Source organism: Pteronotus mesoamericanus, unplaced genomic scaffold (genome assembly GCF_021234165.1).
Source record: "Pteronotus mesoamericanus isolate MK-2021 breed Mesoamerican mustached bat unplaced genomic scaffold, CSHL_Meso_final contig_100, whole genome shotgun sequence".
NCBI classification, from domain to species: Eukaryota; Metazoa; Chordata; class Mammalia; order Chiroptera; family Mormoopidae; genus Pteronotus; species Pteronotus mesoamericanus.
The window spans coordinates 10605091-10677179 of record NW_026554999.1 but is presented as its reverse complement, the minus strand read 5'-3'; positions in this window follow the sequence as shown (position 1 = coordinate 10677179).

Below are 72089 nucleotides of genomic sequence, written 5' to 3'. Positions count from 1 at the left end.
ATGTACTTTTTGTAAAATTATAAAATATTATTTCAATTAGTATAAATGATAACATTAAATAGAATTAACCTTTAATCACAGGAATAATAATTTTGTTATATGAGAACTAAACATTTGAGGAAAAAGCCATTGAACTTTGACAATTTATATTAAATAGAGTAAATGACTTATTCATTTATTAACACAGAAGCCAACTAGTTCTACTTATTTTTCTTTTTTACTCTTTCAAGGTAATGTGAAGTTAAGTAATACATATTAAGTCTCAGGGTAATATAAATTACAGGTTCTTTGTATTATCAGAAAAATTAATATGGATATAGAGAGCGTATGTAACTTGACCTCAGGTTACACACATGGTCCAGACCTACCCAGAGTTCCTCATTTTAATGTGATTTGTGCAAAAGGAGATTACTTGATAGAAAGAGAGACCATCACAATTCCTTGGTAAAAGTTGATATATGAAAGTAGGACTAAAAGTCTCTCTCTTAATATAAAATTGTAAGGGGTAAGGACCATACAACAATAGTAATAATAGATATGTCAGAAGACATTGTGTCTCTGCCTCTTATGCGGATACACACACATACCCAAACCTGATGGGAAAGAGGGAAATATGGAGAGAGAGAGAGAGAGGGAGATTTAACAGAGAAAATCCTGGGATAATATTCTAAACTACCAACTCTAAGCACAACTGGTTCACGCTTGTGTTCTGAATTCCCTAATACTCTCATCTTTCACCATGAAGACAACTTTACCAATTTCATAATTTCATATTCAAGTCTTTAAGACCTCTTTTATGATACTATTTTGTTTCTTGAAACATGTTACAATCCAGAAAACAAGATTCAAAATTGGAAATATTTCATTTGTATCATTTAGGAACCCAATTCCAAACTTTGGCACACACACAAATACACAGAACTGGAATTAAGTATACAGATATTACTAATAGTCTAATTCATTTAAAAATCACTGCTTTTTAATATGGGCATGACTGAACTTTTAAAAGATTGTTTTTCAAGCCCTGAGGTAAATTGACATTTTTCCTTACTGAATGCCAATGTTTTACTTCCACAGTATTTGCATCCAGCTTGCAAATTCATTATTTTGCAAAAGAAATTCATTATTTCTTTCTTACACACACACACACACACACACACACACACACACACATCAGGACACACATCCTGAATGGACTCTAATTCTTTCCCAGCAAAGTAAATATTGAATGATATTATACAATGGTTATACATAATATACATATATAATATTCACGACATAATGCATTTATCTTAGCCCTTCTGCTTCAAAACATCCTGGAGATGGAGCACCATACCTAGATATTTCATTAAGTTAATACAAAGTTCAGATATAACTATTCTTAAAAATAACATCTTAACAAAGGGTTAAAATATGGTCTGTGCATATGAAAAATTCTGTTAGAAATAACAAGTACAGATATAGCAATTTGTTTAAACAAGGTGAATGTTTACCTCCTGTTAAATTTAAAAGTGCAGTGCAAATTATCTGGGCTTTTGAATGATGTTTTAATAGAGAATTGTTTCAACATACTAATGATTTTAATCTAACTCCTACTTAAAACATATTAAATGATAATTACTTCTTGAGACATAAGAATAAGCTCAAAGAAAATTTTCCAATAGGATAATTATTCAATAATAGTACAATAAAAGTAAACATTTATATATATTGAAGTTAATGGAGCATCACATTGAAAAAAATGAATCATATGCCAAACCAAAAGTTGACAAATATATGGATTCCTACAATGGACTCTGGAAAGGAAAATCAGCATTAAAAATCTCAAACTATGTATTTTGTAATCATCTACAACCAGGAGAAAATAATCTGCTCCATTTCAACCCAGCATTGTGACTTTTTGTTAAGTACCTAAATAAAGGTCACATTATTGTTTTGTTTTTCTACATAAAATTCAGATGATCAGTTTTAGTTTATGGTTTAGAATTTCAAAAAGTAATAAGTGTAGTTATGATATAATATACTTTAATGAAAAGGAATTTGTCTTCTATCACTTAGGCTCTAGTCAGGAATTCAAAAGGCACTCTAAGTATTTTCAACAGAGATATTTTTAATGTGGAGAACTGGTTAAACAGATGTTGGAATACTGAAAAAATAAAACATTGAGCTAACACAAGAAGTAGCTACCATCTCTAGGATAAACAAACAAACAAACAAACAAACAAATAAATAAATAAAACGGTTGAGGGAATTTTTTAGGGCCTCAGAAGTTAAAGAAAGGACCTCCCAGGAGAGCCAAGACTTCCGTCCAGGGGCAGGGCTAGTTGGCTGGCTCTTAGGAAAGGTTTTGGCAAATTGGTTTTATTTTTTTTTTAATTAATTTATTTACTTTTTAAATACATTTGTCTCTGCCTTCCCCCCACCTCTTTCCCTTGCCCCCTCCCACCTTCCCTCCCTCAGATCTTCCCCTTTGGTTTTGTCCGTGAGTCCTTGCTATATGTTCCTTGACTTTCCCCTTCCCTTCCCTTTCCCTGCCCCCCCTTCCCTCTTGTCTCTCTTGATTTCTTTTCCTTTCAGTGTTGCTGGTCATATTTTCCTTGCTTCTTTGCATTGTTGGTTAGGTTCCGCTTATAGGTGAGATCATATGGTATTTGTCTTTCGCCCCCTGGCTTATTTCGCTTAGCATGATGCTCTCCAGTTCCATCCATGCTGTCGCAAAGTTTAGTACTTCTTTTTCTCTTTCTGCTGCGTAGTATTCCATTGTGTATATGTACCATCATTTTTTGATCCAGTCATCTACTGATGGGCATTTAGGTTGCTTCCACCACTTGGCTATTGTAAATTGTGCTGCTATGAACATTGGGGTGCATAGGTTCTTTTGTATTGGCGTTTTGGTGTTCTTAGGGTATAGTCCCAGCAGGGGAATCGCTGGATCAAAAGCCAGTTCCATTTTCAGCTTTCTGAGGAAATTCCACACTGCTTTCCATAGTGGCTGCACCAGTCTGCATTCCCACCAACAGTGGACTAGAGTTCCCTTTTCTCCACAGCCTCGCCAGCACCTGTTGTTTGTGGATCTGTTTATGATGGCCATTCTGACTGGTGTGAGGTGGTACCTCATGGTGGTTTTGATCTGCATTTCTCTGATGGCTAGTGATGCTGAGCATCCTTTCAAATGCCTCTGGGCCCTCTGTATCTCCTCCTTAGAAAAGCATCTGCCCAGGTCCTTTGCCCATTTTTTGATTGGATCGTTTGTCTTCTTGGAGTAAAGTCGAGTGAGTTCTTTGTATATCTTGGAGATCAAACCTAAAGAAAACATCAGCAAAATGAAAAGGGAGCCAACCATTTGGGAAAATATATTTGCTAATGATACATCAGATAGAGGTTTTAGGACTAACTAGAGCTGGTTGCTATAGTGGACTGCTGTTGCCAGAACAGCGAGCCATTGTGAAGGTAACACTTACAGAACAGCAAGCAAACTGGAAAAAGCAAATCTTTTCCTCTTTCCCTTGCCATCCAGTGTCTGTTTAGTGGTTTAGTGATCTGTAGAATTCAGTAGGACTGCAGCCAACCAAAGGGAGATAGAATTTTTAGAACCTCTGGTCCAGAATCAAAAAGAAGGTTATTTTTGTTATTGTAAACAATAGCTTAGTTACTGACTCTTTTAAGCTGTTTGGAATCTTTAAACAAGAATGCCAAGGAATAAAGATTCTTATAAACAAAATATTTTTATAACTATTGTTTTTATTTCTCTTTATTTTGTTAGATTATATTTACTGTTGCTTTCCTGCTTTTCAGATTATTTCTGATGATGAGATTATGATAGGATTAGCTATGGTTCAACCAGAAAAGCAGAACCACTAAACCATTATGAATGTTGCTTAAACACTGTGAGACTGTTGTTATCCCTGCTTCTGTTGCTGGAGCTTGAGGTCCACAGGGTGGCAGATGAAGAGAGATGGATGTGAATTGGAGAAAATCAGACAAAATTAACGCCACAGCTGTGATCTGGAACCCCTGGGCATATTATGCTGGAAACCATAAGGATGGACCAGAACCCTTGGGTGTCCTTCAGGGAGAAGCTGTCGCCCTGACAGTGCTAAGCACAGCTGAAGCCAGGAGGCAGCAAAACTGAGGAAGGTCCAAGGCGAACAGTTGTAGGACTGGCTGCTGTCCCACAGTGAGTGAGTCCCAGATAAGTGACAATGTCTGAGAAATACAAAAGCACCTGCTCCAACCATCTGAGTGTAAAATCAATAACAACTGTTTTACTCCCATCCTCCAAATCAAGGGAAAATGTTTACTGTATTTAATAGATCATTAAAGAGTTCAGAAGCAGCACAGATATACAGAAATAGATTGCTTCGGAGAAGTGGAAAACAATTTTGGTGTCAAGAGTATTTTAAATTGAGAGAGTTCTAATAGAATATATAGATTTTGACTTGGCAAAACTAATTCTAGTTACTTTAATAGTATTAAACCTAGAAAATATTTGAGAAGTATCATTTTACTTGCTTTAAGACAGTGTTTTGATTATTTAGTAGCCTGATTCAATCAGAGATCAGTACAAAAAGTATTCAATACAAATGCAAAAAAATAAATATCTTATTTTTCCTTTATATGTATTTTATTAATGCATATGAAGGAAATTAATGTATTTTCCTGTATATATCAAGTGAAATACAAATATTTTTACAAAAATATTTTCCCCAGATGAGAATATGCAGGTGATGTTCTAAGATACAATAAATGTCTTTTTTTAAATGTTTGATCTTATTACTTGTTATTTTTGGAAACCTATTGTAAGTAGCTCTTCAAACTGCAGCTTTTTTAGAAGCCCCCCAAAGACTCTTAAAGAACAATAAAATAACAGTTTTCTGTTCATGTAAGACTCTACAATTATCTGTATTTTAAAATTATCTGTTTATTAAGCTCTAGTGACTGCACAGTCTCTGTATTATAAATACCTTGCTTTCTATTAAAAAAAACAAAAACAAAAAACAACATTCGACTCTACTCTTGTGAAACACATATACTCTGCAGATTTCTTCTCTAAAGTGTATCCTGCATTCCATTCCTACTGTACTTCAGGGAAAGCCTTTTGAGAGGACAGAATATTCTAAATTGATCCTAGCCCATTTTATGTTTGTACTTATGTTGTAAGGAATATGATATAGTTTCCATGTTTATGACCATCTCATTGAAAATTAGTAGGAAGAATGTTAGCAAGCACACAACCTTATAAATTCAGATCTAGCTTTATAAATTAAACACACTTTGCATGTATGTATTATTTATTTCTGTTTGCTTTTAGGTATTAGCATGTGCTCACTGGCACTATCTTTGCATTTAGAAGTTCTCTGAATTTTTGGGAAAAAACAAATAAATATATATATTTATGATTTGGAATTATTTAAGTCAAGCCACCAAGTAATCAGGGGAAAAAAATAAAGTTATTCTAAGAATCTATTCCAAAAATCTTTTAGAAAAAAGTTAAAAAAAAACTTAATATTTAATAGGTAATCTCACTTAGGGTACAAAAGCTTCATGTAACAAATATGACAAGTTCTACTTATATGGAAGTTTTTCCCTCTTACTCTTAAGGCAATTAGATATAAAAGTATTGTTTGCAGTAATAGTCTGGAATAAATAACACTAGAAACAGGGAACATAGAGAAAGCAGTCAAAGGAACAAGCTACAGAATGTCTGCCCAACTCCAAACTCTGGTTCATCATTTTATTATTCATTATTCTTGTTGACACAACATATACATTGTATTAGTTTAACTTGATATAGAATTTATATAGATTGTATGTGATATACACATTACATTATTATATATTTAATATTTAAATATTATATAATAATGTAATCACTACATATAGTATATAATATATAATTGCATTATATTATATTTAAGTAAAATATATAATTGTATGATATACCTTAATATAATATAGACATTCTACATATTTAGTTATTATATTAGTATATAAACAGACATTCTACATAATATACAATGAGATATATACAGATAATAGTTTGATTTGACATATGCTTACTTTGCAAAATAATTATCACAATAAGTTTAGTTAACATCTATCACCTCACAAATTTTTTTCTTGTGATGAGAACTTTTAAGATTTACTCTCTTTGCAACTTTCAAATATACAATAGCATTATTAATAAAGTCACCCTGCTATACATTACATCCCCAAATTTTATTTATTTTATAACTGGAAGTATGTACCTTTTGACCCCCTTCACCCATTTCACCCAACCCCACCCCCTGCTTCTATCAACCACCAATCTGTTCTGTTTCTATGAGTTTCAATTTTTTTAGATTCCACATATAGTGAGATCATACAGCATATGTCTTTTCAGTCTGACTCATTTCACTTAACATAATGCCTTCAAGGTCCATCCATGCGATTATAACTGGCAGGATTTCCTTTATTATAGCTGAAAAATATTCCATATTATAAAACGCCCCAAGACAGGTAGCTGCTTAAGTGTTCATGATATTACCAAAAAAACCACCCAGAGGACCAGCAGATGTGGACATGCTGTTTGTTACTCACATTACAGGGGAGCGCCCCGATGGCAGCAGTTCAGTGCACCAGAGATTGCACCCTGCTTCCAGCCCTGGTGCTACTTACAGGGTTAGAGAGGGAACATTGGCAGCAGAAAGGGAGCCGCGGTAGTGTGTGAAAGTGCTACAGGTTTGTGATAAACACAGGAGCCATGAGAAGGCTGGGACTCCAAATACAGACTGTTTCACTTGTTTCTTATGGCTGCTGGCCAGTTAGCCACCTGTTTTCTGAGGCAGGGTGGCCATGCCCTCAGTTACCCCACAGTCCACTAGACATTGCTTCTCCACCTCATAATCTTCATGTTAGTTCTTCCAGGCAGAGGGTCCCTGGGCAAGAGCACTGGTACACTACAACCATATGTCATGAATACAGTATAGGCTGCACCCTAAGGGGAGGAGAAGGCAGAGACTGAGAATGCCAAAGAGGCGTCACCAGCTACCCAAAGAGTTTCACCTAATGCAGCCAGGGCCTGAGACACGTTATGAGAGTTATCAGGGCTGTACACACACCATTCAGCGTATAAGATTGCATAGGCTTTTCCCTGGGCTGCTGTTAAAGGTCTAAGGCCATGAGGTTCTGCAAAACAACTTTTTTCATTTGTGAGACTCCCTCTGACACTGGGGATATAGCATTTCTAGTGTGATTAAGAGCTAAAGCAGTATAATTTGCCCAAGTGGTTATGGCAGTGTACCTAAGAATTGTTCCAGCAGGGGCAGAAATATGGCAAAAGGGTAGAACCACCAGCTGGTCCATCTGACTCATTGGTGGTCCAGAAATGAGTCTCAGTTCTGGGGGATATATCCTGGAAGGTGTTTATCATTCAACCCAGGAAGGAAAGATTCCCCCAGATATAGCTTCCAGTCTAGTTGTAGGGTGACCCACACAGTCTGAGATTTCACTGTTTTTTTCTAGTATTTTTATGGTTTTGAGTCTTAATTGACCATAAAAGTGTGAGTTTATTTCTGAGTTCTCCATTCTGTTCCATTGATCTATATGTCTATTTTTATGCCAATATTTTGCTGTTTTGATTACTATGGCACTATAGTATAGTTTGATATCAGGAAGCACAATTCCTCCAACTTCGTCCTTCTTTCTCAAGAATTCTGTGGCTATTTTTAATCTTTTGTGGTTCCATATAAATTTTTGGAATATTCTGGTTCTGTGAAATATGCCATTGGTATCTTGATAGAAATTGCATTGAATCTATTGATTGGTTTGGGTACTATAAACATTTTAATGATGTTAACTGTTCTTATCCATGAACATGGTATATCCTTCCACTTCTTTGTATCTTCTTCATTTTTTTTCTTCAATGTCTTATAATTTTCTGAATATAGGTCTTTCACATCCTTGGTTAAATTTATTCCTAAGTATTTTATTTTTCTGAGGTAATTGAAAATGGTATTGTTTTCTTAGTTTGCCTTAATTGAATTTTTCCTATTAATGACATCCATGTTAGATGTCAAAAAAAGAGCTTGTTAATTTAACAAAGATTATTATTCTCATTATTTTCCTCATTAAATACACATTATTAGAGCAATGCTTGTTTTAAATGGGCATAATTATTAATAGAAAAAATGCACACATTAATTTTAAACCTTAATTACACTAGTTCTTTTTACTTTTCTAGAAGTAATTTAGGCACAGTTGCATGAAATTTAATTTTTATTTAGCTGCATTTATTAATGATTCTATGGCAAACATAAGATGGTGCAAAGCAAAGGTCATTGGAAGGAAGTTCATAGATAGTTTCTTAATTTCTGTGCCACTATGACATTATCATATGTGAGATGCTGCTATTTGATGTTAACTAAAATATGTGTCAATGATATAATGTCCTCAGTGAAAATGGCTATCCACTGAATGATTTTCTCAGTATAGTCTTACTCTATCTGGAAAGCCCTTCTATTTGTTTTTCTTCTCTACCACTTGTTTTTCTTTCTCATTTAAACCCTTGGTCTCTTCCATGAGACCCATTTAAATATTTATTTTCTGTAAAGGGAATAGAATAATATAAACTTAACAAAAGTATTAAGTGAATTCATTACTTTATATTTTGTACCTATTTACATGTTAGTGCTTTTCAGTCTGCCTTCAGTCACCCTTACTCCATTGAAACATTCTTTTAAGTCATGAAATTAAATGTACCTTTCTTTGTCCCCATTTATTTTGATCTTTCAAATTCTTCAATATGAGCTAATAGGAATAAAATGGCTTCACCATCAGGTGTACCATTGTTTGTATCTCGGACATCAGCTTGTCATATAGAACCTTTTTGGTATTTTGAACCATTTCTATACCTTGGTTTCTATATGTATGATAGGGATGTACTATCCACCTTTTAGGCTTTTTGGAAGGACTTAATGAAATAATGAATTCAGATAATAAGGGCCAAAAACTTTCAAAAAGTTCAACCAAAAAAAAATGCATCAGAGAAAAGGTGCTATAAGGGTTTGGAAGATGGTAGTGCCTAAAAAATTTCATTGGAAATGTGAATCTTTAGTTATTAAAATGGTGGGCTTTGAGTAGGCTAAAATGAACAAAAGAATATATTCTTTGTCTAGAACCAGGCAAACTGTATTCCAGAGAAGGTAAACAGACTAGTTAAACTAAAATAGAGTTTCAGGGAAAAATATTGGGGGATAACTAGAGAGATTTGAATCTTTAAATGCTATATCAAGAAATTTAAACTTTGTCTTTAGAAAAAAAAAAAAACTATTGAAGTTTTTTTTTGACAGGATGCTACCTTTATCAAAAGCATTGATTAATGTAGATTGGGTTAGAGAAGCATTGGATGGTATGATTTGGAGACTGAAAAAGAGTACCCAAAGAGAAATCAATTAAGAGCTTATCACAGTTACATATACATGAACTTATAAGAGTTTGTATTTAGTACTTGCTGCAAGAAGCATCAATGAAGAACATAATTATATGATACAAATTGATAAAAATTATCATTTTTCTAAATTTTTGACATTACAGAAAAAGGATGTTGCACAGACAAATTAGAATGTTTTTCTCTTGTGTGATCAGAAGGAAAAATATTGTTATAGAAGTCAGGAGAATCAAGATGGTGGAGGAGTGAGTGGAAGTCACACTGGACCAGTCTGGAATTACAACTAAATTGGTGAGAAATCACCTGGAACAAAGAACAAACAACTGAACAATAGCAAGAGAGGAGCCTTATAACCTTGGACAAACAGAAGAATCAGCTTTAGCACAACAAAACTGGTAAGGAGTGTGGTAGGGACTCAAGAATTTGGGCGGGGTGCCCATGGGCAGCAAAGGCTATTGAAATGGTCAGTTGGATCCCCCTGAGACGAACTGGCTCTAAACACTAGCCTACAGCACCAGAGCCCAAAAAGTACACAGATAATAGCCAGCTGCTAAAAGTGGCAGGGCTGCTCTCTTCCAGAGACAGGTAGCTAGAGATGCAAAGAGCTGTTTAAAGGTCCAACACATAAATTTTTCTTTGCAGCCATTTACCCTGGGCTTTGGCAAAAATGGGGGCAAAGTGGGCTAGAGATGCCTGAGTAGAGACTAGGGAAGGTGTCTTTGAGGAGAGAACTGAGAGGGTGGGATCCTGTTGCTGACACATTCCCCAGACAGCAGCAGCTATCTTGCACAGGCAGACCACTCCCCTGAGGGGTATGACAGTAAGAGGACACAATAGCCCCGCCTCCAGGATGGCATCAGCCCTGCCCTTTGGTATCTCTAAGCTGGTCTGCTGAGTGCAGAGTGACTATATTAACAGCTGAAGGAGACTGCTACAGACAGTAGATTCCTGGAAGTCTCGAACAGACCGCTGAAGGTCAAACAGGGGCAACATCTGACATCATCAGAGGCAGATCCAGAAGAAAAAATAGCAGTCTCTTATGATAGAAGTTCACACCACAAAGTCAGGAAATCAAGACAGGTTGACATAAGAAGCAGAAACAAAAGAGATGAGCCTCAGAAATAATGGGAAGACAAAGAACCATGCCCCAGTCAAAGTGAAAGGAGGAATCCCCAGACAGAGAACTAAATGAAATAGAGGCACCTGAACTATCAGATACTTAGTCCAAAACAACAGTTCTAAGGAGCTCAATGAGCTCAGAGAGAATTACCAATAACTACAGGGAAACTACAAGGAACTTACTACAAACTATATCAGCATGAAAGGGGACATAGAAACTGTCAATAAGAAACAAGAGGAAATGAAGAATACATTTCTGAATTGAAGAACACAGTAGAAGGAATGAAAAGCAGGCTAGATGAAGCAGAGGATCAAATCAGTGAGCTGGATGACAAGATAGAAATAAGCTCCGAGAAAAAGCAAGAAAATGAAAACAGCCTCAAGAAGAGTGAAGAGGCATTGAGGGAAATGCAGGACAACCTGAATCATAATAATATCTGTATAATAGGGATACCAGAAGGAGAAAAAGAGGAAAACATACAATAGCTGTCAGAGGTGAAGGGTATTAGGGGGCTGGGTGAAAAAGATGAAGGGATTAAGTAAAGGAAAAAAAACTCATAGACACAGATAACACTATGATGATTACCGGAGGGAAGGGGGTGAGAGAAGGGAAGGTAGAACAGAGTAAAGTGGGGATAAATGGTGATGGAACGAGACTCAATTTAGGATTATGAATACACCATAGAATTGTACCTGAAACCTATATACTTATATTAACCAATATCACCTTAATAAATTCAATACAAATTCAAAAAATAAAATCTATTTTGCATTACATAGGAAAAAAAAGAAAGAAAACCTGTTTGAAAAAGTAATGATGGAAAACTTCCCTAATTTGAGGTGAGAAAAAGTCACAAAAGTCCAGGAAGCACAGAGGGGAAAAGTCCTTTCAAGAGGAACCCAATGAGGCCCACTCCAAGATACATCATCATTAAAATGGCAAATATCAAAAACAAATAGAATCCTAAAGGAAGCAAGGGAGAGACAGGTAGTAACATACAAGGGAGCCCCTGTACAGCTAGCAGCTGACTTCTCAACAGAAACACTACAAGCCAGAAGGGAGTGGCAAGAAATATTTCAAGTGATGAAAAGCAAAGGCCAGCAACCAAGGCTGCTCTATCCAGCAAGGCTCTCAATTAAAATGGAAGGTGAAATGAGGGGTTTCCCTGACAAAAGAAGGCTAAAAGCATACACCTCCACCAAACCAGCACTGCAAGATATGCTAACAGGACTGCTTTAGAGGATGAAGAAAAAGAGTCTATGAATACCCAGTTCCTTTCACAGTCACCAATACTTGATATTACCAAAATTTTAATTCTTATTAATCTGATTGTGACAATGATGTGTTATTTTAAATGTTACTTTATTATTTGTTGAAACAAAACCTGTTTTTGTATATTTCTTGCCTATTTCTATTATTTTTAAAAAGCTTTAAATGACTTTTTGGTATTCTTTATCCATTTTTTGATTAAATGTTTGTAGAATTTTTGCCCTATAAAAAAACAAACAAAAAAAACCTATTAATTCTTTTTTAGATGTGTTGCAAATTCTTTCCTATTCTATTACTTGTCCTTTAACTTTTTTTTACATGTGTATTACTATATAGTCTTAAATGTTCAATATAGTCGCATTGTCAATGTTTTACTTTATAACACCTGGGCTTGAATGTTACCTCAGGGTAAGAAAAATATTATTTTAAATTTCCTCCAAAAACTTAGATTTTACATATTGATTTTTAACTCACCTGAATATTTTTTTGTGTAATGCATGAAATAGGGCTCTATATTTGTTTTGTTTCAAGTAATAGTGGTCCATGTACCTTATTTGTGGAATAAGCCTTATCTTCCCCATTGATTTGAAATATCTATTGAATCATAAATTACATTGTTAGACAGATAAAAAAATTATATAAATTATGGTAGAGAATGTACTTTTCGTTATATGAAAGTCTTTTGTCCGAAAGACTGATATTGGGTTGATATCACCGCAGAAAAGTTCTCTGAAGACAGTTTGTCTCATGAGCTTGGAACTAGTAAGAAATAGAATGCAATGTATTCATACATGTAATATGAAAATTAGAGACATATATTGAAGAAGATATAAGATACAAGAAACATTGTACATAAGATGATAGCACCTCAGTCCCCTTCGATGTAGGCATCTTGGGACCTCACACAGTTTTCCCAGTGTCATTAGCAACTGCAGCATGATGTTTCTTCTGCTTCAGTAGCAGAAGCCACAGAATGAATTTTGCCATGACATGTTTCGTGCTAAGATCCTATGTCAAAATCTCAGACACAGTAGTTTTTGGAATCCGCAGGTAAACTTCTAGTTCTCATACTGTCAGTCATTGATTTTCTTTAATTGCAGCCTGTACACATTTAACATTCTCAGGTGTTCTGCTTGTTGCAGGCCTTCCAGAACATGGATCACTTTCAACAGATTCTCAACCATCTTTGAAGTGTCTGTGCCACACTTGTATTTGCATTGCACTTACTGCATTGCTCCTGAAAGCCTTCTGAATCATCCAAATAGTTTCTGCAGAGGAATGTTCAAGCATAATACAAAATTTGATGCAGATTCATTTTGACTGAGATCTACTTGCTCAATCACTTTGAATGCAATGGCCATGCAGTGTGCATGCTCACTCAACAGAGCCTACAATCCCCATAGCTAGCTAGTATAGTGAAGTTGTCATAGTTCACACATGCATATTCCAGGCCACTCTCCTTGGCTGCCAGGTTAAATCGATGTCACACAAACTGTTCTTGTTAAATTAACAATGGCTGGACTTTTTCCAGACAGACCTCATATATATGGTACTAATATTAGTAATATAAATTTAGAAGAAAGGTATTTTTATTTTTTGATATTTTTATTGTTGTTTAATTACAGTTGTCTCCATTTTTCCCCCATTGCTCTCCCCTGCCCTGTGCACAACCCCTCTCCCACAAACGGAAGGGAACCACTAGCCATTGTTACCTACCAAATGCTTAATACTGGGTGATTTATTCCAATAGTATCATGAGTATTTTCTTTACCACTTGTACAAGTGCTCATTTGATCATTTATATAGAAGTCCGAGTATACACTCACTAGATCTAAACCCTCTCTCTTTTAGGAGTGCACCAAGAATTATGGCAAGACTAGAAAGCCATTTTTTTTAAATTCCTCTCCCCTCCTCTTCTTCTCTGCCTCTCTCTCTTTTACATGCCACGGGGATTTTAGGTACTTGGTCAAGCCTTTTGCTGGCACTGTAAATCCCCAGCTTTTCATTTGCCCTCATCTAGCTCCTCTAGTCCCTCAATTCTCCAACTATTACTCATTGCTCTGATGGAAGACAATATTTCTGAGAGGAGCCCTTTGTCCACTGACTAAGAGTTGATAAAAAGAGAGCTAAGAATTAAACATATTTGGTAAGTTTATACAAGGATCTTGAGTCCAAAAACAGAGCAATGTGGAATTTATGACAGACAGTGTTACTAACTGATTAAAAAGTGCTACACATATTCTAAATGTTTTATGTACATTACCTCCCCAAATTCCCATAGCTATTATATGGAATAATTACTATTATCAGGCCCATTTTACAGACTGGGATGCTAAGGCACAAAGAGGTCACAAAGTTAGCAGTGACCCTGGACTCAAACACAGGCCATTTGACTCCAATGTTATCCAAGTGCCATATTCTTAGTCTTATTTTCTGGCACATTTCGCATAGAATCTGCTTCCACCTTACACTTGAAGTCAGTCATTTAGGACAGAGGTCCCCAACCCCAGGCTGCAGACCAGTAACAGTCCGCAGCCTGTTAGGAACTGGGCCACACAGTAGGAGGTGAGCAGCGGGCCAGTGAGCATAGCTTAGTTTGCTTTATTCCACCCCTGGCCCCCGTCCCTGTCCATGGAAAAATAGTCTTCTATGAAACTGATCCCTGGTGACAAAAACGTTGGGGACTGCTGATTTAGGAAGAAATAAAAAGCCAAGCACTCTTTCTATCATTTGAACATATATGAGGGGTCACCCCCAAAAATCAGAATTCTCTTCTGGAGGGCATGCCCCTTGTAGTACAGGCTTCCCCGACTAGGTAAGTGTTCTAGAAACCCATCTGTATCTCTATACCTGCTGGCATTGTTGTGGGAGGCTACATTTGGCTTTAGTGAATTTTTTTGAAGACTCTTCTAACATGTTTGTCCATTTCATGATGGGTGATTTACGAGCATATCTTCCCACATGGCTCAGAGTGTTCAGCAGTTTTTGACCAAAAATGGCATGAACCCCATGTCCCACCCTCCGTATTCACCTGATCTTGCTCTGAATGATTATTTTGTTTCCCTGGAAAAAAAAAGTCCTCAAAAGAAAACATTTTGCTGATGTGGAAGAAGTAAAACAAAAGCGGCAGAAGCACTAAAAGGCATTAAAATCTACAAGTTCAAAAACTGTTTTGGGCAGTGGGAAAAATGTCTCAATAGATGTATTGCATCAAATGGAGAGTACTTTGAAAGTGACTGATGTTTAAACTTGTAAGGATAAATACATAATTTTCTATAAGTAAATTCTGTTTTTATGGGGTCCTCCCTTGTACAACTACATGTTCTAACTCCTTTGTGGGAACAAATACTTCTGTAAGCATTTTCATCTCCCTCTCTTTCAAGTCATTCCACAGAACACTGCTAATAGGCAGATAAAAGATGTCAAAAGAGGGATCTCATTTTTTTATCTGAAAGCTTGACTCTTAATTCCTCCCTCATCAGATAAAATAGGCTAAAAATCCAACTGAATAAAACATATTGTTAATTTTTTCAGAAACTTTTGCAGTACCTTATGTACTATTTTATTAGTGCTTTCAAGAAATATTTATAACTCTGGAGCAGTTAAAATATCCAGTAAATTACTATAATATCAAGTTTGTTTGCATTCTTCCAAAAGAGGCCTTAAACTTGCTAGATAATTTTAAACATTATATCTTGAGACAAATTAATTTGTTTCTTAGGGTGCACCTTATGGTCATTCATCTTTACCAAAAGGAAGAAGGAAAAAAAATAGTTTATGTACAATGAAAATAATTGCAAACACTACCCAAGCAAACAAACAATACCAAGGACAATAAAAAAGACACAGTTACAATACACCATTGTCTTATTTCTTCTTAAAAAAGAAATATTTCTAAAATACCATTCAAAAGAATTTTTGACAACTAGATACATATTCTTTATGTTGGGGGTAAAAACTAACAAAGTGAGTATAAAATTAGAATCTTCACACTCAAATGGGCTCAGAGTTCACCTTCAGATAAAGTTGACATATTAAATTTTAATTTACAAAGCAAGTCAAGAGCAAAACTTATTCAGCAGTGGTTCCTTAGGTTACAATTTTCTTTTTCTTTAAATAATAGAGTTTTCAAAATAAATCACACTAATTAATTTATAACATTTATTTACCCTTTGCTTCAATAAACCTGGCACCTGGTAATTTCTTATTCAGTATTTCTACAAATTAGCATGCTTGTTTATATTGCTCTTTTTTTTCTCCACACCAATTTGTAATATTAAAAATAATTGTCAAACCAGACAAACCACCTCTCATGTTTCCTCCGGCAGCTGCATCTTTCACCAGCAGTTTAAGAAGGCCAACACCTGGCATATAGATTTTTGCACTTGTGATAACACAAAAAAGCTATGTTTATTGACATGATTCTCACATATTATATGGCAAACAATCCTAAAAAATCATAAGTGTACATGACTAGATGACTAACATTTAATTTTACACATGTCTGTAATATCATACCTGACTCATTGATGTGGGCTAATAGTGAATGGTATGTTATCCTAGGTAAATCCTACTGTTAGGAGTACAGTGAAAATGTTTTGTTGGGTAAGAACAATGAGATATTGAGTAAAACATCAAATATATAGCATATTAATAGTAGATAAAGATTAAAACTGGTTTCAAATTCATGTCCTCTACTAGTTTAAGATCTTGAGCAAATTAGCTAATTTCTCTACGCTCATTTGCAAAATTGAGATAATGATAGCTCACTTTCACACCCACCTAGCATTGCTGTAAGATTTATCTAAAAAATTGTAAAAAGATTTTTTTACATTGTCAAATATTGTGAATTTATTGTAATTCACCTATAAAAATTATACTTTTAAATATTTCTGGTTCAAAAGATAATGATGAACAACTAACATTTGCACTGTTCTTTAAAAGTAAAATAAATAAATAAATAAATAAAATCTTTTTAAGTTTCAAAAGAGCCTTGTGGTTTATGAAAAGAAAGATTTAATATATTCCCATGAGTGACGCCAAAGGAGGTTAAGTTCTTGTGATTAGCAATCTACAAAAATAATCCAAGTTACCTTTATTCTACAAAAGAGTTTCCCTATCCTCACCCTTAAATAAGATCCAATTTAAACCAGAATGAACTATGATATACCCTGTATATTCCCTTTATAGTATTAAAGCAGTCTTAATTATTTTACTAATTTGTTCACTGGTTGAATGTTTGTCTCCAAATAGCCCTAAGGGTAGGGCTTTATTTAAATGAATCTGATTTATAAATTTTGACATGTAATAAATTTGTTTAGGTGAATTTCAGTGAATCAAAAATACTGAATATTTCTGTTTTAACTAAGCAAGCCATTTGTATACAGCAGGAGCCTTAACAGGAAACCAAGCAGTCCTTATCTCCAGTTTATAATTGCCCTGCTATTCTTAAAGAACTGCTGATTCAGAGCTCTGAGGTAGATAGGACTGCCAGGGGTCTAATTAGATGAGGGTCAAAGGAAGGAAACCAACTACAAGCAAACTCCATTTAGAAAGGTGTCTGAGACAGGGAAGAGAAAGGACATCAAAAATAACCACCCCCCCCCCCCCCGCAAAAAAAAAAACACCCTATGAGATGCTGAGAGCCCAAGCCACTCTCTCGGGGAGCTTAGGTAACTGAGCAACACCCTTAGGAGGAAGTGAGGGTTTTCTCATTCTCTGTGGAGAATCTGCATGCTTTGACTCACATAGGGCTCTAGAAAACATGGTGGTGACACATTAACCATGTAAAACTATAAATTGGCAGGGACCAGTCTGTGCCTGCAGCATTGGCAATAAATGACTTGGTGGCAAAAGTGACAGAAGATGGCAGCTTCGGCATGAGCAGGAAGAGTTGCAGAGCTGCTTGGACAACAGTGCCATCTGGGGAGCCACAGTAAGATAGGACAATAACACATGCCACAGGGCAGCCGAAAGCCTGTGTTCATAGGCATGTGTAGCACACCTGAAAGACTTATTCTTTTTTTCAGGAAGATGTGACTTTGGAAACCTAGGTTTAGAATAGCTGAATTGATTTAATTTTTCTATTTATTTTTTTAACAGCACCCTAAGAAAACACATGCAGCTAATTGACTCCTTTGACTGAATTGACAAAAGGAACCTAATAAAAATCACATTACAAGTGAATAAAGCTAATGGTTTTATGTAACTGATTGATCCCCTAGTCAAAATAGTCACTCTGGTGATATGTCTTTCCTTAATCTCTAGGCTGAAGAAAAATAATAGATCTTGATTGATTTTCATTTACTAATTCACATTATGATTGAAAACCTATCTGCCCTTTTTAGGTTTTGGAAACAGGTGACGAGACAGAAATGATGCTTGTTCTCATAAAATTTACATCCTAGTAGAGAAACAAGGAAACATGAATTAGTTAATTTCAGGTAAAGATAAGTACAAAGCAAAAATTAAAAATTGATTGGCATGTCAGTGACTGGGAGGTGATATGTCTATTTTGCAATGGGTTTAAGGGGAGATATTAAAAAAGAACTAAAATAATGCGATAGAGTCAGTCAGACAAAAATCTGGGGGATTTTTATTCTGCAAAGAAGGAAGGCTGAGTGAAAAGGCTGAGAGACAGGAAAGTGGTGGCATGTTCAAAGAGAGGAAGAGAGGTCAGGATAGCTAGAATTTAGTGAGACAAAGAAGGGAAAGAGATCAAGTTATAGAGGGAATCAGGGACAGATTTCATGAGACCGTAAAGGTAATATAAGAAGTATGGATTTCATTTTGAGTGTGATGGGAGGTCATCAAAAGATTTGAAGCAGGGGAGTGATGTGACTTTATTAGCTATTTTGTGTGGAAACTGAATCTAGGGGAAAATGTGTAGTATTCAATGAAAAAATACCTCCTTGTATCTCCTTCAATTCTATATGGTAGCCTTGCTGCATAAAGTAGCTTTGGTTATAGGTCCTTGTTTTTCATCAACTTGAATATTTCATGTTAATACCTTCTGCCCTGAAATGTTTCTGTTGAGAAATCTAATGACAGTCTAATGGGAGATCCCTTGTAGTTAACTAACTGCTGTTTTTCTTGCAGCTTTTAAGATTCTCTCCTTGTCTTAAAGCTTTGCCATTTTCATTGTGATATATCTTGGTATGTATCTCTTTGGGTCCAGGAAATACAGATAGAGAGTCCCAAACAGGATGAACCTAAAGAGGCCTGCAAGAAGACACATCATAATTAAATTGTCAAAGGTTAAAGACAAGGAGAGGAAGTTAAAAGATTTTAAAAAGCAGTTAGCTAACTACAAGGGAGCTCCCATTAGGTTCTCATCTGATTTCTACACAGGAACATTTCAGACCAGAAGGGATTGGTATGAAATATTCAATGTGGTGAAAACTAAGGACCTACAACTAAGACTAATTTACCCAGCAAGGCTATCACTTAAAATTGAAAGAGAAATAAAGAGCTTCCTACACAAGAACAAGCCAAGGAGTTTGTGAACAGCAAACCAATATTGCAACAAATTTTAAAGGGCTTGTTTTAAGAACAAGAACAAGAATAAGGAGAAGAAGAAGGGGGGAGGATGAGGAGGAAGAGAAGGAAGAAGAGGAGGGGGAGAAGAAGGATGAGGAGGAGAAGAAGAAGAAAAGAAGAAGAAGGAGAAGGAGAAGGAGAAGAAGAAGGAATAGGAGAAGAAGAACCACCACCAAAGAAAATGATTAAAAATAAAATGGCAATAAATAAGTACTTATTAATAATTACTTTAAATGTAAAAAGCTTAAATGCTACAATCAAAAGATATAAGGTAGCTGAATGGATAAAAAAATAAGACCCATATATATGCTGTCTCTAAGAGACCCAACTCAGAACAAAAGATACACACAGGCTGAAAGTAAAGAGATGCAAAAGATATGTCATGCAAATTAAAAAGAAAATAAAAGCTGGGGTAGCAGTACTTATATCTGACAAAATAGACTTAAAGGCTATAGTAGGATACAAAGGACATTACATAATGATAAAGGGAACTATCCAAAAGGGGATATGACTCAAATAATTATTTATGCACCCAACATAGAAGCATCTGAATATGTAAAGCAAATCTTGATGGACATAAGGGAGAGACTGACAGATGCAGTTATAGTAGGGGATTCTAACACCCCATTGACTTTAGTGGATAGGTCTTCCAGGCCTATCCTGGAAAATCAGCAAGCAGAAAGTGGCTTCCAATGATATGCTAGATCAAATATATTCAATAGATATCTACAGAGCATTTCACCCTACAGCAGCTGATTACACATTCCTTTCAAGTACTCATGGAACAATTTCTAGAATAGACCACATGCTTGGACACAAAACAAGTCTCAATAAATTTTTCTCTGATCATATTGCTATCAAATAAACACAAGAAGAAAACTGAAAAATATACAAAGGATATGGAAGCTAAATAACATGTTATTAAACAATGAATGGGTCAATCATGAGATCAAGGAAGAAATTAAAAGATACCTTGAAATAAATGAAGATGAGAACACAACCACCCAAAATCTATGGGACACAGGTAATGCAATCCTGAGGGAAATTTGTAGTAGTATAGGCCTATCTCAAGACACAAGAAAAAGTTCAAATACACAATCTAACTTTACACTTAAAGGAACTTGAAAAAGAACAACAAACAAAGCTGAACATGACTAGAAGGAAAGAAATAATAAAGATCAGAGCTAAAATAAATAAAATAAGGTCTAAAAAAAGATTAAAAATATCAATGAATCCAACACCTGGTTCTTTGAAAAGATAAACAACACTGACCAAACTTTAACCAGACTCATTCAGAAAAAAAGAGAGAAGACCCAAGTAAATAAAATAGAAAGGAGAAGATAAATAACAACTGAAACCAAAGAAATGCAAAGGATTGTAAGAAAATATTATGAACAACTATATGCCAACAAATTGGAAATCTGGAAAAAATGGATTAATACTTCAAAACATACAATCTTCCGGAACAAAATCAGGAAGAATCAGAGTATGTGAATAGACAAATTATACCTAGTGAATATGAAGCAGATATCAAAAAAACTCTCAACAAACAAAAGCCCTGGAATGGGTGACTTCACATATGAATTTTACCAAACATTTTAGAAGAACTAACACCTCTCTTTCACAAACTAAAAAAATTCAAAAGGAGGTAAGACTCTAAGCTCATTTTACAAACCCAGCATTATCCTATTCCAAAACCAAATAAAGACAATACAAAAAAATAAAATTATAAGCCTATATCCTAGATGAACATAGATGCTAAAATCATCAACAAAATATTAGCTAACTGAATACAGCAAAGCATCAAAAAGTTAATACACCATGATCATGTGGGATTTATTTCAGGAATATAAGGTGGGCACAACATCGCAAATCACTAAATATGATACACCACATAAACAAAATGAAGGATAAAACCACATGATCATAACATTAGATGCAGATAAACCATCTGATAAAGCCCAGGACCGATTTTTGATTAAAATTCTCAGCAAAATGGGAATAGAGGGAACACACCTAAACATAATAAAAGCCATATATGGCAAACCCACTGCCAGTGTCATTTTCAACAGGCCAAAACTACAAGCATTCCCCTTAAGATCAGGAACAAGACAGGGATATCTGGTATCATCTCTCTTTTTCAACATAGTACTGGAAGTCATAGCCACAAGAATCAGACAAAAAGAAGAAATAAAAGGCATCTAAATTGGAAAGAAAGAAGTAACACTGTCCTTATTTGGAGATGATGTTATACTGCACATAAAGAACACTAAATAGTCCATCAAGAAACTACTAGAACTCATAAATGACCTCAGTAAAGTAGCAGGATAAAAAATTAATATTCAGAAATCAGTTGCATTTTTATATGCCAACAATGAACTATCAGAAAGGAAAATTAAGAAAATAATCCCATTCACAATTACTTCAAAAAGAATAAAATACCTAGGAATAAACCTAACCAAGGATGTAAAAGATGTATACTCAGAAAATTATAAGGCACTGAAAAAAGAAATAGAAGAAGATACATATAAGTAGAACTCTTCTTATCTGTCTTCATGGATAAGAAGAATTAACATTCTTAAAATGTTCTTACTATCCAAGATGATCTATAGATTCAATGCAATTCTTATCAAGTTATCAATCGCACATTTCACAGAACTAGAAAAAATATTTCAAAAATTTATATGGAACCACAAAGGCCCCACATAGCAACAGAAATTTCTAGAAAGAAGAAAAAAGTTGGAGGAATCACACTAATATCAAACTTCACTATAAGGCCATAGTAATCAAAACAGCAGGTTACTGGCATAACAGTATCTACATAGATCAATGGAAAAAAAATAGAGAAGCCAGAAATAAACCCATATTTTAATAGTAGTATTTGACAGAAGAAGCAAGCACATGCAATGGGCTAAAGACAGTATATTCATTAATGGCATTAGGAAAATTGGACAGATACATGCAGAAAAATGAAACTAGACCACATTCTTATGCCACACAAAAGAATATATTCAAAATGGATTAAAGACATATGTTAGACCTGAAAACATAGAAATCCTAAAAGAAAATATAGGCAGTAAAATCTAGGACTATACTTTTTGCCATATTTTATCTGATATATCTCCCCAGGCAAGAAGAACAGAAAAAGAAATAAAACAAAAAATGGGACTACATCAAACTAAGAAGTTTTTGCACAGCAAAGGAAACCGTGAACAAAATAAAAAGAGAATGTACTGAATAAGAGAACATATTTGTTGATATATCTGATAAATTTATGAAGAACTTTTAAAACTCAACACCATAAACAGACAAGCGATCAAGTTAAAAAATGGTCAAAGAACCTAAGAAGACACTTTTCTAAAGAAGACAGACAGATGGTTAACAAACATATGAAAAGATACTCAGTGTTACTAACCATCAGAGAAATGTAAATTAAAACAACAATGAGATATCACCCCCTACCATTCAGAATGGCTATCATCAATAAATCAACAAACAACAAGTGCTGGCAAGGATGTGGAAATGAGAAAGGAGAACCCTTTAGCATTGGTGGTGGGAATGCAGGTTGGTGCAGCCGCTATGGAAAGTTGTATGGAGATACCTGAAAAAATTAAAAACAGAACTGCCTTATGACCTAGCAGTTCCACTTCTGGGAAGTTATCTGAAGAAATCCAAAACACTAATTCAAAATAACATAATATTCCCTGTGTTCATGCAGCATAATTTAAAATCTCCAACATATGGAAGCAGCCCAACTATCCATCATTAGATAAGTGTGTAAAACAAACATGGGGCATTTACACAGTGGAATACTACTCAGCTGTAAAAAATTATAAAATTTTACCCTTTGCAACAGCATGGATGGACCTGGAGAACATTATGCTAATTGAAATTAGCCAGTCAGAAAAAGACAAAACTCCATGATTTTACTCATATGTGGAATCTAATGAACAAACTGAACTAAGCAAAACAGAGACTGACTCAATAGATGGAGAGCAAGTTGACATCTCTGGGGTGGATATAAGGGGATGGATGGATTGAGGTAAAAGGAAAAAGGAGTCATGGATCTGGACAACAGAATGGTGATTGTAGGATGGGTGGGATGGACGGGTAGTGGGACAAATGGTAATGGAAAAAATACAATAAAAATAAATTTTAAAAAAAGAATTGGAAAATAAAAAAACTAGTATGTCCCTAGAGTCTAAAACCCAAGGCTGCATAATTTATACTATTTTTCTTCTTCTTAAGATATTTACATTGATTCATTAATGTTGAGTTTAATGACAATATTCCTGACTTATTTTTAAAAAAAAGTACTGCTATAACTATAATTTCTGATTTCATTATCAGTTTCATTTATAATGATCATACTATAAAACCCAATCATAAGATGATATTTTAAATAATTATAAGAGTAATTATTGTGCCATTTACTTAATGTCATTAAGATAATTGCCTTTTGAATTGAAGATAGGTATAAAATCAGCCATTTATTACTTTATTATCAATTATTGACAACAGAAAGCCAATATTGCCTTCAATAAATCTATCCATATATGACAAATCCAAGTGAAGGCAATTTTAAATAATGTCTATAAATTATGAGTTTTTCTATTTTTTAAACAATTCAATCACCAATTGTTTATTATTCACATCTATTTCTTCAATGTGAAATAAATACTGGCTGCCAGGTTAAAAAAAATTCTAGTTTTAATATTTTTTTACAAATGTGCACTCTTGACAGCCATTTGTAATGAAGAGAATATTACAGTCCCTTTCAATATTCTAACAGAACAAAATGCAGATCTTTGATCACAGATGTAATTCAATAATGTTTGTGACTATACTCAGAGTAAAATTATTAGATTTTAATTCTCCATAACAGTAAAATTATAGAATCTCAAAAAAATCACTTATTAAAAGTTAAATATTGTTTTCTATTGTCATTCAAATATAAGGGAAAAACTTTGTAAGTTTGCCAATGTTTCCTAGTATTGCTTTTGTATTTGAGTAATAGTTCATTGAAATACCTTTGGGCAAAAAGTGTATAATGAAAGTAAAATGGGAGTTATACATTTTAATGTAAACATTTACCAATACATTTTAAAGTTAAATCACATGATCTAGCAATCATTAAAATTGACATTCTGCCTTCAAGCATGAGTAACTGTTTATAAATTGAACTTGAATATTTGTCAGGTCAAAGTATTATTTAATGACATATAAGTCTCATGGAGAGAAAACTCAGAACTAAGAAAACAAGATGTATTTTGATATTTAATATTTCAAACAATGCAAAGAACCATCCATTATCATCCTCATTGTATACATAAAGAAAATGAGATTCAAATAGCTAAAACACAAGTTGAGACACACAGGTTGAATTAGCCCTAAAACTTTTATGGTGCTCCTTGAAGCATAATTCTGCCCTTTATCCAACTGCTTACTTGTCTATTAAAATAAATCGTTAGGTGTATTTAAATAGCATTTATATTTGGGGTTATATTGAAATTGTTTTTATCCCTTTGCCTACCTAAATCCTGCCTACCTTTTGGATACATATGACACATGTCAGTGTCCTAACCATGATGCATTTCATCATAAGCACTTTCTTCTCTATAATTCAATAGCATTCAAAATCATGTTGGCATTTACATGCATTTTGAATACTTAGCATATTTTAATATGACGAAATAAAGCTTACATAACTATAATTTTTAGACACACACTAAATATAATTATTTTCTACATTTTCTTTTTTTATTGTTGTTCAACCATGGTTGTCCCAATTTTCCCCCCATTACTTTCCCCTGTACTACCCTCTCACTTCCTATATCCCTTCCATCCCATTGTCTTTGCCCATGGGTCTGTTATACATATTCCTTGACTTGACCCTTTCCCTTCTTTCCCCATTAACCCTTGCCCCCTCCCTCTGGTCTCTGGTTCTATTTTGCTCTCTTGTTAGTTTTGTTGATCAGATTCCACTTATAGGTGAGATCATAATGGTATTTGACTTTCACTGCCTGGCTTATTTCCCTTAGCATAATGCCCTCCAGTTCATGCTGTCGCAAAAGTTAGGAGTGCCTTCTTTCTTTCTTTCTGCTGTATAGTATTCCATTGTGTAAATGTACAATAGTTTTTTGTTTTGTTTTGTTTTTTAATTTAATTTTATTTTTTCAAATACATTTGTCTCTGCTAACCCCCCACCACTTTCCCTTGCCCCCTCCTTCCTTCCCTCCCTCAGCTCTTCCCCTTTGGTTTTGTCCATGAGTCCTTGCTATATGTTCCTTGACTTTCCCCTTCCCTTCCTTTTCCCTGCCCCCCCTCCCTCCTTCCCTCTTGTCTTTGTTGATTTCTTTTCCTTTCAGTGTTGCTGGTCTTATTTTCCTTGCATCTTTGTATTGTTGGTTAGGTTCCGCTTACAGGTGAGATCATATGGTATTTGTCTTTCACCCTCTGGCTTATTTCACTTTTTTTGATCCACTCATTTACTGATAAGCACTTAGGTTGCTTCCAGCACTTGGCTATTGAAAATTGTCTAAGGTTTAGACCACACTCTTCTCAGGGAGATCCAACCAGCTGCTTAAATATCCCTCTCTGCACTTCAGATGCTGCCTGTGGGTGCCCAGCCAGCCTGCTTGCATCGTCACTGCACTCCCTACCTGTCACGTTGTGCTGAAGCTGTTTCTTTTGTCTGTCCCTGATTATGAGGCTTCTCTTTTGCTGTTCAGTCGTTTGTTCCTGATGACTTCTCTACAATTTAGTTGTAATTCCAGATTGGTCCTGGGAGACTAGTGTAACTTTCACTCACTCCTCTGCCATATTGGACATCTCTCTTTTTCTATATTTTCTTTCCATGTTGTCTAAAACCACAATCACTAGATATTTTTCTAAATAGAGATATGTACAAATTTCTTAGTCCTGCTCTACATTCTTTATGTATTCTTTATATTTCTATATATTATCAACTTCACTGAATATAATAATTATTATTTGTTTTGTTCACTGACTTATCCTCAGTGAATAAATAGTGCCAGGCACAAATATGGGGCTAAATTTATTGGATCTATACTTAACAACTATGTTATCCCAAAAAACAGAAAATAAAATCTGAGTCAATTCTAAACAAACTTTTCTAATTCAGGATTCCCAGAAATTTTATCTTCTTTTTCCTTACATTGTAGGAGCCTTTGAAGTGTAGGGAAAGTAGTATGAAAGGAAGTCCATTTATTTGTAATGCATTGCTTTGTACATCATTGTACTCTCATGATAATTTTTAACTGGATCTGCCAAGATGTTCTGTTTGTCTCCCAGATCCTGTGAGATTGTCTACAGAGCTATTCTGAGCAGTGTGCACTGGCTTGTCCATAGTCAAGGGCTCTTTGAATTTCCCATCTTTCCCTTAGTCACACAATGGCCTACCTTTAGGGTATGAAAATTTTGTGCCTTCCAATTCTTATGAAGACTCAGGAAGTGACCCATTTACTTTATTGATGTCAGTAGCTAAGAACTGCATATATTCTCTACTGAAACTTCCTACCTCCTATCTTTTCTGATGCTGCCTTCTCTCCCTTTAGCCTCTGAATTATATCCCTCCCTCTACTCTCTCACCTGTAGTTTCAGAGATAATCCTTAAAATGAAGGACCAAAATCAATAGCTTCTATGTTGGTTTTGTGAGTCACACCATTAAGTAGGCTTTCGTACATCCTGAGCCCAATTGTAACTATCACTTGAATTGTAGGAGCAAAAAAATGAAGTACTGGCATGGATGTAAGGCTCTGCAATTGACATTTTTTTTCCTTAATTGATTTTTCTTAATTGATGATTTACTATAGTCCTAATATTGTTTCCTCAATACAGAGCCCTGTCACTATTTCTTACTGAAATTATAGATAAGATACAATAAGAATCTCTTTGTCCAATGGTTGGAAACAATAATTGATAAGTACAGAAACAAGCAAAAGGGAGAGCTGAGAACTTAGCATGGTTAGCAGCCTGCAAACTGAGCACAGAAGATCCTGAGTAAATCACACGCCCTGAATTTTGGATGCAGCCACTGAAACACCACTCTTTTATTTCTGTCATTCTTATCAGGCCAAGGATCTTGTGCCCTTTGTGTGAAACCCAGAGGGAACTTACAATATGTAATTGCAAAACTTCTCATTCTCTGCACTCACTTATTCCACAACACTTTCTTAGCAAACTAGTTTCCTTCTATGATCCAAGATCGCAGGGCTAGTAGTTAAAAGAGAAAGGATAAGCCTCCTGAATCTATGCTTCTAATTTCTAAGCCAAGCAGCTTCTATCTAAAGTCAATATCCGCTGATTTTTGGAGGTTCCTCTGTCCTGCCCTGTTCAGTTCCATACAATTACTGAGGCCCGATTTTAAGAATGCATCTTATGTAATCCCAGTAAGAGCCTCTTAGGCCCATGACTATTCATTTGCTACCTGATTTTTTTCTTTACAGCTATTGTTCCTTTCCCCATAGTTATTAAGTACCAATCATAATGAAATGGATACTATTGCATCTCCTCAGATATGATGTCCTTCCTCATTGACACTCTAGCTCCTTATCCACAGTGGTTTCTTCCTTGTGGTGGCTTTGTACTGTGCCAACTAGCTAAATTCAAATTATGTTTCCCAAAATCCCTTTCCTCCTACAATTCTCAGCTACAATTGGCCTCATGATAGTTTTGCATAAGTTTTGGAAGAAAGAAGTAAAACACAAGTCATTTTTATTTTTTAAAGATTGATAAAGTGTCAGGTAATGCTGCAGCTCACTTCCATCATGTTGGCCTCTAAGCCCACCTGGCTGGCAGGAAGTAGCACCTGATTGCCAGCTCTTTCAGCTCCAATTAGATCTTCTTTAGTTTCTCTGATTCCTGGGCCAGTATGTATTTAGCAACATAATGGAAGATGCCAGATTTTCTTCCAAGTGCACTTCATCACTAACTAAAGTGGGAGATTTGGTGATATTGAGAGGTCAACATGGATTTTAGTTCATATACAGGCTCCAGTTTGACTTGTCTCTCCCCTGCTTTACCCCCATCTTTTTTTCCCAAATGCCTGCCAAGGTCCAGAAGCAGAAACATGATTGTGTAAGATCAAATCCCTATAATGAACCCCATATTCTATATCTCACCTGGGTTCTGCTTCTCTGATCAAACTCTGAGTAACACATTTCTCTCCTCCCTTTTTTGATAACCTCCTAGCATATCTGTTTTCTCTCTTTTATGTTCAAAAAATGCTGAAAAAAAAAGGCTTGGTACATAGTTTATTTGCCACAATAAGCACTCATTGTTTTATTAAACTGATCTTAAAGACCTGAAATTGGTATACACATTATGTTCTACACAGTCATATAGCTCTTTACAAATGAGTTCAAGAAAGAACAGAAGGTGAAGGGACACTTGAGTGGACTTTTGGTGTATAAGTAAAACCTGGTTGTTACAAAGAATCTTCCAAAAAGCATGCATGCTCAGAGAAAAGGCATTCTGATAAAAATATCAGCCTCATAGTGTCATCAGGGGGCCTTACAGAAGAATGTTTCTCAAATTTACACATTTACTGAACATTTAATGGGCAACAAAATAACAAATTTAGCAGCATAAAATCTCTAGTTTATAAATAATAAAAATAAAATGTATTGAAAATTAAGAATAGTCACCGGTAATGGTAATAACAAAAGTGGCTTCACATAAATGAATAGAATAAAATTGTGTAACTTTACTCCTGATAACTCTTATATTCAACTTACTGGCAGATAAACATAGGTGGACGTTCATACCTGATGAGTTATATTTTTTATATTCCTCTAGAAAATCCTAATTCACAGCAGTTCAGCATAAACATTTGGTAGCTCCATTGTAGTAATGGGCATTATGATATTTTTTAAAGCCTGAATATAACAGTGATCTCCCACTGAAGAAAATTTATGCTACATACAGAGGCTAATTTGATGAGAATATTAAAATTAGGAAGAATTTGGCCTGAGAAGGGTTTTGGGTTTTTTTTCATGGTATATTGTATATAATTCAAATGTGATTCTTAAATATGTGTAATAAAGTTTCTGAAAATGATTGATAGGAGTCAAACCCCAATCACACAAATATTTTCATTGATCTTTTGAAACTTTATTACACATATTTGAAAAATTAGTGTATTCTACAAATGGATTATAATATAGTAGTAAGCACCATCTTTATCAACACAAATTCTAATAGTTTTGCTCTGAAGAAGTATATTCAGAATCTTCATTATTCTGAATATATCACTGAGAACCACTAGTATGTCAGTTGAAGATAGCATCATGATTTTTTTAAATCTACTTCAGCTCAGAAATTATATGAGAATCATTTCCCTTCAAAGTCAGTAAATTTTAATCACTGAACATTTCTTCACACAGTACTCTACAAAGACATAATCAGTGTCTATGAGTTGATAATATTTACTATTTTCAGAACTTTCAGCCACACTGAACAAAAACTCACTGGTATATTGTTTGCCATCATTTTTTTCAGAATGTAAGGTCCTGTTTTGAGTTGTATTCAGATGCAAATGCTTGCATTTTGAAAAGGAACACCCTCCTTTAGAACTTACAACTAAGGGTGCTCCACAGGTGCCCATCCCTGCCCTCTGACTGTGGGGAGCTAGGCTTTTTCTAGCCAACACCACAGCTCATAAATTAATCACTTAACCAAATACCAAACGTTATCATGTATCTTGGTTTCCAATGGTATAGACAGCAAAATGTACTCAACAATTCTCTATTATATATGTATATACATGAAAAAATGAGTCATTCTGCTTAACACTAACTTAATTCAACTTTATAAAATAAAATATTTCTTATCCTATCCTCATTTGATGTTATTTTTCTACATTGAATGCCATTAATATTAGGAAATATCCAACAGTGACATCTGATAAAGGATTTTTGCTAATAGCAAGATTCCTGCTTTTTTCTAATAATGTTAGTCTGAACTGGTGGCTTAATTAACTTTTCAGCAACCTAGGACATGTACCTATTCATTCCATGAACACATTTTTAAAATAAATAATTATTCTTTGCACTTTGTCTGAATTTCATTATTCTTTCACTTCAATAGTGCACTGGTATTAGTTAGGAATAAAACTGAATAATTTTCTGTGATAAACCTCACTCCACATACATAGTAGAAAGAACTCTGATGATTTGTCAGAAGTCACACATATGGAGAAATTTTATAAAGAAATTATATTTGACACTATGGTGTAAGTAACTATTGGCTCCCAACCCAATACAATCTAATGATTAAATATACATTCATTTTCACCATCCCTTTTTCAATTACTTGTGTGAAATAATCACCACATATCTACCTGTGCCAGTGTTGGGAGAAATCCTCCATGATTTCTGCATGTCTTCTGAACAAAGGCATTAACAGTTTTTGTTCTGGGCTACCTTTTTGTGGATGTTTGTATAGGGCCTCAATTCAAGCTAACAGTTGCTAACAGTTGGGTGCTTTGTTACCTTTTAACTTCACCTCTTCTAGGAATGAAATATTCAATATGATTTTCACACTCACAGTCTGCTGATTCCACTAGGTCTTTGGAATACCTGAAACAGGCCACACACTCTGTCTCCTTGTGGCCTCTTCATGAATCTAGCTGGAGCCTCTTCACACATGGATTTCTTCACAATATAGTGATCTCTGGGTAGGTCAGGCTTCTTAGCTGGTGGTGGTTTTCTCCTTTTGTTTACCTCTAGCCAACATCCCAAAGGCCAGGATAGAGACTGAAAGACTTTAATTACCTAACCTTGGAAGTCCCAGAACTCTGGAGTCCACAGCTTCCAAATGGTCAAACAAGTGGCTAAAGTCATCCTAGATCTACAGGAAAGAAAATTAATCCTCACCTGTTACTAGAAGGAAAAGCAAAAAAAATTTAGCCATCTCTACTCTCCTACACCCATATGTACATTCCTGAAACTTAAAAAAAATTACTTGCACATTTCCTAAACCTGAAAAAAATTACTTCGGTAGTAGCAAAATATTTATAATTTAGGTTTAGCATTCCAAAGCCTTCTTACAAATATTTGTAACATTTACACATTTATACAACTTACCCTTGGTTCCCTCAAGAACTTCTTAGACTTTATAAGTCAATTGAAACCGTTGATGAAATTTCCACATAAGTAAATTGATGTTATAGAAATGGCTGTGCTATCTTTAACATTTTTTTTCCAGAGGGAATCCTAGAAAATAACATTTCTGATATTTTTCATGCAAATTTTTAATGTAATAATCCACATTGGTGCCAATAAAAACCAGCCAGAGTGGAAATACTCTTGGAAAAAAACTGATAAAAGTGATAAAAATGCAAAGTTATCTTGCTGACTTTAAAACTTTACCAAAACAGAATAAGGCTAAAGGAAAAAAATGTCTTAAAACTTCACTCTTATAGAAGATAAAGGACATAAAAAGTAATGAGAAATATGAATTAAAAACTTAATAATATGCAATACAATAAATTGGAAATATTTTTAAAGTAGCAAATGCAAAAATTGTGTTAAAACAATAAAACTTACAAAAGGAATATAAAATGGAAATATAGTCACATTATATGAATAAAATATGAATTTATTTATAGAGAAAAATATGAAATAACTTTAAACTTATTTATGACATATAGGTTCTAGTCTCCGTTCCAGTTTTAATATACTATCAAAATGAACATGCACAAATTGAATCCTCTTCAATCCTCTTTTATTGGTTAAATTAGAATTAGGATTACAGAGACTAAATATTTTTTCTTTTCTTTAAACACATTTTTTGTTTCTTTCATGCTGTGTCCATATGTGTTTATATGTAATATGTACATGTATACATATACTGTATGTATATTATACTGTGTATATACAGATATATATCCATTTTTAATCTTTATAATAAAAAATACATGTGTATGCTTTTTGTTATACATATACACATTTTTGTTATACATATACACCTGTATGTATACATATACACATTCATACATCCATTCACATATGACATCCAATATATAAGGTACATAATATATAAATATAAGATGCACAGTTTGTTGATAAGTATATAATTTCTATAATATGTAATTTATATAGAATACATAATTTATAGGTACATAATTAATTTGAATAGTTCATAGTTATAAAATATTTGTGTGATAAAAAATATTTATATACTGAAAAGTTAATGTCTCTCCTACCATGATCATCTGGTTCTAATTCCCAGTGTAGACCAGAGATAGTAGTTCTTTGTGTCTTCTCAGAAAAATTCTGCATGCATGCAAGTCCATACATACATACATACACACATGTTCATTTATATGTTTTTAAATAAACAGAGACAAACCTATAGACAAAGACAACAGTACAGTGGTTAACAGAAGGGAAGGGTGGTAGTAAAGTGTAAAGGAGATCAAATACATGGCAATGGAAGAAGATCTGACTTTAGGTGGTGGGCAGGTAAAGCAATATTACAGATTACAGATTACATATCATAGAATTGTACCCTTGAAACCAATATAATCCTGTTCATCAATGTCACCTCAATAAATTAAATTAACACCCAATAAATTTAATTAACTCGCAATACATTTTTCAGACATAAATTTTAAAGAGATTATGCTTGTCATTTAGTGTGGTGGAAACTGGAAAAAGAGTATGAAAAAGGGAAGTCTGTTATAGTGATTGCTGTGCCTTAGATGCCCAATATCACATGTAAATCAGTGATGGTAGAAATGGGGTAAGATAAAAAATTTAGAAGCCACTTAAACTGACTTGTGAATGAATCAAAGATTAAAGCATAGCTTCATGGCTTAATCTGTATACTGTGTATTGAGAAGGTTAATTGAGAAAAGAATGCAACTTCAAGAAATAAGTGGTATATTTTTGCTCTATTTTGGTGTGGAAGAAAATTGCTTATTTTCTTTAGGGCCCTTCTAATTTTGACTTAAATAATAACATTCACAAGTTTTCTTTTAGTTGTATTATGGCTTACAGCACTGTATAAAATTTGTACATAATTGGAATAGTGGGCTAACTCTCATCCACCTCTTTCCAGATTTAAAATAATTCTGTAAATTATCTTAGATGACTAGAAATAATAATACTTCTCATATACTGATATAAAATCATTTTTAGATCATTTCTTCACCTAAATTAAATCAGAAGAGTCTTTTTCACAAGTCTTTCATAGGGTTGGTTGTAATTCTGTATCTATTGGACAAATACATATATATTCTTCTGTTTTATTTCTTGTCTCATAAAAACTGAGAGAAATAAGAATTTACTATTTGACTTCTTACGTCCTAAGCATTGTTCATATAAACATGAGAAAAACTGTCTAGCAACACAGTCTCTCTGTGAAAATCTTGTTTCTCTGTGATTTTTGTGGAAAAGTATGCTTGTTTGCTAGTGGTCTTGATGTTCACTTCAAAGTTAAACTAATTCTTATAATAACTCCAATTTCCATCCATCCAAAAATGTTCTACAGTCATTTATTGCTAGGCATGGCATGGATAGGAAAAACAAAAGTTACAATCTTGACTTTGAGAACCTATTGAAATATCATTTTATTACCATGGAAATTCAAAGGTAACTAAACTGCTCATTCTGTTGTGTTATTTTAATTGATGGCAACATTCACCTTTACAAATGAACAACATTGATAGAGTGCTTTCTGTCTAAAAGTTTTAAAAGAAAAAAATTAAATTTACATTCTGTTTTCACACCTAAACTTTGTTTCACATATAACATTTATTTTTGGTCAACAATTCTAGAATGATTAATTATCCCACTTTCCTGGGCATAAAATAGTATCTGAGACATGAGACTTAAAATTTTAACACTGAGTTGGTTACCTTGTGAGACTGCTCTACTTTATTATAGGTATATACAGACATAATATATATATATTTTGATCAGAAATATATATATGTATGTATGCTTAAGTGCTAGAGATACATAATACTGGTAATATGACATCCCCGCTTTTATATTTTACTTTTTTGTTTATTAATCCTCATCTGAGGATATATTTATTGAAGAGAGTGGAGGAGAGAGAGACAGAGAGACTGAGAGAGAGAAATATCCATGTGATAGAGAAACATAGATTGGTTGCCTCCCTTACACCCCCGACCAAGGATGGAAACTGCAACCTTTTGTTGTACTGGAGGATGCTCCAACCAACTGAGCCACCTGGGCAGGGCACTCCTAACTTTTGTAAACATTGGAATGTACATCGAGTTTATCCTCATTTGTTAGTTACATACATGAATAGTAGAGACAAATCAACAACTCTTCCATTCTGCAAGCTTACTTTATGGAATAAGCAAAAGCAATAGATGCTTTAAATGATTTCTTAAAATCTCATATTGTCTTGTTAAGCATATGCCAAAGTTTATTTCTTTATAAACTGTTAGAAGCCATCAGTATTGGAGGGAAAGACTTTTTATGAATAATTTGTGTTTATGACATATAAATGTACTTGATCAAAACTCAGACTTTAGAAAACTCATGGCATCCTCAACATGAATTATAATAAAGATCATCCTAACAGGTTTACAAGTATAAATGTCAGCAAAAACCAAAACAAAACAAACAAAAAAAACCCTTCACCTGTACCAATTTTACTAATTCATATATTTAGACTCTTTAATAGCCCTCCAGCATTATTCACTATTATGATTCTGCTGGTAAGTAAAAATCATGTTTGGAATACTATAAAAGTACCTAAAAAATGGAAAATTTTATAAATTCATTTAATGTGTTTCATTAAGATATCTAAACTAGCAAAATAAGTATTCCCAAATTCTAGAGCTATTAGTTGATTCAATATATAATTAATACACATATTTATCTTATATGTCTACAATATAATATGCATGTTTAACTTCAAGCTGAAATTAGACCTTAAAACAGTACAAAATCTTGAATAGAAATATATCTATTATCAAAAACCATCATAATCTATCAAGTGCACTCCTATAACACTAATTATATCATACCATTTTATTCAAATACTTATTCTCCCAGCCATTCCAAGTCAGTATAAATTTAAACCTGAGATTTTTAGCTTTGCACTCCACTTCCTAGAAACTCTGCTCTGAATTTTTCTATGCAAAATCTACCTTGCAATCTTTAGATATGGGTTTTCAATGTCCCCACATATATTGGGCAGCTCCATTCATCTCTGGTTCTTTTAGCCAAATATCTAGGTATGAATCAAATCACTTTCTCAATAAACATTTCTACAAGTATTTTATCTGAAGTTCTCTCTTCTTTCTTTGCAATCTGGGTATTATCTAACATATTCTATATATAATTAAATTATCTGCACTTCTTAAGGACATGTGTTCTATATTTTTTTTGTTATAAGTAAAATCACACAGTAGATAGTCAATATGTGTTGATGAATTAAATAACTCACTTAGAAGCACAGCTAAAAAGTGATAAGTCTGTCTTATCTGCAAGTGATCTGGTAGAGTTGCTTTCATTCTTCAAAATAAGTATATAATATGTAAAACTTTTTAATATATTTCTGAAGATTTTGCGGAAAAGAGGTGACACCTCTCTACCTAGAATGTGTAGCAGTTTCATTTGTTATATTCAATACAGAGTTGATTTATAGAGATTATACAGGTTTTTCTCTCATTAGAAATAATTTTATTTTCCTTTATTTCAATAGCACTGAAACATAAATAAGGCATTTGAACAAAAGACTGTTTATTGTAGAATTCTGTGTAATTGTAAAAAAGTAAAAACAGTATTTCCATCGATTGATGAAATAATATATAAATATGGCATATTCATGGAATACAATTTATTAGTAAAGTCTAGAATAAATATAGATAAATATAACAATATATAATACAACATATATTGTTATGTAAGCATATAGATATATACACACACCTATACATACACACATATGTGTATATGAAGAGAGAGAGAGAGAAAGTGAAAGACTGAATGAGACTAAAGATGGGTGAAATAATAGTCAATATTAATTGATATTTTACATATCTGTTTTATTTAATCTTCATAATAGAGGAGAAAAACTGGCACAAAAAATTTGTTTAAGGTCAATAATAATAACTAAAATTTATTGAAGGCTAAATGTCTGCTTCTCTTATAAGCAGTCAATATGTATCATTTACTTATTATTTACTGGCACAAAAATTTTTAAACCATTCGAGTTCACAAAACCTTTGAGCAATGGAGATGAGATTTAAGCCCAGGCAACTTGACTTCAGGGACCAAGCTCTCCAGCCACCCCTTTTCCTATTTTCAAAGGTCTGTTTTTAAAAGTACTTAAATCAATGATTTTGGCATTGATCCCTGGAAAATGCTAAATCAATCATCACATAGATGACTTATGGGTTCTCAGATCATTCATTTATAAGGTATACTAAGCTAATGTGGAAAGGTCTGCCTTGCCTAGTGGAAACACTTACAAATGATGCGCATACTACAAAAAATCCTCAGCTTGTATTCTCTCTAGAATAAAGCAGTCACCCTTCATCAGTGCTTATAATGAACATTTTCTCTCTTACTTATTAAGTACAGCATCCATTAATTTCCCAATTAACCACAGGTAAAACCTAATAATTGTGATATGACTTTAAATATCACCAGCAACCATGTCCCTCTTGTGAAATGAATTTCCTGGAAAGTCATTACTATAGTTGATCAGAAAACTGCAGTCAGCTGGATTTGTGGAGGCTCATATACTGGGTCTAGTGCAATTTCCAGCAAGCCCACGTGGAAACTTTAAGCTCATGCTGGACAACAAGAGTGTCAAATCATTCTGTAGAACCTAAAGCCAGAGGCTTGAGAACTGAGAAAGAAATTGCAGTGTAGAAACCATGGGAAGAAGATGCTTGAATACCTTTAAAACTGGTAGCTACAGAAGATTTGTAACAGTGAAACTAGCCTAGAAAAATTGCTAAGTGGCTGGGACAAACTAAGGAAGTTGATGTAAGCAGCAAGGTTGTGAATAAAAAAAAGCAAAACTCACTTATGAGTAATAAAAATCCCAGGCTAGTTTCTAAATATACACTTTCTTCAGGATTCTCTCAGAGGCAAGCAGAAAATTGCTGTAGGTCATTTCTACAACCTAGCATATGGGTATGAAAAGTAAAGAAAAAAAAGAAAAGGAAACAACCTGAAGATAAGCTCATAATCAAAATTACAGATCACACCTATGACAGACTACCATGAAGAAGGCCAACAGATATAAGAACGAGATGATTAGAATCACTGTAATAAAATATTTAAAGTATTACATAATGTTTAAAATAGCTAAATAGATAAGAAAAGTGTTGTAGAACTTAAACAATATAGTCAATTGGATTTTTAAACTTCCAGTTTCTGCTCAGTGATGTAAATGTCAAAAAGACTCTTTTTCACAGTCCTACATCAAGAAAAATGCACAAAAACTCAAAATCTTTAAAATCATCAAAGAGAAGGGGTCACAGGGCAATGAGCTAACACAACATCTGAGGAGAAACAGACATCCACAGGGATAGGCAGCATGAGAACCCTTGCTAACTTTGGACAGATATCAGCAAAAATAAGAAGAATTCAACAAGAATAGTAAAGAAATAAAAAGGTAGCATGAAGACAAGCCAAGTGAACATGGTGACTACAGGTAAAGAACTTCATACCACCACTATCTTTCAGGGTTTTTCCTAAGTTAACCTCACCATGTGCTTACAAGGTAGATTGGGAGAATCCTGAGAAAACTCCTACCCGGTACAGAAATGAGAAGGAAAACATAATTGTGTTCATAGGAACCAAATCTCCAAGCTAAACAGAATACTGGAGAGGCTGTATCAACATCAGTTAGACTAGATATTTCAACAGGGATATTATTAAGGATGAAAAGAATCAAACATAATGAAAAAATGCTCAGTTCTCTAAGAAGACAATTTAAACATATGTGCAACTATAAACAAAACTTCAAAACACATGTAAATATTGACAGAAAGAAAAAAGAAATGAACGAGCTTGGAGATTTCAATAGTCCTTCATTAGTAATTAATAGAACAAGTAGGCAGAAATTTAGTAAGTTTGTAGAACACCTGAAGAATACAACCAAAAAACTTGACCAAATTTACTTTTATAGAACAGCCTATCCAATAAAACACAAAATACAAATATTTTTGCAAGCATACATGGAATATTCGTAATATTCTATTTGGTCTATCTGGATCATAAAACAGACCTTAACAAATTTAAAGGAATAGAATTCATACAGAGTATGTTCTTAGATCATAATATAATTAAACCAGAAAACAATAACAGAAAGATATACGGAAAAGCCACAAAATTTTTGGAAATTAATATTAAAAAACTAAACAGCACACTACCAGATTATATGGGATCAAGAAATAAGTCTCAAAGGACACTAAAAATATTTTTGCTGAAGGAAAATGGAAAAAATCAAAATTTGTGGAATGTCATTACAGCAAGACTCAGAGGGACATCTAGCATTAAATGCTTTTATTAAAAAATGAAGAAGAAAGTCTAAATCAAGGTATCATCTTAGGAATTACAAAAAGATAAGCATTAACACCCAAAGCAACCAGAAAGAAACAGATCATAAAGATAAAAAAGATAATGCAATAAAATAGAAAAAAAAGGAAGTAATAAAGATAATTAAACCAAAAGCTTGTTCTTTGTTATTTCATTAATTTATTTTCCAATTCCAGTTGGCATACAATATTGTATTAGTTTCAGTTGTACAACATAATAATTAGACATTTACATATCTCATGAAGTAATGACCCAAATAAGTCTAGTATCTATCTGATACCATACAGAATTATTACAATACTATTGGGATTTTCAAGATGGCAGAGGAGTAAGTGGAAGTCATACTGACCTCCTCCCAGAACCAACCTGGAATTACAACTAAGTTGTGGAGAAATTACCTGGAACAAACAACTGAACAGTAATGAGAGAGGAGCTTTGTAACCTCAGGGAGACAGAAGAATTGGTTTTAGTGTAATCTAACCGGTAAGGAGTGCCTTAGACTCGAGGAGGAGGGCGGGGCACCTATGGGCAGCAGCACCATAAAGATATTGAAAGGGCCGATTGGATCCCCCTGAGAAGAGCGGGGTCTAAACCAAAACTGAGGATCTCTAGCGCACAACACCAGAGCCCAGAAAGTACACAGAATACAGCCAGCTGCGAAAGTGGCCAGGTTCCTCTCTGCCAGAGACAGGCAGCTGGAGATGCGAAGAACGCATAAATTTTTATTTGCAGCCACTTACCGTGGTCTCCGGCAAAGGTGGGGGTAGAGTGGGCTAGAGATGCCTGAGGACAGACTGGGGAAGGAGGCCTTGGAGAGAGAACTGAGAGAGTAGCCAGCGGGATTTCGGTGCTGACTCATTTCCCATGCAGCAGCCGCCATCTTGCTCAGGCAGAGACGACACCCCCTGAATGACAGACACCAGCTTCAAAGGACCCAATAGCCCCATCCCCAGGAGGAATTCGACTCCACCCTGTGCTGTCTAAGCAGCCTGCTGAGTGCTGAGTGGCAGCCACAGATGGTAGATACCTGGCTAAAGGGGGCACAGAGAGGTCTGAAGACACTTGAGGATAGACTGGGAACAGAGGCTTTGGGGAGAGAATGGAGAGAGTAGCCGGCGGGATCCCAGTCCGGACTCTTCCCCAATACGGCAGCTACAGGAGAGGACCTAATAACCCCACACCCAGGAGGAACTCCGCCCTGCCCTGAGCTGTCTAAGGCAACCTGCTGAGTGCAGAGTGAATAGCTAAACAGCTGAAGGAGAAAGCCACAAACAGTATATTCCCAGAAGTCTCAAACAGACTGTCTAAGTTCAGACAGGGACAATATCTGACATCATTAGAGGCAGATCCAGAAAGTAAAAACAGCGGTCTCCAACCAGAGAAGTTTACACCACAAAATCAGGAAATCAAGACAGATCAACTTAAGAAGCAGAAGCAAAAGAGAAGAGTCTCACAAATAATAGGAAGGCAAAGAAATATGCCCCACTTGAGGGGAAAGGAGGAATCCCCACAAAGGGAACTAAATGAAGTAGAGGTAAGTAAACTATCAGATGCGGAGTACTAAACAACAGTTCTACGGAAGCTCAATGAGCTCAGTGAGCTCAGAGAGAATTACCAGAAACTACAGGGAAACTACAAGGAACTTACTGCAAACTATATTAGCATGAAAAAAGAAATAGAAACTATCAATAAGAGACAAGAGGAAATGAAGAATACAATTTCTGAATTGAAGAACATAGTAAAGGCATCAAAAGCAGGCTAGATGAAGCTGAGGAGCGAATCAGCGAGCTGGAGGACAAGGTAGAATAAAGCTCCCAGAAAGAGCAAGAAAATGGAAAAAATACTCAAAAAGAATGAAGAGGCATTTAGGGAAATGCAGGACAACCTGAAACGTAGTAATATCCATATAATAGGGATACCAGAAGGAGAAGAGGATGAGAAAGGAACAGAGAACCTGTGTGAAAAACTCATGATGGGAAACTTCCCTAACTGGAGGAGACAAAAAGTCACACAAATCCAGGAAGCACAGAGGGGAAAAGTCCATTCAAGAGGAACCCAATGAGGTCCACTCCAAGACACATCATCATTGAAATGGCAAATATCAAAGACAAACTGAGAATCCTAAAGGCAGCAAGAGAGAAAGAGATAGTAACATATAAAGGAGCCCCCATACAGCTAGCAGCTGACTTCTCAACAGAAACACTGCAAGCCAGAAGGGAATGGCAAGAAATATTCCAAGTAATGAAAAGCAAAGGCCTACAACCAAGTCTGCTCTACACAGCAACGCTTTCAGTTAAAATGGAAGGCGAAAGAAGGAGTTTCCCAGACAAAAGAAGGCTAAAATAATACACCTCCACCAAACCAGCACTGCAAATATACTAAAGGGACTGCTTTAAGATGAAGAAAAAGTTTCTATGAATACCCAGTTCCTTTCAGAGTTGTCAATACTTGATATTACCAATATTTTTAATATTCATTAATCTGATTGTGACAATGATGTTATTGTAATTGTTCCTTTACTATTTGTTGAAACTAAACCTGTTTTAGTATATTCTTGCCTATTTCTATTATTTTTTTAAAAAGTTTTAAATGTATTTTTGGTATTCTTTATCCATTTATTGATTAAATTTTTTCCCTAAAAAACAAACCAACAAACAAAAAACCTACTAATCATGTTTTAGATGTGTTGCAAATACTTTCCTATTCCATTCATTGTCCTTTAACTTTCTTTATATGTGTATTACTATATAGTCTTATGTTTAACATAGTCATATTGTCAATATCTACTTTATAGCTTCTGGGGTTGAATATTTTACTTCAGGTCATGAAAAATATTAGTTATATTTACTTCTAAAACTCCTTAGATTCTACATATTGATTTTTAACTCACCTGACTATTTCTTGTATAATGTGTGAAATAGAACTCTATTTTTGTTTTATTTCAAGTAATAGTAGTCTATGCACCTTATTTGTTGAATAAGCCTTATTTTCCCCATCAATTTGAACTACCAACTTAATCATATATTATATTGTTAGATACATACATACATTTGTCTCTAGAATGCTCAGTATATTTCATTGATCTAATTGATTATTTCTGTGGTGGTGTCATGTTGGTTTAATTGCTGAGACTTTATAACAATTTTAATCTTTTTAATATTTTATAGTTAACTTTGACATTTAAAAAATAAATAAAATCAATATGCATTAAGAAAGAAAGAAAGAATGAACAAATGAAACAAAGAAAGAGAGAGATGGAACTCCTATATTTTGCGACAACATGGATGGAACTGGAGAATAGTAAGCTTAATGAAATAAGCCAGTTGATGAAAGACAAATACCATATAATTTCACCTATAAGTGGACTCTATTCAACATAATAAACTAACAAATAAAATAAACCACAGGCATGGAATCATGGAGCAGACGGAAAGTGACCAGAGGGGATGGGGAAAGAGGACAATGGTGGAAAGAAAGGGAAGGGACTAGACAAAGAACATGTATGAATGACCCATGGACATGGCCAACAGAGTGGGAATTGACTGTGGGAGCAGGGGGTGGAGATGGGAAGGCTGAAGGGGGGTAAAGGGAGAAAAATTGAGAAAACTGTAATAGAATAAACTGTATTTATAAATTTAAAAAATATAAATGAAAAAAATAAAAAAAATTGATTAAAAAAACAATACTATTGACTACATTTCCTATAGTGTACTTTTCTATCATAGAAGGTTGTTCTTTGAAAAGATCACTACAAACTTATGAAATTCAAGGAACTAAATAGACACTTCTTCAAAGAGGACATATAGATGGCCAATAGACATATGAAAATATGCTTAATGTCAATGATAATCAGATAAATGTAAATTAAAACCACAATGATGTCACCTCTTATGCCTGTCAGAATGGCTATCATCAATAAATCAACCAACAACAAGTGCTGGTGAGGATGTGGAGAAAGGGGAACCTTAGTGCACCTTAGTGGTGGGAATACAGATTGGTGCTGCCACTCTGGAAGGCAGTATGGAGATGCCTCAAAAAATTAAAAATGGATCTTTTAACTTCTGGGAATATATCCAAAGGAACCCAAAACACTAATTTGAAAGAACATAAGCACCACCATGTTCATTGCAGTGTTATTTACAGTCACCAGGATATGGAAGCAACCCAAGTGTCCATCACTAAATGAGTGGATAAAGCAACAATGGAACATTTACGCAGTGGAATACTACTCAGCTGTAAAAAAAAAAAAAAGAAGAAGAAGACAGCGTTACCCTTTGTGGCAGTATGGATGGATCTGGCTAACATTATGCTAAGTGAAGTAAGCCAGTCAAAGAAAGACAAATACCACATGATTTCACTCATATGTGGAATCTAATGAACAAACTGAACTAACAAGTAAAACAGAGACAGTCTCATAGACAGAGAGCAAGATGACAGCTGAAGGGTGGGGTACGGTAGCGGGCAGAGGGATTGAGCAAAAAGGGAAAAGAATTTATGGGCCTGGAAAACAGTGTGATGATTGTGGGGGAGGTGGAAAGAGTTTTAAGGGGATTAAATGATAACAGAAAAAAAATACAAGAAAATAAATAAATAATGAAAACTAAAAAATAAAAAATAAAGCTTAAAATAAAGATAAAGGAGACAACATTACCAAAATCAGGAATGAAAAATAAAACCTCATTACAGACCCCCACTGACCTTTTTTTTTTTTTAATTAATTTATTTACTTTTTAAATACATTTGTCTCTGCCTTCTCCCCCCTCTTTTCCTTGCCCCCTCCCACCTTCCCTCCCTCAGCTCTTCCCCTTTGGTTTTGTCCATGAGTCCTTGCTATATGTTCCTTGACTTTCCCCTTCCCTTCCCTTTCCCTGCCCCCCCTTCCCTCTTGTCTCTCTTGATTTCTTTTCCTTTCAGTGTTGCTGGTCATATTTGCCTTGCTTCTTTGCATTGTTGGTTAGGTTCCGCTTATAGGTGAGATCATATGGTATTTGTCTTTCGCCCCCTGGCTTATTTCGCTTAGCATGATGCTCTCCAGTTCCATCCATGCTGTCGCGAAGTTTAGTACTTCTTTTTTTCTTTCTGCTGCATAGTATTCCATTGTGTATATGTACCATCATTTTTTGATCCAATCATCTACTGATGGGCATTTAGGTTGCTTCCAACACTTGGCTATTGTAAATTGTGCTGCTATGAACATTGGGGTGCATAGGTTCTTTTGTATTGGCGTTTTGGTGTTCTCAGGGTATAGTCCCAGCAGGGGAATCGCTGGATCAAAAGGCAGTTCCATTTTCAGCTTTCTGAGGAAATTCCACACTGCTTTCCATAGTGGCTGCACCAGTCTGCATTCCCACCAACAGTGGACTAGGGTTCCCTTTTCTCCACAGCCTCGCCAGCACCTGTTGTTTGTGGATCTGTTTATGATGGCCATTCTGACCGGTGTGAGGTGGTACCTCATGGTGGTTTTGATCTGCATTTCTCTAATGGCTAGTGATGCAGAGCATCCTTTCAAATGCCTCTGGGCCCTCTGTATCTCCTCCTTAGAAAAGCATCTGCCCAGGTCCTTTGCCCATTTTTTGATTGGATCGTTTGTCTTCTTGGAGTCGAGTCGAGTGAGTTCTTTATATATCTTGGAGATCAAACCTCTATCTGATGTATCATTAGCGAATATATTTTCCCATATGGTTGGCTCCCTTTTCATTTTGCTGATGTTTTCTTTAGCCGTGCAGAAGCTTCTTATTTTGATGAGGTCCCACTTGTTTATTCTTTCCTTTATGTCCCTTGCTTTAGGAGACATATCAGTGAAAAAATGGCTGCGTGGGATATCTGAGAGTTTCCTGCCAATGTTCTCCTCTAGGACTTTGATGGTGTTGCGACTTATATTTAAGTCTTTTATCCATCTTGAGTTTATTTTTGTGTATGGTGTCAGCTGATGATCCAATTTCAATTTTTTGCATGTAGCCATCCAGCTCTCCCAACACCATTTGTTGAAGAGGCTGTTATTGCTCCATTTTATGCTTCTGCCCCCTTTGTCAAATATTAGATGTCCATAGAGACCTGGGCTTATTTCTGGGCTTTCTATTCTGTTCCACTGGTCTATGTAGACCCCCACTGACCTTAAAAGGATAAGAGAATAGTATTAAAAACTGTTTTCCATAATTTGAAAAGTTTGATAAAATGAATCATTTTCAGGAAACACACAAAGTATCTAATTTCATTCAAGAAAAATCAGACAACCTGAATGGTACTGTTTATTTTATTAAAGAAATTAAATTTGTAGTAAAAACTTATAGCTTTCTAGGCCTGGAGGAGTTTACTGCTGAATTTTACCAAACATTTAAAAAAATAAAATCAATTTTACAAAACATTTTTCATAAAATTAAAGAGAATAAAATGTTTTCACACAAACTTTTGGAGGTTGGCACTATTGTAATACCAACATTAGACTAAGACATTTGAAGATAACTGTTGCAGACCAAGATTCCTCATGAATAGATGCAAATTCTCACAAAATATAAATTCTAAAAGACAATAATAGAACAACATATCGTAACCAAAAGGGGTTTACCCCAAGTTTACAAGGCTGGTTTAACATTCAAGAATTGATTCATACATTTAATAATACTGACATCATAGTTTTTTACTTTTTATTTTTTAACTGTTTATGATATCACAGTTGTCCCAATTTCCCCCTTTCACCTCTCAGACCACCTCCTACTTGTATAATTGTATTATCAACTCAGTAGATGCAGAAAAGCAATTAATAAAATTCAATATCTATTTGTGACAAAAAATCTCACACTTGGAATAGAAAACAACTTTCTTAATAAAGGACATACATAAAAATATTAAACACACCATATTAAATGATCAAAAACTGAGTATTTTTCTCTTAAATTGGAAACAAGGCAAGACAATGTAATCATGGAATTCATACTCAATGTAAGAGGACAAGAATTAAGGGATACAGATTGAAAGAAAGAAAAAATGTCTCTTTTCACAAATATGATGGTCTCTGTATAAAATCTCAGAGAAACTTTAAAAAATTTCTGAAATAAGTGAATTCAGAAATATCTCTAGATAAAAAGTTACTACATATAAAAATCAATTGATTTCTATATTCCAACCATAAACAAGTTTATTTTTTAATTATATTTTATTTATTATGCTATTATAGTTATACTGCATTTTACCCCTTTGCCCTCCTCCACCCAGCATTACCCACTCCCTCAGGCAATCTCCACACCATTGTTCATGTCTATGAGCCATGCATATAAGTTCTTTGGCTACTCCATTTCCTATACTGTTCATGACATCCTCCATGGCTGTTCTGTAATTACCTATTTATACTTCTTAATCCCCTCACCTCTTCACCCATCCCTTCAAACCTCCTTCCTACCTGGCAACCATCAAAATGCTCTATGTATACATGATTATGTCTCTGCTCTTGTTTGCTTAGTTTTTTTTTTTTAGTTTCAATTGTTGATAGATTTGTATTTTTTGCCTTTTTTTTTTTTTACTATAATGAAAGGCATCAGTGCACTGAATCTGGAGTAGCTCCTATCACAGACAACTAAGAGCATCAGCCCTTTGCAACTCACATGATCTTGTGTTCTGGCCATTGTGTTGGGAAGTTTTCAAATGTTTTGAAGAGTACATGTGGGCGGGAAAATTTTTTCTCAGTATTAAAATGATAGTGCTAGTTATAACAAAATGATAAAATATGAAAATACTCTTTTATTTTTCTCACTTGTAAGGAAAGTCCTTTAATTACTTTACAGTATGTGTGTGTATGTATATATATAAAATATATACATTATATCTATATATCCATTAAACTTGTCAGTCATACTGAAAGTAGAATTGCAGTAGAACTTTTGAACTAGCTTGGTACAAAATTTCTTTCACACAAAGGATAGTGAGAAAAGTACAGGGTCAATTCACCATTGTACTGCACGTTATATGCTTTAAGAAATGCTTCAAACTCTCAAGATTTTTTATTGTTGATGGTTTAATCATCTTCTTTTTCTTAAATAAGTACCTTTAACATTTCATATAATGGTTTGGTGATGATGAACTCCTTCAGTTTTTTCTTGTCTGGGAAGCTCTTTATCTGCCCTTTGATTCTAAATGATAGCTTTGCTGGGTAGAGCAATCTTGGCTATACATCCCTGCTTTTCATGACTTTGAATATTTCTTGCTATTGCCTTTTAGCCTGCAAAATTTCTTTCGAGAAATCAGCTGACAGTCTTATAGGAACTCCCCTGTAGGTAACTAACTTCTTTTCTCTTGTTGCTTTTAAGATTCTCTATATTTAATCTTTGGCATTTTAATTATGATGTGTCTTGGAGCAGGTCTCTTAGTATCCATCTTGTTTGGGACTCTTTGTGCTTACTAGACTTGCATGTCTAGTTCCTTCACTAAAGTAGGGACATTTTCTTTCATTATTTTTTAAAATAGATTTCCAATTTCTTGCTCTTTTTCTTCTCCTTCTGACACCCCTTTGATATGAATGCTGGACCTCTTGAATTTGTCTCAGAGTCTGCTTATACTATCCTCATTTTTTTGGATTCTTTTTTCTTCTTGTTCTGATTGGTTGTTTTTTGCTTCCTTATGTTCCATATCATTGATTTGATTTTCAGCTTTATACACTCTACTGTTGTTTCCCTGTAAATTGTTCTTTATTTCAATTAGTGTATCCTTTGTTTCTGACTGGATCATTTTTTATGCTGTTGAGGTCCTCACTAAGTTCCCTGAGCATCTTTATAACCAGTGTTTTAAACTCTACATCTGATAATTGTTTATCTCCATTTTTGCTTAGCTCTTTTTCTGGAGTTTGTATCTGTTCTTTCATTTCGGCCATGTTTCTTTGTCTCTTTGCTTTAGCAACCTCACTGTGCTTATTTCTATGTATTAGGTAGAGCTGCTTTGACTCTCTGTCTTTGTTGTGTGGCCTAATTTAGTAGGTGTCCTGTAGGGTCCAGTGGCACAGCCTCCCCTATCACCCAAGCTGAGTACTCAAGTGGTACCCTTCTTGTGGGCTAAGTACACCTTCCTCTTGTAGTTGAGCCTTGGTTGCTGTTGACAGATCACTGGGAGGGATTTATACATGTCATTTAGCTGCAATGATTGGCTACAACAACTTACCACCAACCTCTGCCCTCTGTGGAGGATTAGCTGTATAGGGGCAGTGTTGTAGTGTTCCAATGTGGTCTGTAGACATCCACTGGATGCACTGTTCCTAAAGTTTCCTAGGGAGTGCAGGCCAAGGTCAACCCCCACCTGAGTTTTGCCTGGGGCTACCCTGCCTGAGCTATAAAGCAATCTGAAATGGCTGCTATTTGGGCTAGGCTTGGAGATTCCCAGGTGAAGCTAAACTATGAATCTAGGCTGGCTGGAGATAGTGCTGGGCCTGGGGCTCACTGAGTCCAGCTGTTGTTTGTCCGATAAGATTCAGGAAGTTGTGAAGCATGAGCCAAGGCCAGACATTCATGTTGAAAAGCAGCTTGGGTGGGCCCATAAGTTGGGTGGGGTGGAGTCTCTGGGGATCTGAAATGTGGGTCAAACAGTGTTTGCCAGGTTGATGGAGTCTTTGATATGGCGCCAGCTTGCCAGCTCTGTTTGGGCAGGGTTTAGAAAAAGGATAATGGCCTCTGCTTACTTTGATACCATTTTTTCAGTTTCTCCCTGTATGCTACTTGTGTCTTTTAAGCTGCTACCCCAGTGCTGGAGCTCAGAGGGAGTGGGTCTGAGAGGTGAATCTGTGTGTGGGTTCTTTAAGAGGAACTGGCTGGAGCCCCAAACAGTTCCACCAACTCAATCCCCACTGGTTTTTGCAGCCAGAAGTTGTAAGGACTTATCTTTCTGGCACTGGAAGGAGGGCTGGTCTCCTCACTCCTGAGATATCCCTCCCAAATTTTTATTCACTATGCATGGGTGACAGACTGGCCTTTTCCATGTCTGTGCCCCTCCTCCATTCTGGGTGGATGTGGTTTCTTTAATTGCATATTTTTCAGACTTCTATTCAACTCAATTTCTGATGGTTCTGAGTGATGGTTGTTCTATATTTTAATTGTAATTTTGATGTGGTGTGAGAAGTGTGCCAAGTCTGCCTATGCCACCATCTTGACCAGAAGTAAATGAAAGATTTTGAAAAACAAAATAACTACTATTTTCAATGGAACTAAAAAAAATGAAATACTTAGATATATATTTTATGAAATACATATGGGTTTCTGTGTGCCTAAATTATATATTAATTAAATTAAGCCAAAGAAAACCAAAATTAATTGAAAAATATAATGTATTCATTGATTAGAAGAGACCATATTGTTAAGAATTCAATTAGCTGCCAGTTTAAACTAAATGCAATATCAATCAAAATACCAAAGGAGCTCTTCCTTTTAAATATATATCAATAAGGAGATTCTAAATTTTATGTAGAAAGACAAAGAAATGAAAATGAACAAAATAGTTTTTAAAGACAAGTAAAAATTTATCTGACTCACTTCTAAATGTCAAGATTTTCTATAAAGTTACAATAATCAACAGAGTATATCATTGGCTAAGGATAGACATATAGATGAATGAAATGGAACAGAGAGCCCAGTATAGACTTACATAAATATAATCAACTGATTTTTTAATCACTGTATTGGGGTATGGTCAACATCAACTGATGTTTTGAGAAAGCTGTTTCAATAGAGAAAGTATAGTTTTTTCAACAACTGGAGCTTGAACAATTGGATGTCTTATGCACAAAAATGAACCTAAACTTATGCCTCTAACCTTACAATGTTATCCAGAATGGGTCATTGGCAAAACGTAAAAAATAAAACTATAGAACACAAGAAAAACCTGCGTAAGCTTTGTTTGGGTCAAAATATTTAGCTACAACAATAAAAGTCCAACTTATAAAATTGGACTTTATAAAAATAATTTTGCTCCACTAAAGTGATAAGATAATGAAAAAACAAGACACAGACTGAAATGTAAAAATAATATTCCAGAAAAAATAAATTAAATTCATATATACAAAAAAACCTACATGTAAATGTTTCCAACAGCTTTATCTATAATTGCCAAATACTGGTAACAACAAGGATATCATTCCCATGTGAATGGATAAACAACCTATGTGAGATATTGCTTACAATGTAATACTAATCAAGATAAAAAGGAAGAAACTGTTGATTCACACAACATCAATGAATCTCAAACACATTTTGTTAAATGAAAGAAACATCCAAAAATCTGCATTAGTGTTTCTCAACTTGGGAATGATCAATTTGTTGGGCTAGGTAATTCTTTGTGCATTACAGACTATTTTACAGCATTCCTGACTTCTATCCAAGAAGATAGTAACACTCTAGTCTTAACAAACAAAAAAGTCTCCAGACATTGCCAAATGTCCCTAGGAAACAAATTTTTCTCCTATTGAGAACCACTGGTGAACATATTGAATGATTCTGAAAAAGACAAAACTATAGAAACATAAAACACAACAGTAGTTGTCAGAGATTGGAGGAAGAGGGAATGTTTAATAAAGAGAGAATATTGGGGGAGACTTCAATGTATCATGACTATGTTGGTGGATACCTGGCCCCATGATTTGTCAAAATCTAAATTGTACGCTACAAAGAGTGAATTTTACTGAACACATACGAGGAACTCAGAATCAAATATGAACTATGTGTGATGTATGAACCTAAATGTGTTATAAATGAGTAACATAACCACAATGTAGAGCAGGAAAGAAAAAAACTAACTTTAATGACTTTGGAAAACAGTTTTTTTATTAGGTATTGCAAGGCTTAAAGCCAGGAAGAACAGTAGACAAATAATGTACTCAAATTAGTAAATTTATTTCTCTAGTGCACATGGATTAGAAATTCTGAAATTAATTTATGTATGTAATAGTGCTAAAAAATGTATTGCAGATAACAAGAGCCTGTTTTCTCAGTGTTAGGGGGGGAATGGCAAATGCTTGAAAGGGAAAGACTAAAATGAAACCTGTTGTGTTGAACTGTAAGTGGAGGTATCATTATGAGCTCATGGTTTTTAGTATATATACAAATGTTTAAATATAAAAGTAAATATAAATGAGCTTTAATGAAAGTGTGCTTATATTAAGCTTAGTTTGCTGAAAGGGCCTACAGACAATAACATCCCAGTAGCAATGAGACATTAAGCTTTCAATATTTAGTGTTTAAATAACTTTCTCCAGAGAAAGTTATGAGAAGTATATGAAAAATACAAAATAGTCCAGATCATCTTGTGGTTTCAAAAGTAAGGAAGTGCTTGCTCATAAAAAGATGTGGAGAGAGAAGACTATGTGAAGAAGCCCCAGTGAACAACTGGGAAAAACTTGAGAACAAAATAAATAATGACAGCATTAGATTATAACCCATAGATTAGTGTATACAACCATGCATATAATTAATATGAATTAATTTTTGAATAAATAGATAAATGTGAGAGAAGAGACAGTTCTCCCTTAGAAAATAAATCCAATTAATAAATGTATAAGAAATGAAGAAAATATAATAATCCATTAGGACTCTACAGTAACGATTTTTGGTGAAAAATTTCATGCTAACATTATGCAAACTTTTGTGAAAAATAAGATATAATATATTTGTATATTGTCAAAGCATCTTCCCCAGGATAAAAGATAATTATCAATAAAGTGCAAAAATAGTAACTTTACAGGTATAAATCTGGCATACACCAAATCAAACAAGTGATCCAAATTAATCTCACCAACTAACATTTGTGTCCCTGTGTGATATACAGAGAAGGACACATCTCTTCACTGATATCTTAACCAAAAATATGTAACCTGAATATAATCATGTGAAAACATCAGACAAGGTAAACCTATAAAGGGACATCTCCTCTGGGAAAAAAAAAAGAGTAAATGGCAGAAAATATTAATGACTTGGTAGATGTGTGTCACTTTCATTTTTACTCAGGAAACAAACTATGGATAACCAGCTTGATGACCCTGGACATGTGAATGGATCACCAAGCTTGGATTATCACCACTCCACACTGGAGAGGACAAAGATGAGCACTCCTCTCCATGCTTCATTCATAATACACTGGGAAAAATACATGAAAAATGATCATTTCACATGTAGCTATGTATTTTTCTTTCTCCAAACCCTTCTTAAAATTACCCTACTTATTTTTTAAGATTACTCATATTCATGTAAAAAAATAAAATAAAACAAAATCTGTGGGACTATTAATTGTCTGCAACCTTTAAATATCTCAGAGGCTGACAGAGAAGTCACTAATCATTAGCAAAAATCTCATCTCTTTTTGCACTGACTTCAGAAGGTGAACTGAAAGTTACCTTCAATTGAACTTTCACTTTCAACATCAAGGCCCAGGGAAAGAATCTGAATCTGGATTTGGATATATTTAATTAGAGCTAAGTTCTTTCAAGGACTTTAGATCCTTCAGCTAAAGATCAAATATAATAGAGCTGGATTGAAGTGTTTGGCTATTTGAAGCTCAATAAATAGCCCACTCAATTATTAAGACTTTCCCAGTCCCTTGAACCAGATCAGTCATTTCCTGGGCTCATCTTAACTCTAGAATTTATATAGAATTTATTATATTATACTTTACCCCTACCATTTACTTCATTTATTATCTTGATCTCAACTAGTAGATTTTACATTTTTTAAGGTCAGAGTAGCCTTCATTTTACTAAACCATCACAGTGCTTTAATTGTTTTATAGTGGAGGACAGGTAAAGGTTTATTGACTAAAATAGATTGTCAGTTTTATTAATTTTTCTGGCAAGATCATTGATATCTCTATCTATACCTATACTTGTATCTTTAACTATATCTATAGCTCATCTCTATCTAGATATAAATACAGATGTAGATGTAGGTATAGACATATAGAAAAAAATTCTGCATCTGGGTTACCTCTTAGTATTTAACTGTTGTGTCTCTAAGGATATACAATCTCTACATATTTTTATGAAAGTTTCACTGGTACTTGTACAGTCATAATGTGCAATTCAAGTTTAGAGAGTTTACAACCATGTTATACCAAATGTTTACAAAAGCCATAGTTTTAGGGGAACTTCTAAATAAAATATCAGGGGAAACTCATCTATTTAATCATTCACAAATCAATCAATTGGTTATTTTGGTAAGTCAAAAAAATGACATATTTGGGAAAACGTAAGCTCTGGAGGAAAGGAATTTGTTTTGTTCGCTGATGTGTTCTCAAAGGCTGGGGGAACACCTGGAACATAGTGATGCTTCAGTAAATATTTGTGAAGTGATGGAATGTATGAACTTTAAGAAATAGATATAAATCACAAAACTAGTTCAGCATCTTTTTATTTCTTTAACAAGGAGTAATAATTATATATTGCTTTATGGATTCTTAGCCACAAAGTTTTTTTGCGGGGAGGATATTTCTACATATTCAAGAAGCATTCAATTTGACATTATCTTAATCTTAGTAAGGGAAGACAAAAGATATTCATTTACAGGGAAAATAAGATCATTGATTCCCTTTTTTTACAATGAAAAAGTTTATTATCTGAAGAGTCATAATTATGTCTTCCAGAGACCATGCATTCTGTCAGAAACATTCTTCCCAGAGGAATAAATAAGAACAGGCAGATGTGCTATGTTATGTCAGAAGGGGCTAACTTCTTTTTTTTTTATTGTTGTTCATTTACAGTTGTCCCCATTTTCCTGGTATTACTTTCCTCTGCCCTACCCGCCCCCACCTCCTACCCTCAATCCTACCCTCTTTGGCTTTGTCCATGGGTCCTTTATACATATTCCTTGACCAGCCTTCCCCTTTTCTCCCCCATTATCTCCTTCTCCTCTCCCCTCTGGTTACTGTCAGTTTGTTCTTTATTTCCATGTCTCTGGTTCTATTTTGCTCACTTGTCTGTCTTGTTCATTAGGTCCTACTTACAGGAGAGATCATATGGTATTTGTCTTTCACCACCTGGTTTATTTCACTTAGCATAATGCTCTTTAGCTGTCACAAACAGTATCCATGCTGTCACAAACGGTAGAAGTTCAGAAAGGGGTAATTTATTAAAATGTACGTTTTATAAATTCTGGTAAAGTATGAATGACATAAAATTTACCATTTTAACCATTTTTAATGTTTACAGTTCAGTGGAATTAAATATATCCACACTGTTGTGCAACCATCACCATCATCTATCTCCTGAACATTCTTCATCTTCCAAAACTGAAGTTATACACATTAGCAATAATACAATTCTCCCTTCTTCCACCTCCTGGCAATTTCATTCTACTTCCTGTCTCTATGAATTTGACTACTCTAGGTATATCATATAAGTGGAATCTTACAGTATTTGTTGTCTTGTGACAGGTTTATTTCACGTAACATAATGTCTTCAAAGTTCACATATGCTACAACATGGAAAAGCTTCCCATTTCTACAGACTTGATTGCCAGTGAGGATACACAACAACTCTCATTTGAGGTTCTGGCAGGTTTTCTCTGTTCTCAACTAAAATGCTCTGATTTTTAATAGTCAAATATAAAGGAATGGTTTTCCATAAAACTAAAGAACATCCCTGATTTTGCTCATGTTTTGTTTAAATTATTTCTTTTGGATATGAGTATGTCCTGCCACATACTAGTTTAGATTTCCATAAGTTCACATATAGAGTAAACATGTCATATACCAAATGACCAAAAATTTCACTGGTCCTTCTCAAATAGAACTGACAAACAGACATCATAATTTATAGCATGTTTCTTTCCCTATCTCAAAATATTAGAAATAAATCAATGTGGATATTCCAAGTATAACTAAACACTTTTTAAATGCTACCACTTAGAAATCACTTTACATGAAGTACATGGAATGTATGAAAGGAAGCTCAGCTGTCATTTGGGAGACCTGATATACAGTTACAGCTTTGTCAACTAATTGCTGTTTAATTCTGACCAGGAGAAAGACTCTTTTATGTGTCACTTTGCTTATCTGTAAGTAAAAGGGGTTGTATCCTCTCTATAACCAGTGACTAATGCTAAAAATTATATGAAGCAATTTAATTCAGTAGAGAGTCATTATAATGACTTGTTATCATAGTGTATGTCTATCTTATCTGGTAAAATATCTGCTATAGTCCAAAGGTTTCTATCCATGTATTATGAAAAATAGAGACACTTCTTGAAGAAGATACAAGAGACATTTTACATAGGACAGTGATGTTTCAATTCTGTTCAAAGTAGGCACCTTGGGACATCACATACTTCTCCCAGTTGCCATCAGCTGCCCCTTTATATTTCTCTGAATCTCAACAATGGTCTGAAATCTCTTCCCTTTCAAAGGTGATTTTAGATTTGGGAAAAGCCAGAAGTCACAGGGTGCCAAATCTAGGCTGTAGGGGTCTGAGTCACCTGTGTGATTTGAGGTTTCACCAACAAACTGCGTGAGACATCATTCATGAGCAGGTGCTTTTTTGCGATGAAGCTGCCAATCACCAGTTGCCCATAGCTACAGTCTTCTGAGTCATCAGAATAGTTTCTGCAGAGGAATATTCAAACTTAATGCAAAGTTTGATGCAAATTCATTGCTCTCCTCAGTTATCTTGAATGCAACAGCCACACAGTGCACATGCTCACTCAATGGTGTCTACCACCCTCACACACTAATACAGTGAAGTCACCAATGTTCACAGATGCACACCTCAGTCCACTGTCCTTGGCTGCCAGATTACATTGATGTCATGCAAACCGCTCTTGTTATAGTAACAATGGCTGGACTTTTTTACACACACACACACACACACACACACACACGTATGTAATCCATGGTATTGGAATCAATCTTGTTATTCCACACCAACAAATATTTTTAAATGTTTATTATTTCTAATATTCCTTTAATGTTTAACCAATTAAAAATGAGTGCAATTCATTTAATTCTAGGAAGAAAGCTGGACAAGCCTTGTGTTAGCCCCATTGCACAGATGTAGAAACTAAAGTTCCAAGATGATAACCAACTCAAATCTGCACAGGGTATAGGTCATAGAGCTAAAATTAGATGTCAGGTCCTGTGATCCCTAGAACTCTTTTTACTGTAACCCACAGCTTATGTTCAGTCCTCAAAGAGTACTTTTCCATGAAATGAGAAACTGTCTCACATTCATACCGGATCAATCTTTTTGCCCCCAGAAGATGGATTTGAAGAGCAGGTGGATGGAGCTGCATTCTATAGGCTTACCTGGCTTCTTTAGCGATAACATCTTCACCCTAGAAATTAAGTTGCATAGTTATCAGTCACAATACTAATTAGGGCTTAAATAGCACTTATTTTTGTTTTGTTTTGTTTTTTCAGAAATACCTTGACATTTAGGATTTCTTTTTGAAAGCATGAAGCAAACTTTATATAACTTTGAGTTAATTTGGAGGAACAATTTTGGATGATAAAAGGAGAACTAAATGATAAATCAGTTGATTATAAGCTGCTTTGAATAAACCTGTTATTATTTATCTTGTTTCTTATCTGTAAAATGATAATATTTCCTACTACAAAAGTTTTAGTCCTCCCCAAACAAATTTTTGAGATGACGTATGTACAGTGAAAAAAGAAAGGGAGGAGTCTTAGTAAAGACCTTCACAGAGTGTATAATATGCTAATATGAATTATGATATTTAACAAAAAGATAGTATACACAGAATTTCCTGAATATTTTTTACCACAGAACACTTCTTGCCCATAGTTTGGAAAAGCTGCATCACCTTTCCAAACTTACTGTCTTTCTGTTAGTAATATAGTTTATAGGAAGATCAATACACATACAATGGGATTTAGAAATATTTAAATTACATTTGAGCAAACTCTTGGTTACCTTTAGGGTATAAACACATAAATATTTCTACTCCTGGTGCACTTCTTCAGTCTCTCATCTTATGTTCTAGGAAAACAAATCACTTTTAGGTAATTTTGTTCTATTGTTATTATTGAGCATAATACCTGGGGGATGATATTGACGAAACAACAAAGGTGAAAATTATAGTACAGAAAATAAAAAGGAAAGAACTTTAAGTGGAGATAAGCATTGTCAAATGCAAATATCAAGTAATTCTATAACTCATAAACAGTTCAAATATTAGTAGTTAAAATGACTTTTAAGTTTACTTGTGAGTGAGGACTCATCAAAATACTGTTTAGAGGTATTACAAAGTGAAATCTGCTAGCATGGCATTATAACAGAGATATATACACAAGGATTTAAACATTAGAATCTATCCTACCTCATTGTCATCTTGTGTAATTTATAAGACCATTCTTATTGAAGAAAATGAGGTGATGGTAGACTCTATCATTACAGACTGATATGTCATTCCTAAAACGAGCTAGGTCTCTTGAGTGAAGATATTTATCTGAACAAATCAGTCTTATACTTTGTAGGTTTATCATTCTAGCTTTAGGGATGATTAACTTCCTTCAAAATATGGACAGAGTAGGTGTAATTTTTGTATAATTAATTTTTATCACAAAATTGTCCTGATATATTTTTCGTGGATGACAACAACACATCATCACTACCGTGTCTCCCAATCTGCTGGATTTGCAGCCTTGGGTCTGTCACTCTTGGAAAATTATAAAGTCAACCTTTCATTCTTAATTAAATTAGGAGAGAAAAATCTTTCATTTCCCAACGGTCAAGATGTTCCTAATAAAAGATAGTTTATATCAATCCCATAGCATTACATAAATATGATGATAAATAAATTATCATTCTTGATAATACACTTTCTTTAGTGGACAAGTCTGAGTTAGAGTGTTTAGAAATTGGCCGTACTCAGTACATTTGTGTGTATGTGTGTGTGAGATAAAAGGTGTGTGAATGAAATCAGTCTTTGGAGATATAAATTCACTTTTACCTACAAAGAGTACTTTATCCTAATTGCTGGGCAATGCTTTCTCTGCATGCCTTCTCACATGCACAAGTTTAGTAAATTACTTCTTTTTATAGTGTTTTAAAACTTATGGTAAATATAGCTTTTAAGGTTTAGCAAGATCAATCTTGACAATTAGGATAAATGGAGGAGGAAGAGGAAGAGACACTGACATCTGGAACTACTTATTATACTGAAGAAGTGATGACAGAGCTCATCCCCAACATGGAACTATCAAAATTAAGCCACCCAAGATCTTAGTCACATCAGAAGAAGAAAAAAAAATAGAAATTCAGGAATCATGGTTGTGTCAGGAATAGCAGGAAACACTTGACTGGTCCAGGAAGTCAAACTTCAGTTGGAACCACCAGGCTTGGTCTCTTGGCATGTTGCACAAATCATAGCCCAGACCAAAAGCTGACAAGAGATAGGGACAATTATGCAGGTTAGGAGTTGTTACTCCTCAATCCCCAAACTTAATTTTATCTTGGAACTGGGATTTTATTCATTCTAAACCCAGCTTTTTGGAGACTGTGAAACTGTGAATACATGTATAAACAGCTTTGATCAGAATTGGTTCAGTGGTTGGATAGGAATGAGTCTGAGGCCAAGGACTGTAGCTCATGGCCATGGAAAGGCAGAGAGGATTGACACTGACCTAGAATACATATTATGTTGTGGCTCACTGACTTTCAGAAGATAGGATATACTCCAGTCTGAGAGTATAAGAATAGACTAAATGATTCCCAGACATCTTGCCAAAAATTATATCAATAATAAAAATAATAGCTCCATTTTTTTAAATTTTATTTTAATTTATTTTTTCAAATATATTTGTCTCTGCCTACCCCCCCACCACTTTTACATACACCGAGTATTTAGTATGACTTACCTCATTGCACCTCCACAATTACCACTCAAAATACATAAAGGTACAATCCCATTTAACAATGTAAAATCTGAGACTTAGAAAGATTGAGGCCAGGGTTTAAATTATGGCCTGTGTATTAATTACTAATTTCTCCCTAACATATTATCTCAAAATGAATATTCCCCCAAAATTTTCTTTTTTGTCTTATGATTTCAGTGGGTTAGAAATCTGGAAGTTATCTAAGCTGGGTGTTTCTGATTTTAGTGTCCTTCAAGAGCCAAATAGTGGTGTCAGCCAAGACTGCAGTCATCTTAGAGCTTGTCTGGATGTGGCTGTCGGCAGGTCTCAGAAGATCCGCTTCCAAGCTCACTCACACAAGACTCTGCCCAGAGTTAGTGTAAAATCTTGCAACTTGCTCCTTTCACACTAAGCAATCTAAGAAAGAGTGAGAGAGAGCACAAAGACAGAAGCTGAAAATGTTTTGTAATCTAATGTTGGAAGTACATCCCATCATTAATGCCATATTCTATTGTTTAGAAGCAAGTCAATAAATGCCCCGTACACTCAACTAGAGGGAATTTCCCAAGAAGCAAGGATTACTGGGGATCATTTTAGAGGATACCTACCACAATATGTGTCACTTCTAAAACTATTTCACAACAAAAGACCTCTACCACCTTTCTTTTAATTTTTAAACTCTAAGCTGTCATGTGTAGACTTTTTTTTTTAAGTTACATGGATCTATGATAACACAAGTTGAGCAGAACAGTTATTTTCTCCTTTTTTGCTTAGTTGATAACTGTCCTTTAGAAAAGATGGACACCCCTGAAAAAGGTAGCATGTTCAATCTTTCTGAAGCATATATTTTTCAGTGTGTAGCAGCGTTTTGTTATTAAGATAAGAAATAAAATGAAACTGAGTTTTTCCCTCTGTCTGTGAGGCAAGCTTTTTTCCTCTGATACTTTCTTTGTGAAATGTAGATGCAAGAGTAAAATCAATGCTTGTTCTGTAAGAAAACCTGAAAGAATGCATATTGTATACATTTAGAAACCCAAATGAATATGGTATAATCTTTATTTTATTGTATATAATGTTCAAACTTAGGAAACTAAGCTACAATATTGTTTTATTTCTATGTATTTGATATAATTATTTTTGTAAGTAATTTGTTTTTCATGTGTTATGATTTATTAATGTAAAACTAATTTGTTTCCTACTTAGTACAGAAAGGAAGAAAAAACTCAACTCTACAATTTGGCATGTTGGAGAAATCTACCTCAAAAGGTAGTACAATTTTTATAATATCTCTTTCATAATAATAAACTCAATCCATAAATAGTTTAATCCTACTTTCTTTTCAAAAAGTATTGGCTCTAAGCAACAATATTCAAAAAGGCCTCTCTATCTCAATTCTCATTTGGTTTATCAAGGATTTAGGTTTTCTTCAGAAAAATAATGTTTCATTTAATCATTCCTTCACCTTGAAGCATAATCTTACAAACATTATATAATGCAAAAATAAAATGTGGATCAATTTTAGTAATAATTTAGAAAAAACAGAGTAATAAAGTTGACAGGACTCATTTTATGAAACTGTCAGAAATGAATCTATTTTTCAATTAAATTTTATTTTTAACAAAATTAGTAAACATGTTTTTAAAAGGCAAACAGCACTAAAGTTTATAACAAAATGTAGGCATCTCCCACTCTTCTCTTCCCAACTCAACCTGTAGCTGTTTCTTCAAATATTTAACATTCTTTTGTTATTTCTCCAATTTCCAATTTTACAGTTAATTTTTAAATGGAAGATGAAAACTCATCTCTCTTACAAAGCACTTACACCCAGCAGACACACAAGCACACACTCTTATACATAGGGTAGTCCCTATACTTCGTAATATAGTTGTATCATAATAATGCAGTGTTTACATTATTCTATTGTTCACAGTGAGACTAAGAGATGTATGAAGGGGACCCAAGAAAACAAAATTTATTTATTAAACACTGTATTCTTACATGTTTAAAATTCAGTCATCAACAAAGTACTCTCCATTTGATGCAATACACCTATCAAAACTTTTTTTCCTAGTGCTCAAAATAGTTTTTGAACTTGTCTATTTTGACCCTGTTAGTCAACTGCTGTTTTTTGTATCACATCTTCCACATCGGCAAAATGTTTCTCCTTGAGGACTTCTTTCATCCAAGGAAACAAACAAAAGTCTCTCAAGGTGACATCAGGTGAATAGCAAAGGTAGGGCACAAGGTCATACTGTTTTTGGTCAAAAACTGCTGAACACTCAGTGTGGTGTGGGCAAGTGCATTCATAAATCGCCCGTCATGAAATGGGCAAATGCATCGAAAGTCTTTAAAAAAATTCCCTGAATCTGAATGTAGCCTCTCACACATCACCAGCTGGTACACTGATACAGATGGGTTCCTAGAACACTCACTGAGTGGGGGAAGCCTGTACTAAAAAGGGCCTACCCTCAGAAGATAATTATGTTTTGGGGATTCCCCCTTGTTACTATGATTATACCACTTTTATCAGTTTTTCCTTTTTCTGAATATAGTTTTTGCTTTATTACTTTTCATTCCCTGTCCCATAAATTCAAATGCTTTTACAATTGCTGCCATCCTATATTGAGCTACATAAAATGTGTACCATATACATACTTTGACGTGATGATGTATAGAGTTTATGTCACCTGACACTTCAGGTCATACCACTCAGGGATTGCATCATTCAAGGGTAGTTTTCATCTGGAACTGCCAAAATTTTTCAAGTCAAGATGCTAAGTTACAACCCACACAACTTTACAATCAGGCATACTATGTTAATGGCACTGCAATAAGTATGTGCCTTGAAAACACAGGAATTCAGATAAATTATATTTTTGCACAATTTCCATCAGAAAATTGTGCCGCATTTATAATCATGAATTCTATATTATACAGTATATTCCTGACTGGAAAGCATGTCCTTTTTTTTTTTCTGGGCTTTCATGAGACCTGAGTGCTGCACTTACAATTTATACGTGAGAGGGTTGGTTTTTCCATTCATTACTGTTGGCTTCTGTAAATTTCACATCTTCCATCTCCTCTTGGTGTCAGCTGCAGAAGAACATATTCTTACTGGGATAAACCTCTGGCCCTGAATTTTGATGCCACCAAGCCAGGTAATTTGGCAAAACGATGGGAAGAGATTACTGGAAGCTATTCTTACACTTGCAGCTATTTAACTAATTTGCAAAAATTTAATTATCCATGGAAATTATATAAGCATCATAAATAGGTCCTACTAAATACAAAATAATGTCTCCAACACAGTTTTTTCTTAACTGGATCCCAAAATTGCCTTCAGCCAACCTTTCTAGCATACCTGTATGAGGAAATTTGACTGTAAACCAATAATGTGGTTAAATTATCTTTAAATTTTTTTACAAAATCATTTGATCATGTCAACACTTTGCAAAAGCTCCTCTGTCTATTGAAAGGGACCTATGAAAGTGAGAGATTCTGAAGTTGATGATGCATTAACTTCACAGTAAATCCACTGATGTCCTCCTTTCTTTTCAGTAAGCTTCCTTCCACCAATGGCTTCCTGAGAAGGGAGCAGGGGACGTTAACACTTGAGTCCTTATATACCTAAAGATGTCTTTAGCCCACTATTACATTTAATTATTAGTAGGTTATGTATAGAAGTCTAGGTTGAAAATCATTTTTCTTCAGAACTTTAAAGGTAAATTGACTATTCCAATGTCATTCTAAATCCAGCTCCATCTATGTGATCTATTTTATATACATTTTTTTCTGGATGATTTCAGGACTTGTTATAGGTTGAATTGTGTCTCCTCAAAATTCATACATAAAGTTCTTATCCTCTTTACCTCAGAATATGACCTTATTTGGAAATAGGGCCATTGTAGGCATAATTACTTAGGTTGAGATGAATCACTAATCCAACATGATTGGAGTTCTTATAAAGAGGGAAAATTAGGACACAGAGACATACACACACAAAGGGAAGATAATGTGAAGAGATATAGAAGGAAGAGGGACATCTACAAGCCAAGGAGAGAAGCCAGGAATAGATACTTCCCACATAGTCCTCCCAAGGAACCAATTCTGCTACTACCTTGATCTTGTAATGGGTTGGCTCAAAATCTGTGTGTTTTTTTCTATAAAATAAAATATGCATGTTTCATTTTCACCAATAAATTTATGGATTTGGATATTTTAAGTATATTGGCTGTCTCCAGCATGGTGTAAAGTTGATTGTTCTCAATAATGTCTCAATTTGATTGCTGTCAACTTCAATTGGTCTACCTGTTCATGCAACATCATCCAGCAAGAAATCTCCAGCATGAAACTTTGCAAACTATTTTTGAAAAGTTTAATCAGTCACAACACCTTCTTCATGCACTGCATAAATCTTGTTTGCATTTCAGTTGCATTATTACTTTTCTTGTATATTTTCTTCCATCTTCAATATTAAAATGGCTACACAAAAATTCACCAATTTTGGTAATTTTTTTAATGCATGCTTATATGACAGCCATCACAATACAATCTAACAAAATTGTTTCAAATGAAGTTAAAGACAGCTAAGTGCTATTAGAGCCATCTTATGGGGGAAAAAAAAAGAAATGAAATTTTTAGCCAACACAATACTTCTAATCTTCCAAAATGTGAGAAAATTAATTGTTTTTCAAATCACTTAGTTTGTGGTACTTTGTTATAACAGCCCTAGAAAACAAATATAAGACCTTCTCTTTATGTTTAGTGTTCTAAATTTAGATTATGAAAAAAAAAACTTGGATTATGAGGTGTTTTTAATATTTTTTGCTGGGACCACTTTTAATATGGAAACATAGGCCCTTCAGTTCCAGGATACATGGATAAGTTGCTACCCCAAAATTTTTTTCTGAAATTCATGTTTACATTTTAATTAAACTTTTTTGTTTAATCCTTTAATTTTCCTTACCTCAAATTTATTTTTTCTATATCATTTTCATTGTTCTCTCTTCAGTGATTTTCTCAATTTCATATTCTAGCTCTTCCTTGAATATATTTCAACTGTATTAGTTTTAACACTCAAGCACTCTTTCTCTTTTTTTTTCCTGAGTGTTCTTTTTTTCATATCATCCTTGGTTTGTTTTTGTTGTCTGTTTCTTTCATTTTAGCTCACAATTCATAATATTGGAAGTTTGGACAAAGATCAATTTGGCAGATCTATTTGTCTTGGTTTCATTCATTCATGTACCTGTAATCAGCAATTGAATTGGTTATAGGCTCATGTCCACTTCATATGTTCTTGCATCTTCCAGCAGGCCAGCCAAGAAGTTTCAATGTGAAGATGGACAGAACTACTATCTTCAATTTTGCTTTTGATGCTCTGAAGTTATGCTTTAATTCCTACCACTCCACCAAAATTATCTCCTCAAATTCACCATGTTGCTACGTGAAATAATAAAATCTTAATCTTCATTGACCTATCAAGAGTTACTCAAACATTTCTATTTAAAACACCTTCTTTTGATTTCACTCTGTTACACCGCCCCAGCATACCAAAAGAGATGTAAAGCGGTGGTCTTTGTCACTAAGAAGGACACCTCTAGCACGTAATTTCATGGCGGCGACTGGGACCTACAGGAAAATTCAGCAAGAGGCTATGATAAGAAATGAAAGGTGGGAAAACAAACAAAGACCAGTCACTTGTTTGAGATGGAAATATTAGTGGCGGAGCCATGTCTTCACTCCACATCTTCTGACTCAGGACTCTGGCATTCCTATTACAGGCTGTTCAGGGAAGCTGTCTATCACTCAGTCCACTGCCGTCAGCCAGAAGAAAGAAATAGTACTGCGTGTTTCTAGCTCTTCAGATAATAAGATTCTAACTCTTATCCCATTTACCTGCTATTAACTTTGCTATGTCCCACTCAAGGGAGAGGGATAAAATGACAAGGGAGAAGCAAAACTATCATTTTTTGAAGAGATAGACACTATATCAAGCATTTTATATAAACTTATTTTATTTGATTGCCAGAAAAATCCTATGGAATTAACAAAATAATTTTTAGAAAACCTATTACACAGCCTAAGCAATTATCAGCATTTGCATAGCCTATCTTCTTTCAGCTATACTCTCACTCACTTCCTGCATCACGCCACTGAAATATTTTGAGGTAAATTTCAGATGTCATATTATTTCATTTGTAAATGCTTTTTTACCTATCTCAAAGGATGAGAACTTTAAAAAAGGCGCACACTTGCGCCGAGTGACTGGCGAGGGTTGGCGAGCGTGTGTGTGTGACCCACGCGGGCTGGCGAATGCTTGCACCTGCCGGCAAGGCCTCACACAGACTGGCACCCATACGGCCTGCGAGGGAGTGCATGGAGGGGCAAGGGCAGGCGTAAATTGACCTACCCGCCGCGATTGCGGAGCAGCCCACAAAATAAGTAGAGCTGCCCAGAGTCCCTGGAGGAGAGACCAGAAACAGGATTAACCGGAGAGTCCTAGAGCTGATTTCCTCCCATTTCCATAGTCCCCATTTGGCGAGGGCAAGCAACGCACCCAAAGAGCCAAAAGCGGGGAAAACACACAATAGAAGACTCTAAACTGACCAGTGCCGCGAAGCTCGCGTGCCAGGGAGGTCAGATGAGCACGGGAGGTCGTGAATAAGCCCCCTGGTCTGGGGCAAACACATGCAAGCCCAGGCAGGTGGGGGACCCTGCCGCGCTGGGAACGCGCTCAAGGAGCTCTCGTGCGAGCGCAGAGAGATCCCAAAAAATAGCCCAGCTCTGACCGAAGGGGTCACAAAGCTGCTCCAAGCAGGAGTCAGACACAGGCATTAGACTCCTGAAAGGCTCAACCAAACAACCCAAGGCCCTATAGGGTCAACAACTGACATCATCAGAGGCAAGCCCAGAAAGAAAAGTAAAGGACAAAAATACTTAACAGACTCTCACAAAAATGGGAAGAAAAAGAAGTTCCCCCCAAATGAGTGGAAAAGGGGACTCCCCACAGAGAGAGCTCAATGAAATAGAGGCAAGGGAACTATCAGATATGGAATTTAAAATAATGGTTCTAAGGAAGCTCAATGAGCTCAGCCAGCTCAAAGAGAACTATGAGAAACTGCAGAGAAACTATCAGGATTTACACCAAACTATATCAGCCTGGAAAAGGACATAGAAACTATCAAGAAGACACAAGAGGATATGAAGAATACCATTTCTGAATTGAAGAACACAGTAGAAGGAATCCAAAGCAGGCTGGATGAAGCTGAGGATCGAATCAGTGAGATGGAGGACAAGGTAGAAAAAAGCTCCCAGAAAGAACAAGAAATGGAAAAACGGCTCAAAAAGAATGAAGAAGCATTTAGGGAAATGCAGGACAACCTGAAACGCAATAATATCCGTATAATAGGGATACCAGAAGGAGAAGAAGACGAGCAAGGAATAGAGAACCTCCTCGAAAAAGTAATGATGGAAAATTTCCCTAATTTGAGGAGAGAAAGGCTCTCATGGATCCAGGAGGCACAGAGGACCCCACTCAAGAGGGACCCAAGGAGGTCCACTCCAAGACATATCATCATTAAAATGGCAAATGTCAAAGACAAAGAGAGAATCCTGAAGGCAGCAAGGGAGAAGGAGAAAGTAACATACAAGGGGGTCCCGATACGCCTAGGAGCTGACTTCTCAACAGAAACACTCCAAGCCAGAAGGGAATGGCAACAAATATTCCAAGCCATGAAAAGCAAGGGCCTACAGCCAAGGCTGCTCTACCCAGCTAGGCTCTCCATTAAAATAGAAGGAGAAATACGGAGTTTCCCAGACAAAAGAAAGCTAAAAGAATACATCTCTACCAAACCAGCACTCCAAGATATGCTAAGGGGACTGGTTTAAGCACATGAAGGAAAAGAATGAGACAGAGAGGAACACAAGTACAAAGAGAAAAGATGAGTAAGTTTCTATCAGTAATATCTCTCAATGTGAATGGACTAAATGCCCCAATCAAAAGACACAGGGTAGCTGAATGGATAAGAAAACATGACCCACACATATGCTGCCTACAAGAGACCCACCTCAGAGCAAAAGACCTACACAGATTGAAAGTAAAGGGATGGAAAATAATATTCCAAGCAAATGGACATGAGAAAAAGGCTGGCGTTGCCATACTTGTATCAGACAAAGTCGATTTCAAAACAAAGGCCATAAAGAGAGACCCAGAGGGGCACTTTATCATACTTAAAGGAAGAATCTATCAAGAAGACATCAACATTGTAAACTTATATGCTCCCAATATAGGAGCCCCCAAGTTTATAAGGAAATTGTTGGATGACTTCAAAAAAGATATAGACAGCAACACACTGATAGTAGGGGATTTCAACACCCCACTGTCAAAAATGGACAGATCTTCCAAACAAAACATTAATAAACATATCGTGGCGCTGAATGAAACACTGAATCAAAGAGACTTAACTGACATATATAGAATCTTACATCCCAAAGAAGAAAAATACATATTCCTTTCAAATGCTTATGGCAGTTTTTCAAAGATAGACCACATGATAGGACACAAAGCAAGCCTCAGTAAATTCAGGAAAATTGAAATAATACCAAACTTTTTCTCAGACCACAAGGCCTTGAAACTCCAAATCAAACTTAAAGAGAAACTTCAAAAACTTGGAAACTCATGGAGACTGAACAGTACACTATTAAACAATGAATGGGTCAATAATGAGATAAGAGAAGAAATCAAAAAATTTCTGGAAACAAATGAAAATGAACAGACAACTGTCCAAAACCTATGGAACACAGCAAAGGCGGTCCTGAGAGGGAAGTTCATAGCAATACAGGCTTACCTTAAAAAGATAGAAACATTTCAAATAAAAGACCTAACACTACAACTTCAAGAACTGGAGAAACAACAACAAATAAATCCCAGAGCAAGGAGAAGGAAGGAAATAGTCAAGATTAGAGTAGAACTGAATGACATAGAGACAAAAAGAACAATTCAGAGGATCAACCAATCCAGAAGCTGGTTCTTTGAAAAGATTCATAAAGTGAACAAACCTTTAAGCAGACTCATCAAGAAAAAAAGGGAGAGGACCCAAATTAATAATATCAGAAATGAAAGAGGAGAAATTACAACTGATACCACAGAAAAACAAATGATTATCAGAAACTATTATGAACAATTATATGCCAAGAAATTTGAAAATCTTGATGAAATGGACAAATTTTTAGAAGAGTATAATCTTCCAACACTGAAGGAGGAAGAAACAGAAAGCTTGAACAGACCGATAACAGTTGGGGAAATTGAAGCAGTCATCAAGAAACTCCCAGCACACAAAAGCCCAGGGCCAGACGGTTTCCCAGGAGAATTTTACAAAACATTTAAGGAAGAGCTAACCCCTGTCCTTCTCAGACTATTCCAAAAAATCCAAGAGGAGGGAAGACTGCCAGACTCCTTCTATGAGGCCAGCATCACCCTGATCCCAAAACCAGATAAAGACCCTACAAAGAAAGAAAACTACAGGCCAATTTCGCTGATGAACAGAGATGCTAAAATCCTCAACAAAATATTGGCAAACCGCATCCAGCAATACATTCAAAAGATTATCCATCACGATCAAGTGGGATTCATCCCAGGGATGCAGGGATGGTTCAATATACGCAAATCAGTAAACGTGATACACCACATAAATCAAAGAAAAGACAAAAACCACATGATCATCTCGATAGATGCAGAAAAAGAATTTGACAAGGTACAGCACCCATTTATGATCAAAACACTCAGCAAAATGGGAATAAATGGGGCATTCCTCAATGTAATAAAGGCCATATATGAAAAACCTACAGCCAATATCATACTCAACGGGCAAAAATTGAAAACTTTCCCACTAAGATCGGGGAACACGACAAGGATGTCCGCTCTCACCGCTTCTTTTCAACATTGTATTGGAAGTCCTAGCCACAGCGGTCAGACAAGAGAAAGAGATAAAAGGCATCCAAATAGGAAAGGAGGAAGTAAAACTATCATTGTTTGCAGATGACATGATAGTGTACATAGAGAACCCTGTAGACTCTACCAAAAAACTCCTCAACCTAATAAGTGAATTTGGCAAAACAGCAGGATACAAAGTCAACATTCAGAAATCAAAGGCGTTTTTGTACACCAGCAATGCAATAGAAGAAGAAGAAATCAGGAAAAGTATACCATTCGATATAGCACGAAAAAAGATAAAGTACCTAGGGATAAATTTAACCAAAGACACAAAAGACCTGTATGCAGAAAACTATGCAACATTGAAAAAAGAAATTAAGGAAGACACAAATAAATGGAAGCATATACCGTGCACATGGATTGGAAGAATTAATATGCTTAAAATGTCCATACTACCAAAAGCAATTTATAGATTCAACGCAATCCCTATTAAGATACCAATGACGTATTTCACAGAAATAGAACATACATTTCAAAAATTTATATGGAACCATAAATGACCTCGAATAGCCGCAGCAATTTTGAGAAAGAAACACAAAGTAGGAGGGATCACAATACCGGACATCAAACTCTACTACAAAGCCACTATACTCAAAACAATCTGGTACTGGCACAAGAACAGACCCATAGACCAGTGGAACAGAATAGAAAGCCCAGAGATAAGCCCTGGTCTCTATGGACATCTAATATTTGACAAAGGGGGCAGAAGCATAAAATGGGGCAATAACAGCCTCTTCAACAAATGGTGTTTGGAGAGCTGGATGGCTACATGCAAAAAATTGAAATTGGATCATCAGCTGACACCATACACAAAAATAAACTCAAGATGGATAAAAGACTTCAATATAAGTCGCAACACCATCAAAGTCCTAGAGGAGAACATTGGCAGGAAACTCTCAGATATCCCACGCAGCCATTTTTTCACTGATATGTCTCCTAAAGCAAGGGACATAAAGGAAAGAATAAACAAGTGGGACCTCATAAAAATAAGAAGCTTCTGCACGGCTAAAGAAAACATCAGCAAAATGAAAAGGGAGTCAACCGTATGGGAAAATATATTCGCTAATGACACATCAGATAGAGGTTTGATCTCCAAGATATATAAAGAACTCACTCGACTCTACTCCAAGAAGACAAACGATCCAATCAAAAAATGGGCAAAGGACCTGGGCAGATGCTTTTCTAAGGAGGAGATACAGAGGGCCCAGAGGCATTTGAAAGGATGCTCTGCATCACTAGCCATCAGAAAAATGCAGATCAAAACCACCATGAGGTACCACCTCACACCGGTCAGAATGGCCATCATAAACAGACCCACAAACAACAGGTGCTGGCGAGGCGGTGGAGAAAAGGGAACTCTAGTCCACTCTTGGTGGGAATGCAGACTGGTGCAGCCACTATGGAAAGCAGTGTGGAATTTCCTCAGAAAGCTGAAAATGGAACTGCCTTTTGATCCAGCGATTCCCCTGCTGGGACTATACCCTGAGAACACCAAAACACCAATACAAAAGAACCTATGCACTCCAATGTTCATAGCAGCACAATTTACAATAGCCAAGTGTTGGAAGCAACCTAAATGCCCATCAGTAGATGACTGGATCAAAAAATGATGGTACATATACACAATGGAATACTACGCAGCAGAAAGAAAAAAAGAAGTACTAAACTTTGCGACAGCATGGATGGAACTGGAGAGCATCATGCTAAGCGAAATAAGCCAGGGGGCGAAAGACAAATACCATATGATCTCACCTATAAGCGGAACCTAACCAACAATGCAAAGAAGCAAGAAAAATATGACCAGCAACACTGAAAGGAAAAGAAATCAAGAGAGACAAGAGGGAAGGGGGGGCAGGGAAAGGGAAGGGAAGGGGAAAGTCAAGGAACATATAGCAAGGACTCATGAACAAAACCAAAGAGGAAGAGCTGAGGGAGGGAAGGTGGGAGGGGGCAAGGGAAAGAGGTGGGGGGAAGGCAGAGACAAATGTATTTAAAAAGTAAATAAATTAATTAATAAAAATAAAAATAAAAAATAAAATAAAACACCTTCTTTTATTTTTTATTTTTTATTATTATTTTTTATTTATTTTAATTTATTTTTTCAAATACATTTGTCTCTGCCTACCCCCCAACACTTTCCCTTGCCCCCTCCTTCTCTCCTTCCCTCCCTCAGCTCTTTCCCCTTGGTTTTGTCCATGAGTCCTTGCTATATGTTCCTTGACTTTCCCTTTCCCTTCCTTTTCCCCACCCCTCCTCCCTCCTTCCCTCTTGTCTCTGTTGATTTCTTTTCCTTACAGTGTTGCTGGTCTTATTTTCCTCGCATCTTTGTATTGTTGGTTAGGTTCCGCTTATAGGTGAGATCATATGGTATTTGTCTTTCAACCCCTGGTTTATTTCGCTTAGCATAATGCTCTCCAGTTCCATCCATGCTGTCGCGAAGTTTAGTAGTTCTTTTTTGCTTTCTGCTGCATAGTATTTCATTGTGTATATGTACCATCATTTTTTGATCCAGTCATCTACTGATGGGCATTTAGGTTGCTTCCAACACTTGGCTATTGTAAATTGTGCTGCTATGAACATTGGGGTGCATAGGTTCTTTTGTATTGGCGTTTTGGTGTTCTCAGGGTATAGTCCCAGCAGGGAAATCACTGGATCAAAAGGCAGTTCCATTTTCAGCTTTTTGAGGAAATTCCACACTGCTTTCCACAGTGACTGCACCAGCCTGCATTCCCACCAACAGTGTACTAGGGTTCCCTTTTCTCCACCGCCTCGCCAGCACCTGTCGTTTGTTGCTTGTTGTTTATGATGGTCATTATCACCGGTGTGAGGTGGTACCTCATGGTAAAACACCTTTTTTTAAATCTTGCTTTCAGAACATCATATGTGTTGTCATGCAGGCTACTTTTCCTAATACATCTGGGTGATCCTTAAAAGTCTCCTTCCCTGATTATTCTTCACAACAATATCTCTAAATATTGATGTTAAATAGGCTTCAGTTTTTAGAACTCTTATCTATTTTTTTACTAGAGAATAAATCTATGTTATTTATTTATTTTTCTATAAGTTTAAATCCTTGAGGGGGTACAGTAACATGAAACCTGTGTCCAATGGCCCTTGGAATTTAGCACCAACCATACCACTGTTTCCATGAGCATGAGTTACCTTCCTCAGATTACTCTGGTTTTTTTCCATTTTCCATCAGAAGCCACTATGCGGTTCTTTGCTTTGTAAACGTAAGCACATCTTTTTCCTACATAGAATTCAGTTTCATGTCAAGCATAAATACCTTCAATTTAAAGAAGAGCTGTGTGCCCCCTCTGGTTCTTGAGACCCTAGTTATAGCCAGCATAAATGAT